A 71,078-nucleotide genomic window follows, 5' to 3' on the forward strand; every position below is an offset into this window, starting at 1 on the left:
TGATGGTGCTGCGTAAGGACCCCCTTTTCTGGCCCTCCCCTCTATGCTGAGAAGCAGGGTGCCCCAGGTCCCCGAGGAGGGGAACAGGAAAGGGAGGAGTGTGGTCTGATGTGGGGACAGTTGCAACGGTAGTGGCTGCCGGGCCGGTTCTCTGCCGGGTGTGTGGGCCCAGGAAGAGTGGCCTGGCCCTGTCGCAGGTGGGCGTGGGCTAGTATTCGCGGCTGTCCCTGTGAAAGGCAACCCGACTGCAACTCAGTTTTGATTTTCCGTACAAGTCAGTGGGCGCCGATCCTTACTACAATCTGATGTCTGACTTCCCGGTGAGTTTCTTCACCTGCTCCTTCCCGTGTCCTCCACAAATGAAGTCCTGGAAGAGCGGGCCTCCTCCCCCTCCCTCTCTGGTCATCAGGGTGAGTCAGCCTCCCTCCCAGACTGGGCCTCCCGGCCTCCCCCTGCTTGCGGATCCTGCTCCCTCCCTGCCACTGCCCCTGGACCGCACCCCACGGGACAGGAGCGAGTCCCCTCCTCAAGCTCTGCTTCTTCCCCAGATGCACCCAGTCTTCCCTGTTGGACGTCCTTGCTGTTTTTGCCATTGCCCTTTGGGGGTGACAGTGGCCCCGGGACATTGCCTGTTCTCTGGAGCTCAGGGCACCTGTTCAGAGTCACCTTCCCTTTCTGGTCCCTCCTCCCCAGGGCACCTGTAGAGCTCGGTGTCTCGGGGGCCCTTCTGAGCACCTGCCTTTGCAGTTTCCCCTCCTTCTCATCCCCAGTGACCTTGGTCCATCCTGCCCCCCGGCTCAAGCCACCCCTGGGAACTCGCCACCGCTGTTCTGTCCTGCTCCTCTCCCTGGCTCCGCCATCCCTCTGTTTGCCCCAGAGGTCCTCCCAGCCGTCCTTTCTGCCCCCTGTGACTTCCCAGACCCCCGCCCCTTCTCTGTGCCGGGCACACGCCCCCCTTTTTCGCTGAGAGGCGCAAACCAGGCGCAGACCACGCCGCGGTAAGTGCCGCCCCACCGCACGCGGCCTCTCGCAGGCCTGAGCGGGTTCCAGTTTGTTCCTGTGGGCAGGTTTCGGGGCACCACAGGCCTGGGGCTGGCTGGGCCCAAATTCTCCGTTTCCCTCCTTCCCGGCAGGGCTGGTTTCCTCTGTGAAATGCCTTTTGCCTGTCTGTCTACTTTGCTGCTTGTCCTTTTTGTGCTGAGTGTGTGGGGGGTCTTTTTGCAACCTGGGTGCTCATCCCGCCCTGGTTGTTGTGTTTCAGATGCCTCCTCCTGCCCCTCGGAGGCTGGTTTCCTCCTGTCTTCGTAGGCCAGCTTTGGACTCAGTATTGGCCTAGAGGCTCCAAACTGTATGTGACCCCAAAGGTCAGGGAGTGTCCCGCCCCCCCCCCCCAGGCCGCCACCCACCCCCAGGCCCGCCACCTGGGGTGAGGATCCCTGAGGGGGAGGTGCCCCGGTGTCCAGGGCTCTGCCCGTGAGAAAGGGCTCCTTCCTGTCTGTGTAAGTCAGTCGGTTACCGCCTGGCTTCAGTTCCATGCCCTGGACTCACGCGGGAGAAGCCCGGGGCAGCCGTGCAGCTGTGGGAAGACAGCAAGCCTTGTTTCTTCTGCCCCAACTCTCCTGGTTTACCTCCCGCCCCTCTGGCCCGTCTCTAATCTGCAGGCCCTGTCCCCGGCTTCCGCTGTGTCCCCTGGCAGCTCCAAGCTCCGGTTGGCCAAGGCCCTCTTCACACGGCCCAGATTGTGTGGTCCAGCCTGAGATCTGTACGTATTTCTGATTTTGTCTTCATGACTCTCCAAGGCCTCGGGGAGAAGCTGCACCACAGGGGACCTGCCGATGTGGGCGGAGACGTTGCCGCTGCTGGTCCCGTGGTGCCTGCACACGGACCCTGGCACACAGAGTGGGAGCCAGAGGCGTGTCTGGGCACTTCTGGCGCTGCCCCGCCCGCACTCATGTTACAGACCATTCTGCCACCTCCCACGGAGGCGGGAGATGCTCTTTCTGTGTCTCCATCACTCCTAAGCTCTCCTGACTTCGTGCTCCTTACCGTCCTCGGTCTCTGAGCAGAGAAGCCCCAACCCGGGTGCCAGGCCCCTCCACAGCCGGACGAGGGGCTTCCTGACACCATGCTGCGGCCAAGCAAACGGGCCCAGCTTACTTGTTTGCTAGATTCAGTTGGGGTGGGGGTCTGGAGCACGAGTTGCCGTCCCCTAACCGTGGTTGCAGGGCTTGCACGAGCAGACTGATGTGCTCTGGGCAGAGGACCCGTTCAGCCACCTCTTGAGTGTATCTGTGTACTCGCCATGGGGACTTTGCAAAGTGCAGAAAGGATGTGAAGAGTCAGGACCAAAGACGCTCATAAGGCATCGCCCGGAGGCAGAAGCGTTCACAGTTGGGGCATATTTCCCCGTTCTTTTTCTCGGCATTTTCCCCTTTACTCACTTGAGTTCATGCAGTGTTAACGTTCTCTCTTACGTTTTTTCACTTGGCATCAACTGTTATCCCAAGTTCTGAAAGGTTCCTCAGAAGACATCTGACTAACCCCACACTTCATTCTGGAGGATGTTGGATTCCAGGCTCTCTTGCTCAAGACCACGTGACACATCCTCGGGAATGGCCCAGCGTCCCTCAGACAAGTGACACCCGCTGCTCAGAACCTCCAGCACGGGTCCTGGGGTGGCTGCAGAGACAGAGTTGATTGAGTCTCCCATACCTGTGTTGAGTTGGGCCCTGTGTCCAACGGCCTCGAACTATCTGGTTGTCCCATTTCCCAGTGTTGGGTCGCCCGGTGCAGAGCCCGAGGTCCCTTTGGGAAGGGCTGGGGGGTCATTCCTGTGTCTCCTGCCACAGTACTGTAATGTCCTTCCCCCGTGGACCCGGCCACCTCCCTAGTCGGTTCCAGGTCTGAAAACTGGCTCAGGGGCAGAGCCTGGGCAAGGGATCACAATTCATTTATTGGGGTGACTGCCCTCAGCCTCCCACTGTCCGTTCTTGCTCTTTTGAGTATCCGTTCTGGGCTGTGCCTTGGTTGGTTGCTCCTCCCTCGAGCCCCCAGGAGGCCGTGTTGTCCTGGCCACCTCCCCTGCTCTGTGGGTCAGGTCTCCTGGTCACTGGTGTCCATCATCATAGCCCCTGGCTTCTGGCCGCTCAGTGTCACCTGGAGACCCCTGCTGCAGTTCCTGCGGGGCAGGGGCCATCCCTTTCCTCCCTGACCCGGGCCAGCACCCCCACCTGTGCTGTGCGGTGGAGGCCTGGCATGCGGGTGACCACCTGTTCCCGGTCTTCCCGGTGTCTCCTGGATGTAGCGCTGCAGGGCCCGCAGCAAACCGGGGCAGCTGGTCACCCCGTCTCCTGGGACGCAGGGCCCCTGTGGGGGAAGACGCGGGTCCTGTTTTGCTCCCTTGGGGGTGAGGTGGGTGCACGAGCTCCGTGGGGGGTGGACTGCTACTTCCGGCGCAGGAGTTTCAGAGACACTGGGGAGTCAGGTCTTCCGGGACCTTCTCCTAGGCTCCCTGTCCCTTGTGTCAGGGGTGCAGGCTTTCCCAGGCAGCTTCTGCTGCTGGCCTGACGGTCCTGCCTTGGTCGAGCGTTCAGCCGTCTTTGAGGTTCGGCCCCTTCTGTCAATCGTGGGTTGGACATATGGCTGCTGCCTGAGACGGGGGCTGCTCTGTAAGCTATGGAGGAGACTCTGGGGCACCCTTGGTTTCCCGCCGTATCCTTGCCCCTCAGCTGCTCGTCCCTCTGCGATCGGCACAGCAGAGACGTCGCTGTCTGTTCCCGGCACATTCCCCACATCTGGGCCTTCTCACCTGCCGGGACATTCCTCTCCACCTGCCAGCCCAGCAAGTGTTCTGACGTGGAAGTTCTAGCAGCTGGGCTGTGACCTTGTGCCCAGGCCTCTCTGCACACCGCCTCCCCCCAGGATGGGGGTCCTCATGACCAGTGGGGCGGGGGTGACAGTCCCTCACCAAGACCCCATCTCCCCACCTGTTCTTTGGACCCCTCCAGAACCAAGCATCTCAGGCTGGGCCCTTCGGGAAGCTGGTCCTCGGAGGGAGTTAGGATGCCAGCGGCTCGCTGGGGACCTGCATCCACTGAGGGGGCAGGGTGGGCAGGGTGTCCCTTCAGCCTGCGGTGTCCACCTGACATTTCCTGTCAGCCCGTGCGGGAGCTGCAGAGCACGGGTGGGCATTAGAGGCCCCCGCAGTGGGCCCAGTGGTCAGGCCCTCGCAGTGCCCGAGGCCTTGCAATGCAGACGGACCAACCGGGAGAACCAACACCCAGAGTCGGTGCCCGAGGCGTGGCTGCGTGCTAAGCGGAGCGCACAGGGCTCTAGCCACCTCTGCCGGGCGCAACGGCGCTCTGCGCTGCGGCCTGCCTGGAGGGAGGTGCTCTGGCCTCTGGGGCATCAGACAACCGCTGGGTTGGGAAGGGCTTTTGCTGACCAGCCATCTGTGAGCGTGGGTGTGAATGCAGCCTGATGGGAGAGGGCAGATCTGGGCACCAAACTTCATAATGCAAAGCACACTGAAGTCCGCAGTCAGGGCTAGGGGGTGTGGGGCCACCTTCCAGGAGACCTGTAAACCACAGTCTGAAACGAGACCGAATAAGGTTTGGTGAACGTGAAGAGTGGGGAACTGCTGACAGAGCAAGGGGCTGCAGAAGGCCTCAGAGATGAGGGCCGTTTGAGTGGGTTTTGAAGTAAAAGGGGTCTCCCTAGCTGGGAGATAGGAGAAGAACCCCCTGGAAGGGCCAGACACATTCAAGGAACTGAGAAGATAATGTGGCTGGGGCAGTGGAGTTTGTGGCGGGCCCATAGCCTGACCCCATCAATTCAGGTCCACTGAGAGTGTCACCATAGGGATTTTAAAGGCTGATGTACTGCGAAGTTTAGCTCATTGCCTATAGAAGGAAGGTTTGTGTGTGTGTGTGTGTGTGTGTGTGTGAGAGAGAGTGTGTGAGATGGTGCGTGCAAAGCTGCCCAGGTGAGGCAGCGCAGACTTCTGTCCTCCACCAGGGAGCCTGCGAGGAAGGACAAGCTTTGTCCTACCCTGACAATCCTGGGATTCATCCCTGGCACCACCAGTGCTGGCGTGTGAGTCTAAATGAATCACTTTCCCTTTCTGAGCCTCAATTTCTTCATCTGAATGTTGGGCACAGTGTGAACATCTCCCCCTAAGGAGTAATCATAGTTTTTAGTCTATCTGATAGGAGAAAGGATGACATGGGATGGTTCATGTAAGAACAATCTGTGAACCAGAAAGCATCCACTACAAATAGTGGCTGAAGGGGCATCTGGTTTCCCAAGAAGGCTTTGCCAGGTAAGAGTATGGGTGTTTAGGCCTGTGCCTTGAAGCCTGTAGAGGAGAGAGAGGCAGACAGGGAAAAACTCCAGCTTTGAAAGGAGGAGGAAGAACAGTGACTCCGTTGGTTCCTAGTCCCAAAAGTCCTACAGGATGTGTCCTGGTTGGGGACTTGGGGGCCTTCGGGAGTTGGACCAAAGATGTATAGTAGCCCCTGGGGACAATAGGAGGCAGTTTGAGCTGCATCAGTCCAACAGGGTTTGAAAATTAGGGGCTGTATCCGTGCCAGGAATCCGTCAATCTGGGAGTCTCTTCCCTGATCTGTGTGGGAGTTAATGTCAGCCTGCTGCCTCAGGTAATACAGGTCCATAACTTGCTCTCCACGATTCCAACATCCAGAAATCTTTGGTAATCAAGAGGGTTTTCACCAGCTTGATAACCCTTTTGGTGGTAGAATCAAAAATGGATGGCACGAAGCTATTTATTTTATCCTGAATGTTCTTTATTTATTCCACTTGTGTTAGTAGTCTTGTGTTTCACTGCAGAGATGTCAGTGTGTTTGCTCAACACTGCCAGGGTGTTACTGACAAATGCTCTGTGCCCTCTGTCATCTTTCTGATTTCCGAAACTCACTTGGCCACAAGGCTTTTGGACAAAGCATTGTGCATATGTGACACTAACACCAGTGAGAGCCAACATTTTTTGAGGACTTACTTAGGCCCAGGGTCCTGGATGTGTGGCCTTCCTCCAGCCTTTAGCCAGCAGGGGTGCCCTTCCTAAGATAGGCAGGAGTGAGGCCCAGCCCCTGGTCAACTTGGATGGCTGGATACCCCACCTTCTGCCGAACTGCACCAGGATGTGGAATCTCATTTGATACCGACCACAGTTTTCTGTGGTCGAAATGGGATGAACCTAGTGCTAAAACTAGGAAGGGCCCTTGGCAAACGTGTGTACTCCAGTTGTTCATAGTTCTGAAAACCCAACCACCGTCTTGTTTCAGGAAATCCCAAGCCCTGTGCAGTCTCCCAGGGTAATCACACAGAGCCTGGGTTCACCCACAGAATTCTGAGATGTTGCGTGATTTAGGAGTCTCTGATTTAGAGATGCAGGCGATGACACAGGAAGCTTGGCAGCATCAGGCTCACCCGGTAGGGTTGCCCCTTTCATAGAGTGCTTTCACAAGTTCCCAGTGGGGAACGCAGCCAGAGGTGATGAACTGGAAGGGCGCCGCGCTGCAGCCTGGGCTGGTTGCTCTACTGTGTGGCTGCCTCTGTCCCTGAGAAGGCTGTCAGGTAAGTTTGGACCAGATGGAAAGATGCCTCCAGGGAGCGGTACTTGGGTCTCACTTGCTCCGTGCTTGGTAGCTGGTAATATCATTAGGATTAACCTGGACCCTAAATCATTTTCCCTGAGCAAAATTGGGGTTTTCTGCCAGCCCACGATCTGGAAGCTCTCTCTTGCCTGCCCACCCCTGCTTCTGTGCCTCAGTGACCCTCTCTGTACCCGGGTTGCTCATGAGGACATATGGGGATCACTCTCACAGCGCAGGGCTGAGCAGCCCTGACCAGTGCCCTGGGCTGTTTGTCTTTGGCAGTGTAGCATCATGGCTAAGAGGCCCAGGTTTAAGTTCCAGCTCTGCTGGTGGTGAGCTCTTGAGCCAGTGATGACCCTTCTCCAGCCTCAATTTACACATCTGTATGCTAGACATAACAGTGCATGGTCCCTGGGGCAGCAGTGAGGATTCCTTCCACACTTGTTCTTGTGGGGCATCAGCCAGGCCTGAGGGACCATCAGCCCCTCCCCTCACACAGGAAGCCCCCCAGTGTGAGAATCTTCCTTGATGCGTCATGATTTCCCTTCCCCGAGGCTCTTTGTAAAGATAGATCTGGGGGAGTAAGCAGAAAACATCCCTAGATGGAAGAGGAACAGGAAAACCCAGGAGGAAGGGGGTGACCAAATGTAACTAACTCATTCAGATGCATGTGATGCAAATGGAGAAAAAGTCATCTGTCACTCAGTGTGATACTTACAAGGTCTGATTAGGCATTTCTGTTCTGTTTTGTTTTAAGCTTATCGCATTTCATCTCTTATTTTAAGGAAATGAATCACCAATGAGGCAGTGCCAGCAAACACCAGCGCTTGGGCAGCCTCTGGTGGAGGCTTTTAGGAATTCCCTACTTTCCGGCTTTGACCGCACTAGGGTTGCCTGCTCCAAGCTCTAGAGGCCTGTCCGCCCACCTAGAGCTGAACTGGATGAATCAGTGAACGGCACGATGGAAAAGTCTGGGCTTGCAAAGAAAAGAAAGGAAGAACAGTGGAAAGAGAAGGGGAGGGGAGGGAAAGGAAAGATTGTTCCCAGGATGATGCAAGATACCGAGTCAAACGGGACTGGGACCAACCTCTTCTGTAATGAATCATCTCACCTTATAAAGTTCTTAGCACAGTGTATGACTTAGGGCAGGAGCTCAGCAAATGTCAAGGCTGCAGTGATGCCCATTCCCTCTTCTGCCCCTTCACGTTCCACAGGGCTTTACTTCTGTGTCAACAGAATCAGATTCTGGTTGGGATCCAATTGATTTTTACTGCCCCTAGGTCCCCAGCTAGAAAGTAAGCTCTTCCTGTCATATCATAAACCTCAGGGCAACCCAGACCCTGCTCCATCCACGTGGCGCCCCCAGGAAGTTAGAGAACCATCCAGCACCTCTTGAGACAGCCACCCTGGGAACAGGGTGCTTGGTGCCCCTCACATTCAGTGGCAACCACATCCCACATCAGGCCCCTTCTCAGATCCAGTTCACATGCTCACTGAGACCAGGACTCTGCCTGCCTTCTCATCCAAGTGATTCTGATCATGCTTCTCATCCCAGTGATCCCTTGAAATCCAACAAAGATGCTAGCCCTGTGGATACAGCAGTGAATAGAAGGGGCAGAGCCTGCCCTCAAGGAATACCATCTGAGGGTCCTGGATCCAGAATGAGAGCCAAGCCTTGGATTCTGCCCTGAATCCTTATCCTTCTGCTATGGCAGGGTGTTGTGGAATATTTACCAATAGACTGATGTGTTCTGCCCTCACTCCCTGATGTTGAAAGTGGGAGTACAATAGAAGTCCAAGGGAAAGGGAACTTACGCTCCCTGGCAGACGGTACCCTGGAAAGTACACAGTCCGAGGACTCCCCTCACATCAGCATGACCCAGTGTAGAGTTGCCTGGGGCAGCCCCCTGTGCTTCCTGTGGCACTAAAGTGGCATGGGAAAGCAGCTGAATTTACCTGTGCCCCCATGAAGAAGTGTGTGAGTGTGTGTGTGTGAGAAAGAAAGAGTCACCCTCCAAAGGATGTCACAGTGGAATGTGGTGTGGGCCATGCAGCTAGAAACTAGGTTAGGATGGCACCTCATTGGAAACCAGCATGAAGGGGTACTTTCTTTGAGGGCCAGAAGGGATGTACATTGCAGTGGATGCTGGCGTGTACAGTTGCCAATGACAAGGACTTGATGCTCTCTTGGTTTCTCCAGATGCCATGAACCTGAATAAGCCTCACAGAATTTGGTGATAGCCTGGTACCAAGGAGAAAATCCTGAATTGCTGAATAACAAGACTTAGTAATTAGTAAGAAAACTCTGAAGTAACTGGGAGACTATGGAATTAAGTTTTCTTTCATTTAGTGGAATTGAGGTTGAAAACATGGCTCATTTGTGGTAGGTAGAATTCTACATGGCCCCCAAGTTTCTTACCCCCATAGTACATATGTCCTTGTATAATCCCCTCCCCTTGTCCTTGTATGGGTATAATGGGCTACTTATGGACAATAGAATGTGGCAAAGGTGAAGGGATTTTGCAGATGTAATTAAGGTCCCTAATCTGTTGACTTTGAGTTAATCAAAAGAAGATTATCCTTGGTGGTTGTGACCTCATCAGGTGAGACTTTCTAAAAAGGGCCAGGCCTCCCCTTAAGTTAGAGAGATTCCCCTTCTGGCCTTGAAGGAGTAGACTACTATGTGAGAGCACCTGTGGGAGGGCCATCTGGCCAAGAACTGTAAGTGGTCTCTAGTCGCCGAGAGTGGCCCTTGGCTGGTCACCAGCAAGAAAATGGGCACCTCAGTCCTATACCCTTGAGGAAATGGGTTCTGCCAACAACCTGAATAGGTTGGAAGACAACCCAGGGCCTCAGATGAGAATACAGCCCTGGCAAGCACATTGATTGCAGCTTTGTGAAACCCTGAGCAGAAGACCCAGTTAAACTGCACCCAGACTTCTGACCCAAGGAAACTATGAGGTGATAAGTGGATGTTGTTTACAGCCACCAAGATTTGCTATGTAGCACTTAATGGTCCGTCTCCCTCATTCATTGAGGACTTGGACACCTGGGTCACAGGCTTCCTTGGCATCCTGAGTCCTGCCATCATCTGGGGTGATTTCAGTATCTACCTGGGCAGGCTATGCCACTCACAAATCCTTGACTTCTCCCTGACCTCTGACAATCTCTCTTCCTCCCCACCTCAGCCCCCCACCTTCAAGGCCAAATCCTAGACCTTTTCATCATCAGGATCTGCTCCACCTCAGACATCTTACACTTCAGGTCCCACTCTCTAACTAAAACCAGTTCTTTCTCAAACTCTTAACCATTGTCACCCAAACTGCTCTCTCACTGGCCATCTCCATTTGCTCTCACTCTTGTCCTGCTGCTGCTAATGCCCAGTAAAATGACAACAACAGAATTGTACCACCGGTCCCCGCAATTTTCTATCTCAGCTTACCTTCTCCACAGCCCATCAATCTCATTACATTTTGAAATGTTTCAAGTTGTATTACTTTGCTAGGGCTGCTGTGACTAAGTACCACAAACTAGGTGGCTTAGAACAACACAAGTTTATTGTCTTATAATTCTGGTAGCAGGAAGTCTGAAATCAAGGTATTAGCAGAGCTATGGCCCCTCTGAAACTAGTAAAAGAAGGATCCTCCTGTGCCTCTCCCAGCTTCTGGTGGTTTACAGGCATTTTTTCCCATTCCTTAGCTTGTAGATGTGTCACTTCAATCCATCTGCATGTGGGCATCTTTCTTCTGTGTGTGCTTGTGTCTGTGGCCAAATTTCTCCTTTTGATAAGGACATCGGTCACATTAGATTAGGTAACACCTTAATGACCTGATTTTAACTTGATTACCTCTGTAAAGACCTCATTTCCAAATAAGGTCACATGCTGACATGCTGGGGATCAGGACTCCAACAGATCTTTTTTTTTTTTTTTTTTTTTTTGGAGAGGGGAGACACAGCTCAACCTGTAAGAATAGTCAAAGAGAACAGAAGGCTTATAATGCAAAGCAAAGATCCTGTGCTCTACCCCTCAGCACCCCATTCTCATTTTAAATGTTTCTAGTTTCAGTTCTTCTGGTAGTTTGCCTCTGTCTTTGTAAATACTATGCTTATATCTGTATCAACTTTTTTATGTTGTTGTCAACATTCTGCTGACTTCCTGCTATGCTAGATGAGACTATAGTTCACTCATCCTTTCCTCTTTTTAAGTGTATATTTTAAACTCTTGATTATAGTGACTGATCAAAAATATATGAAAGTCCAGAATATTGTATAATGAAACTCACGTGCTCATCACTGCATTTCATCAGTTATCAACTCATGACCAATTTCTTTTATCTCTCCCTACCATTTTCCCTTTTCCTCTTAATATATAGATATATCACTTTTCAGCTATTCTATTGGCTACTTTTGTATCTTTAAATAATATCCCCATACCTCTGTTTCTCTTTCTATCAACTAGGAACAAAAAACTATTGATTTTCCACTTTGTAATGATGATATTAATGTGCCTACACTTCTCTCCACTTCTCTTCCTCGCGTCCTCTTCCCAACTTTCTGTCAGTTGTTGTTGCAGGTTGGGTTCCCACAGAAGCAGACTCTAAGATGAGATTAATATGCAGGAGTTTCTTTGGGCGTTCTCTCAGGATCAATGTCTGTGGAAGGGAAGGAAGGGAAGAGAAATGAAGGGAAGGAATCAGCATTTGGTGGGTGGAGAAGGTGGATTGTGGTGCAGTCTCAAAAAAGGCTCCAGCCAACCCTACAGGGAACTCTGAAGCTGGGATGGTCTTTCAGAGATGTCCTAAGTTGGAGCAAGAGACTGCAGCTCTCTACCTCCAAGTTGAATCACTGAATGTGGGCTTACCGAATAGGAGTCTGACCTCGACTGAGGTGACTGTTTTTATTCAAGGCAATTTTTGAGGGGGGCTGACAGCACTCAAGCCAGCTATGAAAATAAGGATTTTGGTGTTAAGGGAGTCCTGAGCAGTACATGACAGCACCATCATAGCTGTATTTGTACTTTTCCATTATCCATTGTTCTTTAACCATAATTAAGTCTCCTGGGCTTTGTTACAGATTGATTCCCGAAGTTGAAGAACAAACAACTGTGTCTGCAGTATGATGACTATGGTAATGTTATTCATGACAGTAGGATGTAGGCTTAAGATTCATTTCCATTTCTGTCCTTACAGTCATTACCCACTGGCTGCGCAGATGAGAATGCTCAAATGTTCAAATGTTCTCCTTTTTTCATACCTTTAACTTTTTGTCACAAATCTTACCCAGGTTCTAGTTTGCTTTATATTAAACCATGACATTTTTTATAGTTTTTGTTTTTCATGGAGTTACTGATTGCATTTTTTGTAGACAGGAAGCTAGAGCTATGCCTTCTTATAGCCATACCCCTAATATCTTTTAGCTTCTTGTTCTATTTATGTCCTGGAATCCATCCCATTCTTATTGAAGGTACTGGCTTCTGTACCAATTTGAACTGGTTGCTTAATATTTGGTGAGACTATTTTTTAAATTTTATTTTATTGAGTTATAGTCAGTTTACAATGTTGTGTCAAATTCCAGTGTAGAGCACAATTTTCAGTTATACATGAACATACATATATTCATTGTCACTTTCTTTTTCCCCGTGAGCTACCACAAGATCTTGTATAGAAACTTTTAGAGACTTTTGTTTTCTTGTTGTGTTTTGGGCACTCTATGCTTTTAACATATACCTGAGTTCTTCTAGTATCTCAGTTGTACTACCTAGTGAATGAAATTCCCTTATTTCCTGGAGATCTTCCTCCCAGAGTCTCTAATCTTTTGTTGCAATCTGAACTGGTTATTCTCTAGGCCTGCTGCACAGTTGCCATGCTGGAGAATTTCCTAAATAAATGTAGAATTGCTAATTAAGTAATATATGTATTAACTTTATATTTAATATAATTAAATTTATTAATATATGTATTAAATATGTATTTAATATAATATATAAATTAAATACTTTACCATAATGAATGTATATATCACTTCCTAATGATGTATGATATATTACATATTATATATATCCTTTATATATATAAGTTATGGTGATGGTAGTGATAGTGGCCTGCACTTCCATACACTTCCTTCAGTTGCTTGAGTACATCCTTAAGTAACCTCCTCAGAAAGGGTCGAGTAGGAGGTAAGGTTTTGAATTTTGGCATTTCTGAAAAAGTCTTTGTTCTGTTTTCATACTCGTTTGATAGTTTGGCTATGTATAAAACTTCACACTGAAATTTTATATACTTTTTTTAATCTCTGCAAGCTTTTAGAAACCTTTCCTATCCTTGGTGTTCTGAACCTTCACAAAACTATCCATAAGCTTGGGTATGTTTTCATTCATTGTGCTAGGTAGTCAGTAAACCTTTTCAGTATAAACTGTTTTTTCTTTAGCTCTAAAGTTACTTTTCTAATATATCTTTAATTTCCTCCCATGTTTTTTCTTTTCTATTTCTATAACTTAGTAAAATGTTGGTCTTCCTAGTTGTCTCATATCTTCTTTCATATTTCCTAGGTTTTGTTTTGCCTATGTTATTGAGGCGTAACTTACACTAAAGTGCACAAATCTCAGGTGTAGAGCTTAATTTTTTTCATATGTACTCACTCATGTAATTACTAATCAGATAAAATACCAGAACATTTCCAGCACCCCTGAAGACTTCCTCATGCCCCCCTGCTCTTCAATACTATTCTGACCTTATCACCACAGATTGGCTTTGCTGTTCTATAACTTCATATAAATGTCACTGCACACTAGGCATTCTTTGATGTCTGGATTTTTGTAACTGATGTTATATTTGGGGGATTGAACTATGTTGTTGCTTGTATCAGTAGTTTGTTCTTTTTACTGCTGCATTGTATTCCATTTTGTGATTATCTCACAGTTTTTCTATCCAAAAGATTAGATACAATGGAGGACATTTGGTTTGCTCCCAGTTTGGGGCTATTACGAATAATACTATGAACATTGTTGTTCATGCCTTTTGGTGTCCAGAAGTCTCACATCCGTCAGGGAGGCATATGCCTTTTGGTAGAGTTGCCAGTTCATGGGGTAGGCACGCATTTAACTTTAGCTTTGGTAAATACTGCCACAAAGTTTTCCAAAATGGCTATATCAATGAACACTCTTACAGGCAATGTGTGAGAGTCTGAATCGCTCCACCTTTTTGTCAGCACTTGGTGGTGTCCTTTCCTGATTTCTGTTCTGCATTTTAAAACTTTCTCTCAACTTGATTTTTCAGTCCTTTTATTGAATATTTAATTTTGCCACCATAGTTTTAATTTCCAGGTGATCTTTCACGTTCTTTTGTAATTTTTCCATGGCCATCTATTCTTGTTTAACATATTCAATAGCTTCTCAAATCTTTCTGATGATATTAATAAAAGATATTTTTATTTGTCCTTTTAAAATTATTCTGTTTTGTCCCCTAGTCGTCTGTTTCATCTAGGACCAGCTTTGCTATTTGTCTTTCTTGATATTTCTCTGTCACCTCGTACGAATGTTTGGCCTTTCTTTGTCGTCTGACTACGCTCAGCAATGAGGCCAACTGGCAGCTCTCTGTGCGGGTGGGAATTGCTGATTTGCAGGCTGTGTTTTAAGATGAAGAGGTGGTGTGCTGATGGTTTTGTTGGGGGTTCTCCAAAATGTCATAATATGGAGAGTTTTTTTTTTTTTTTTGGTGGTGGTGGTTTCAATACCCACTCCAGATTTCCCAGCCCTACCCCTAGACAATTTATTCAATTTCTTTAGAAGAGAACCCTTCATTTTTTCATTCGTGGGTTAAATACTAGCTTTGGGGCCTTCTTGGGAAGATTAATGTCCCTATGGAAACCTTCAGTTAACCTCTCTGGCTTAAGTCCCATGTCTTACTCTGCCCACTGTCATACCTGCTATCTCTGAGTTGGGAGACTGTCTAGGCTAAGTTTGTTCCCTCCTTAGCTGAAGTCCCTTTGTAGGTATTGTAGACTGTGGCTTCATCAGTCTCCACTGTGGCAAATTTGGTAGAATTTTTAAGCCATTGCAGGTCCCCTCCCATTTTTTTTTCACTTAAAAAATTGAGATAAAATTCATATAAAATTAACCATTTTAAAGTAAACAATTCAGTAGCATTTAGTGCATTCACAGTGTTGTACAGCCACCACCTCTATCTAGTTTCAAAACAATTTTACCATCCCCGAGGGAAGCCCTGTACATATTAAGCAGTTACTCCCCAGCCCCTCTCCTCCAACCCCTGGCAACCATCGATTTGTGTTCCATCTCTATAATCTACTCTGAATATTTTACATAAATGGAATCATACAATATGTGACCCTTTGTGTCTCAATTTTTTCAGTTAGTATAATGCTTTCAAAAGCCATCCACAGTGTGGCATGCATCAGCGCTTCATTCCGTGTGTATGGCTGCATGATACCCCACTGTATGTGTATACCGCAGTTCACTTATCCATTCTCCTGCTGATGGACATTTTGGCTTGTTCCACTTTTGCCTATTGTGATGTGCTGCTATGAACAAGCATGTACATATATTTGTTTGAGTACCAGTTTTCAGACCTTCTGGGTATATAACTGAGAGTAGAACTGCTCAGTCATATGGTCATTCTGCATTTAACTTTTTGAGGAACTGAAAACTGTTTTCCACAGTACCTGAATCATTTTACATTTCTAAGGGCAATGTATAAGTAGAGTTCCAATTTCTCAACATCCTCACCAACACTTGTTAGTTTTAGGGTTTTTTTTTTTATATGAATCAGCCTAGTGGGTGTGAACTGCTACTTTGCAGTGGTTTTGATGTACACTTCCCTTATAATGAGTGAATATGAGTATCCCCTCCCATCCTTTCTTGCTGGCAGGTTATATTGTCTTTGTTCCTTCATGATGATTTCAAAGGGCAGAAGAGAAATGGTGGACACAGAGATGTGGCACCTAAGACCCCTCCCAGTGGAGGTTTTGCCCCAGCTGCTGGGAGGGCAGCCTTTCAGGGCTGTCTTCCCCTTCAGGGCTTGCCTCAGCTGCAGACAGCTGCCTTGCCCAAGATCACAAACCTCCAAGGGTAGCCGTGTCCAGTGACTTCTCAGGATGATGTAGAAATACCTGGCCATCTCAGCCTAACTCGGGACAACTCTGAAGGGCTATCCTCACTCTAGACTGCCCTGTAGGGTTAGCCAAGACCTGTAGCACAGCTCGACTCTTCTTTCTGTTCACGTTAGCTCCCTTCCCACCCTTTCCAAGGGTATTTCTCACAAAGGCACTCCCTAGGAAACATCCTGCACACTTAACTCTGTTTTAGAGTCAGCTTTCTGAAGAACCCAACCCATTAGAGACAATATATGCATGTTTCTGGTTAATTAACTTGAGCTGGAAGTGGAACCAATCAGTATTTCTTCCATATTCCAGAAATGTATTTAATATTTGCTTTGTAGAAACTATTTTATATAGAAAGATTGGGACTGTGTGCTTTGGATGCCCCTATGAAATCTCATGTAGGCACTGAGCTACAAAGTGCCAATCGTGAGACACGTGAGGCCAGATGTTGTGATGCTTTCAGCTGAATCTTTTCGTTTTTTGTGTGTGAAATGAGGTTACTCCCTTAAAAACTCCTTGATGAGCTGAAGCCACCATGTGAAGGCAGCTGATATTGAGGAAAGTGTTTCACATTCTGGTCTGTTGGGGTGTTTAATAAATACTTTGAAATATCAGCTTTGAAATTTCAGTCTTGAGAGTCATTAAAGTTAAGGGTGTCTACAGCAATCAGGGCTGCTTTATGACCCTGAAATGGGACCACGTGTCCAATGAAGTCAGTCTTCAGCTTTTGCTTTTGTGTCTTCTCCACCATCATCTCCCTCTACTTCCCTATTTCATCTTTCCAGCCTCTCCAGTTGCCCTACAAGTTCAATCTCAGCTGTGCCTGTGACCTCCTGGCTTTTGTTGGAACGTTGAAGGAACATTGCCTCCCCTTTTCCCTCAGTCTTTTCTTTGATGATGGCCATAGCTAGATTGAGGACAGAGAAGCCATCTTTTCTGTCCAGAATTGCGTAGCCATCATACACCCTGTTGGAGCTGGTGGATTAGTCTTAGTGGGCGTGGTTCCTGTGGAACAATTCAAACCTGCTCCCATGGACTCTAATGGCATTAATACTTTCATAATCATAAGAAGCCACTTCGACATCTGCTTGAGTTTTGTTAGGATCACCCATGGAAGGGATCTGACCTTGGAGTCAAAGGTCTATTCGTTTCATGAATGAGTAATGTTGTTGTATTCATTTTGTATTGCTTCATAACAAGTTACCACAAATTTAGTGGCTTAAAACAACACACATTTATTAGTTCAGAGTTTTGGTGGGTCAGGAGTCCAGGCACAGCTTAGCTGAATCCTCTGCTCAGGGTCTCACAAGGCTGCCATGGAGGTGTTGGCCAGGCTGCATTCTCTAGGGGAGTACAGAGTCCTCTATCAAACTCACGTGGTTGTTGGCCCAATCCATTTCCTTGTGGTTCTAGGACCAAGTTATCTTGGCTTCTTACTGGCTGTTGGCTGGCGGCCACCCTCAGGTCCTAAAGGCCACCCACAGTTCCCTGCCATGTAGCTCTCTCTAGTGGCAGTTACAATATGGCTTTTCCAAGACCAGCAAGAAATCTCTAGTGTGTGTCAGCAAGATGGATTCCTGTGCACATCATAATGTGCTCACAGGTGCGACATCCCACCTCACCTTTGCCATATTCTATTGATTAGAAGCGCAGGCTCCACCGACACCCAATGGGAGGGGCTTATCCATGGGCATGACTCATTGGTGCTCATCCTAGGGTGTATCCACCACAGTTGTCAATGAATGCTACCAGTACACCTTTATTCAAATTTAAAGTCTTCCAGAAAGATGTCAATGAGACTGCATGCTCAAATGCTCATAGGCCTCATGTCTGGTCTCTCCTATCTGTCATCAGAGGCCTAACTGTGGTCCAGAACAGGCTCTCCAGTTGCCCCTTCTCCACATACTCCAACACCTCAGCAACAAGTCAGAGAATGCTTGAATCAGTGTCAGATTGGCTGAATTTTTTCACATCTGATTGCTTCCTCTGGAGAAACTCTCTTTTTGACAAATTGAAAGTCCACCTCTGTGACAGCGATCTGCTTGTGCTGCTGTCCCTCCTCCCCTCAGATCGTGTGTGCCGTCGTGGGGGGCGGGGGTGCGCGGTGGCAGGAAAGGACCAGTCTGTCTCCTTATTCCTCATGTACCCTTCTTGCCTCCCGCCCCTGGGTCTGGATGGGATGGTGCTCAGGGAACGTTTGCCAACTTGAACTGAGTCCACAAAAGAACTGCAGGCATTTTTCAAGGCAGGAACTGTGTGTGAATTTTGCCCCATTTCTTTCTTTGGTCTTTACTGAATTCTGTTTTATCGATGGCTTTTTGATAAGGCCAAGTATGATATCATTTAATCCTTAGTTCATAAGCTCACAGGAGGCACCTGTTGCTGTGAGAATGCATTCCAGATGCCAGGGAAAGAGGAAATAAGGATGAGAGAAATTTTCTAAGTAGACACTGGAGTACAGCTGACGCCAGGCTCAGAGTATCCTGAGACATCGAGGCCATACTTTGGGGAGGGAAAGGGCAGCTACCAATACAAGGAAAGTGTCAGGATGAGGAGGGACAGCTATCTGAAGCCTGGCAGCTTGGGCACTTGGCTGGGGCTGGCCCACCCTGAGGGACTCAGTGTGCTCTGGCCTGGGGAGTGCAGGCAGAGTCTGGCCCTTCCTCCGGGACGCCAGCCAGGCTGCAGCGTGAATAGCCACCAGGGCTGGGGCCCGAAGAAACAGCAAAGCTGGTGCAGCAGCAAGGGCAGCAGGCTGCATGCGATGCCTGTGCTCTGTCTACCAACTGAGGAGGCTCCCCCTCAAGGAAAGCCACCCTGTGCCTCCACATCCTGGCTAGGTGCCAGATCAAGTGATTTAGCCTCTTTGAGTTTTAATTTCTGGATCCGTAAAACAGGAATAATGGTAGCATTTAGCTCATGGTGTTGAGGTAAGGAGAAAATTTGTACATTGCCTGGGGTATAGGAAGCCCCCAGTAACAATACTAATATTTATGCATTCCTGTACTCAAAAAAAGAAAAAGTTTCCGATCTGCCTGGCATTGTGTTAGGTTATTTCAGTGGAGGCTGAGAAGAGTCAGAGACAGAGGATTGTGATGTCCTTCCAGCCTTCAGCCCCAGGCAGACAGTGGATGATTCTTGCCACCGAAAGAGTTATGACCTTCACTCCGCCCATCTCCTACCTGCTCCCCATCTGTTTCCCGGCCAGTGACACCAGCCTCTGGGCCTAACACTGTCAAGCATGCTCTCCACAACGGCTTCTCCCTCACCTCCTTCAAGCTTTTGTTCAAATGTCACTTTACTAGTGAGGCTTTGCCTGGCCACTCCGTAGAAAATAACATGAAACTCCCCACGCGCCCCACACCCCCATATTATTTTTCTCCAGACCGCACATGCCCACTGCCATTCAATGTTTATTTGGTCATTTACTGTCTGCAAGCTCCACCAAGGCAGGGACTTAGAACTCCCAAGCCACCAACAGTGCTTGGTATACATATCTGAGGGTACTTAAAAAGTATTTATTGAACAAGTGCATAGGAAAGGGGTCCTTTTAGATGGAGGAAGACGGGTTCTGAAAGGGTCTCATTGAAGCAGAATGGCATTTGGGCTGGTCTGAAAGGGAAAGGGTGGCTTTTATAGAGAGATGACGGAAGAGAAGGGCTTCCAGGTGAAAGGCACAGCACGAGCAAAGGCAAAGAGGCGGGAAACTGCTGGTTAAGGACAGCGGTTGCAACGCAAATCTTTGGAGACACCGGGAAAAACATCCTCCTACAGACTCACTTAGGGGCTGGAGGGAGGAGCCGCTGGGCGGAGCCGCTGGGCGGAGCCGGCGCTACTCTGGAGCCGCGGCCCCGCCCGCTGTGGCCCGGATCACGCGCAGGCGCACTCGCGCTCGGGCCGGCGCCCGGGCCCGAGGCTAGCGGCAGCCGCTTTGCGCATGTCTTCCTGGAGTCCGACGCTGAGCCCGCGGGGTTGGCGGCGGCTTGGCTCTGCCACCGAGACCTGTCACCGTCGTCCCGGAGCTGCGACGCCGAGGCAGAAATGCTGCCGCCCAGCCGGGGCCTGCTCTGGTTTGGCCTGGTGCTGGGTTCTGTCTGCGCCTCCCTGGAGTCCGCGGCGCCGGGCAACTCCGCCGCAGGTGCGTCCCGCGCCCTCGCCCACTTTGCAGGGCTCCCTCCCTCCTTCCTGCTTACATCCGGCCTTAACTCCCTCGCTACCTGCCTTCTGCTATTCCTTCTTCCTTCTGTCCTTCCTCTCATTCCTCTCCTCTCTCCCACCCACCGTCACTTCTTCCTCCCCTCCACCTTTCTCTCTTTCCCTAAGTTTTTCTTATTTTCCCTTCCCTTCCTCCGTCCCCTCTCTCTCACTCTTTCATCCAGGCTTGAGACCATGGTCGAAAACTAACCCTGCCGCCCAGGACCGGGACTTCTTCTGTGCACCCACTCCCACCCTCCCTGGCTTGGCTGGCTGGGCTGTCTAGGTGCCAGCCCTAGCACCTACCGCGGGTGGGGGCTCGTGTCAGTGCACGGGACCTCACTGAAGCCCCTCCCTCCTGTGCAGATGCTCTGAATGTCCTTCTAATCATCGTGGATGACCTGCGTCCCTCCCTGGGCTGTTACAGGGACAAACTCATAAGGTCCCCAAACATTGACCAACTGGCATCCCACAGCCTCCTCTTCCAGAATGCCTTTGCCCAGGTATGTCTGGGGACCTCTGGGTGTGGCTGTGTGCTTTGTGCACTGAGGGTTAGGGGATGGCACTCATCGTGCAGGGCATTTCTTTATTGTTATTGTTAGAGGGAAGCACAGTCTGGAAGATGGCAAGGAAGCTTGTGCCTTCAAGGGTGCTCCTCCTCCTTGGGTGGGCGGTGTGCCCCGGCCCTACAATGCCCAACTTTCTTCCCCAAATTGGGGATGGCCTGGTGCTGAGGAGGAGGGGATGCTGCCATGGTGGCCCTCCTCCCGGAGACCCCTCATGGGGCCGCCCTCAAGACCCTTGTCTGCTCTGGGCACGCATGAGTCACCATCACGCAGAAGGACACAGTCATCTTTTGAGGGGCTGAGGCCTTCCTCCCTCTCTCCGGGAAGACTTCTTTCCAGCGTCTGGGTGAGGCCCAAGTCCCGCTGGTTGGCTTTGAGATCTGCGTGACTCAGCCGCCAAGCTGTTTGAGGAGGACCTGGGAGGTTGCCTGGTTACCTTTTAGCTCCCAGACTCTGTTTTGCCCTGAGGACATTTCCCTCTGCTTCTGCCCCCTCCCAGCAAGCCGTGTGTGCCCCGAGCCGTGTGTCCTTCCTCACCGGGAGGAGACCAGACACCACCCGCCTGTACGACTTCAGCTCCTACTGGAGGGTGCACGCTGGGAACTTCTCCACCATCCCCCAGTACTTCAAGGAGAATGGCTACGTGACCTTGTCGGTGGGAAAAGTCTTTCACCCTGGTACTGCTTGCTGAACAAAGCCTGGGTTCTCTCCAGTGTTGTGGCCGAGGACTGGGACCCCCTCCTGGGGTTGGGGCTCTCTTGGCAGAGGCCTTCTCGGGCTTGGTGGGGACCTCATTAGTCACTGCTGTCTTTGTACAAAATATGACTTCTTAACTTGGCTTCGTGTTCTCACTGAAAGTGAAAAAGGGTAGAAGGGCTTTTTCTTCCTTTTGGAAAGTCGTCGTGGTGTTCTTTGGTTCCTTTGGTTCCTCAGGTGGAAGGAAGGGCACCGGCCGGGGATGTGGCAATGTTGGGTGCACCTGCCTCTCTGTACCCCAGGGTCCCTGTCAGTAAAGTGAGACCAGAGCAGCCTGCTGACTTGCCCAGTGAAGAGGCTATAATTTGGCAGGGGTTGCCTGCCCACTGCGAATTAGGTCAGAAAGGGCACTCAGGGTCTTTAGGGTACCAGGGGCCACCAGTCCGGACTTTCATCACTGCCTGGTAAACGAGCTCTCTTTAATGCCAATAGTGAGAATACTGAAACACAAACTTTCAAACTTTGTTTTTTACTTGAAGTAACTGATTATTTGAAAAAAAGTTGGAAAGAAAAGGAAAGGATCAACCAACAAATATAAGTTACTCGCACTAGAACCACACTGAGGAGAGCTGAAGTTTGACAGCCCGTGTTCTGGGCATATTATTTGTCTGATTTGAGATTCTCCTGTGTACACAATTTTATACTGTGAATGTCTTAATCATAAACGCTTTCCCATATGATTCTTCACGCAAGCCGTTAGTAGTGGCGGTACAGCAGTGTAACAGAGAGGTGCACCATAGTTTCATCCCACTCGTTGTCAGGTCTTCAGTGTCCCGCTTGCCGCTGGGCTGAGCCTCTCCAGAGGCAGAGCGAACTGCTGATGGGCAGTGGCACCGAGAATTCCGGCCTCTGGCTTCCAGCCCTGGCGCTGCCACTTCTTAGCTGTGCAGTGGACCTTGGGCAAATCATTCATCGCCTTCGAGCCTCCGATTACTTTTCTGGGAAGCTGGAGAGGCAGCTGCCTTGATTACCTTCTCAGGGGAGTGTCCCAGGGGAGCTCTGTACCGTGGAGCACTTATCATGAGGGGCTGTGTTGGGAGTAATTTCCAGAGCTTTCCTTCTGCTCTTTGGTTCCACTGGCAGCAGGCTCAACAGCCTCCTTCTGGTACCCAGCCGGCTAGTCCCGGTTGAGGGTAACATTCGACTGGGCTGAGTTGGGCCCAGTTTTGAAGGTGAATCTGTCAGGAATCGTATTGTGCAGCTGAAAGTCCAGCATCCGGAGACCTTCCTGCAGCTGGTGCTCACATCTGGACACCCATTGCCTGAGCACAGCTGGAGGGAAGAGATGAGTTTGCGGGAAGGAGGAGATACAGCAGGGGGAGGCCAGACAGGGCCTGGGGGTGTCACTTGATCTCCTTCCTCCTGGTAATTAGATTGTGGGATCAGGCTCTGAGGACCCTGTAGAGACTGCATGCTTTGCCTGTAGCCTTCATGGAAACACATTTTTCAACCGGGTCTTTTTTCTCAAGACCTTGTTCTGTCGGGGAGGACCTGTTTGAGGGTGACCGCAGCCACCATGGATTGAGTGCCAGGCACGTGCCAGTGACTGTGCTGGCCACTCCCTCATCCTCTCTTCAACAGCAAGCAAGGTGGGGTTTCATCATTGTCATCATTTCTGGAGGAGGAAGCTGAGGCTCTTGAAGGTCAGGTAGCTTGCCCAGGGTTGCACAGGTGCTGAGAGGCAGCACCAGCGTTTGAACCCAGGTCTGTCTGCGTCATTAGCTCTTCGCGCTGTGCTTGCCGTGTTGCTCGGCCCTCCTCCCACTGCCCCGTCTCCCTCCAGCCCTGCTTCAGCCAGTGCTCTCTGTCAGAGCCCCGAGTAGCCCTGTGCCGGTGATGCTCTCTCCGGCTTCTGCCTGCCTGCCCTCTCTGCCCCTCCTGGCTAGTTCCCATGGGCCATCCTTCCCTTTGGCTCCCTCGCGAGCCTCGCTGACTCCTGGAAGCCCTCGCTGCCAGCCCCACACCCCCCGCCCCACCCTGGTCACCTCTGTGTCTGGGGCTCCCCCGCTTACACAGCCGGCAGGCCTTCCCTGCTGCTGTTATTCTGTCTTCCCAAGTAGACTGTGAACTCCCGAGCAGAGGGGTGGGTTTCTGCATCATGCGTGAGCACCTGGAGTCCTCAGGTGTGGCTTTGAGTCCTGGCTCACTCGTCTAGTATCTGGTTGGCACCCGGCAAGGCACTCACCATTGGCGAGCCTCCCCTTCCCCAGCCAGCCGTGGGTGTGCCAACACCTCTGCCGCGTCCTTCGTGGGGCTGGGACAGGTGCCAGCCAGGGCCTGCAGGGCTGCGTTGCTCTGACCCTGTTGGGTTCCTTCCTCGGAGCCTAGCATGGATCACCAGGGCTTCAGGGCGCGGGCCAGGCGCTCAGTGCGCAGAAGCCCAGAGTTGGCTTTTGTGGGGACTTCATCTGGCCTTGGCTCTTGATTTTATAGATGAGGAAACCGAGGCCAAAAGAGGGGAGATGGCCTTCCCTAATTGTTTACGAAGTGTCCATTTTGGGTGGGAAGGACATCTCCAAGCCTTATTTAATGACTTTCTTTTTTTCCCCCTCAAGGAATATCTTCCAATCATAGTGACGATTCTCCATATAGCTGGTCTCTTCCAGCCTATCACCCCTCCTCTGAAAAGTATGAAAACACCAAGGTAAGAATGTGGAAGTGGGAGTGTTCTGAACAAGAGCCTTTTTTCCCTGTCTAGCAAATGAAGGTTACCTGTTGTGTGCACTGCACGGCCTTTCAAGCTGGTTGTCCGGGGAGGTTCGTGGGCTTTGTTTGCGGTCGTGACGTGACAGAGACAAGTGTTGGGATCTTTCGCGTTAGGTCCAGTGGAGAGGTGGCTTTGCTTTAGAAGCTGGTGGGTACACCTTGTTGTAGAAGCTCATACTCTAGTGTATATGACTCGTTTAATGGCTCCTTCGCGTTCAGTCTGAGGAGGCTCTGTGCTGAGGGGTTACGGGAAACGCCGACACATGGAAGGGAGAGGAGAGCCCTCTGCTCCGGGCGCCTCAGCCTACGTTAGGAGAAAGGCTTACATCCGTCTCTCTCGGGCCTAACGCATGTGTTCAGGTTCTGCGACCTTTGAGAGGCTTTTAAAAATTTTAGAGCATCATGGGAAAAAAGGAATCTATAAGGAAGCTTAATCTTGGTTCAGAGGAGCCCCCAATGTATAAATGGAAGTAAAATCTACATTTAAACAATTCAGAAAACCAGCTGGAGCACTGAGACATGACATGCTTCTCGGAGGTTTTTAGAGACACTGTGTGGAGAAGGGTGCGGACTGGGGGAGGCGGGTAGGGTGGAGAAGAGTGTTCTAAATGCTTGACAGCCGTCTTCTCAGAGCACAGTGAAAGCTGGGGACTCTGGCCTTTGGCTTGTGGCTTGAATATTAACAGAATGAGATTGGAAGACCCCATCTCAATCCTTCCATTCCCCGAAGCCACCTTGCTGCTTTGTAGTGGCCTTGCAAACACCAGATCTCTGTCCCCATCCCCCACATTGTTCTCCAGGCTGTGGGTCTGACTGTCCCCAATCCCTGGGGTACTGCAGGTCACGTGAACCTGCAGAGGGTGAGTGGGGCCCGTGCAGCGGGTGCCGGCCGTCCTGCCCAGGCTGGGGTGGACACGGCAGGCCTGTGAAAGGACACTCCTCTGTGAGGTGGAGCAACAGCCACCGGTGCCCGGGTCTTTGCGAGCTAGAAATCATGGTCCAAACTGAAGTCGGCCTTGTGGCCAGCACGGCCACTTTGGGGAATGAAGCTGTTGGTTCCATCCTGTGTATGGTATAGTTGGGGATCTGGAAATTCCAGGGACTGTCACCTTACCCAGTCAACTGGGACCCTGTCACTTAGAAGCTTTAGTCTCTCTCTCAAATTGAAGACAGATTTATTTCCCTTTTGTTAAAATTTTTTTGAGATATAACTCATACCATAAAAAGTACCCTTTTGAAGTGTCCAATTCATTGATTTTTAGTATGTTCAGAATTGTGCAACTGTCACAAAATTCAATTTAAGACCATTTTCATCCCCTCAAAAAGTCACCTGTATCCATGAACATTCACTCCCAATTTTCTCTCAACCCCCAACCTGTGGCAATAGCTGATCTGTTTTCTTTCTCTGCAGATTTGCCTGTTCTGGACATTTAGTACAGATAGAATTTTGCAAAATATGCTCTCTTGTGTCTGGCTTCTTGCACTGAGCATCACGTGTTTGAGGTTCATCCATGCTGTAGCCTGTGTCTGAACCTCATTACTTTTTGCAGTGAAATAGGATTCCATTCTATGGGTGTTACACTTTTTATTTGCCTTTTCGTCAGCTAGTGGATGTGTGAGTTGTTCCTACTTTTTGGCTGTTGTGAGTGGTGCTGCTCTGAGCATTCAGGTACAGGTTTTTGCATAGACTTAAAATTTCAGTTCTCCTGGGTAGAATCACTGGGCAAAGTGTTTGTATGGACCTAGTTTTGATTTTTCTTGGTATATACCTAGGAGTGGAGTTGCTGGGTCTTTTTAACTGTTTGAGGAACTGCCAGCATGTTTCCCAAAGCAGGTACTCCATTTTACATTTCCACCAGCAATGTATAAGGGTTCCAATTTCTCCACATCCTCAAGAATACTTGTTATTTCCCGTTTTAAAATTACAGCCATTGTCGTGGGTATGAAGTGGTATCTCATCAATTTGCATTTGCATTGTTTTGATTTGTTTTTCCCCAAGGACTAGCGATGTTGAGTATCTTTACATGTGCTTATTGGCCATTTGTAGATCTTCTTTGGAGAAATATCTGAGTCTTTTGCCCATTTTTTTATTGTTGAGTTGGAGACAGATTTTTTTTTTGGATCATGAGTTTACTTGGGTTTCCTTTAAGTAATTATAACCTAGAGTCAGAGGATGAACAGCAAGAAGCTAAGTGCTGGTGGTTTTCTGGTCCCTGCCAGGAAAAGAAGAAACGCTTCTCTGTTTCAGTTCTACTTCCTGTGTGCCTGTGCAGTCCGGGTGACTAATACTCACTGGGCTGGAGATAGGAATGTTCAGTCCTTTGTGTGTGGAACTTTTCATGACTTCTCTCTTTTGCATGTGAAAAGCTGACTTGATATGTTTTGTTTCGGAAGACGTGTAGGGGCCCAGATGGAGAACTCCATGCCAACCTGCTTTGCCCCGTGGATGTGGCAGATGTGCCTGAGGGCACCTTGCCTGACAAACAGAGCACCGAGCAAGCCATACGATTGTTGGAGAAGATGAAGACGTCGGCCAGTCCTTTCTTCCTGGCTGTGGGGTATCATAAGCCACACATCCCCTTCAGATACCCCAAGGTGAAGAACTGGCGGAGGGCTGCTCCAGCACAGCCGCAACAGCTGTGTCGCTTGTTGAAGGAGGGGTTTGTGTAGTGAAGGTGACCACATCCTGCTGTCCCTGGTTACCAGGGATGCCTGATGGCACCAGTGTACTCAGTGGTGTGAAGATGGGTTTCAGAGGTCGAGGCTAAGAAGTAGACTTAGGACATGTAAGAATCTTGTTGGAAACACTTGGCTTTCCACTTCCTCCCCTGGAGGGCTTTTTCCCCTAGGACTCTGAGTTGGATGGTGAGAGCATCATAGAGAAGGGAGCGAGGCCACCAAAGTCTGGGATAAGTGATGGTCCTTAGGACACAATTCCAGGGAATGTGAAGCCTCTTCAGTAACAGCTTTACCCCTGAGTCCTTAAGTGTGGGGCACTGTGTGACTTGTTGGAGCCTCAAATCCTGTGCTTGCCAGTATATCATTTAGAGCACGTTGTCTTTTCTTTTTTAGAATGTTTTTCACTTTTCCGTATCATGGTTTCCCTGGGCCTGAGCAGCACATTCTTTTGCAGCGCGTACCCCTCACTTGTGATGAGAGTAGAGGTCAGAAGCATGCTCTTTGATGCTGTAGGTTGTCTTGCTTTGATTGGCCCAGGGGATCTCACCTTCCTAGCAGGAGCCGTCAGCCCCCTTGATGGAGTGAGACTCACTGCTGTCTCTGGTGCAGAAAGAGTTAACCTAGAAGGAGAGGCCTCTGGGAGCCTGGATCTCGGGAGTGTTCCCACCATTCCCAGAACTGATGAGCGGCTCCCGGGGCCTAGACTGTTCATGGAAAGCCCCGCTTTCCTCCTTGGAGTCTGGGATTTTGTTCTGTGCGGGCAGAGGGTGCCTGGGTGACCAGCCCCAGGAAGGACCCTGGGTGCTGAGGTTTAATGAGCCTCAGCTTCCCTGGCGGCAGCATTTCACATGTGTCATCACACAGCTCATTGCTGGGGGAATTAAGCCTGTCCTGTGTGACCTCCCCGGGAGAGGACTGTGGCTCCCCGAGGCGTCCCCCAGGACTTTGCCCTTTGCTGATGCTGTTTGGTGTTATTTCACTGTCATCATTGCAGGTGTGAGTATGGCTGTGTGCTGAGTCCTGTGAGCGCTCCCAGTGAGTTGCTGAATGTGAGGTCGCTTTGGGGAACTGGCAGCACCTCTCCACACCTTTTTTTGTTGGAGGGGAGCTGGGGACAGGAATAGGAGGCCATCGACCTCTATGAGGGAAGAGAGCTGGTGCTGCTCGGTTTGTAGGAAATAAGCCGAGAAATGTCATTACCGTCGGCATCTCATGAGAGTGACCTAAGGCCTGACTTTCAGGTGCGGGCAGCACCTGGGAGTGGTAGTGAGCCCCTGTGTAAGTGCGTCGCAGGCTTACAGAAAAGGCGGTCTAAACACTGGGATAGAGGCCCAGCCTGGTGCCTGTGCCAAAAGAATGACAGCCTGGTGGCTTTGTGCGCTTCTCCCCCAAGGAGTTTCAGAAGTTGTACCCCTTGGAGAACATCACGCTGGCTCCTGACCCCCAGGTCCCTGCTGGCCTCCCTCCCGTGGCCTACAACCCCTGGATGGACATCAGGCAGCGGGAGGACGTCCAGGCCTTAAACCTCAGCATGCCCTACGGCCCGGTTCCCGCGGACTTTCAGGTATCAAGGACGCACCCGGGGGCGTATTGGGCGCTGACGGCATGCTGTCATTGGTGACGCCACTCTCCTCAGTGGGCACTCCCCCGTGCCTCGCGTCTCGCGGAGAACTTTCTGCGCAAGGCGTCTTGCAGCGTGCCGGGGCTGGGGTGGCCTGGAGGAGTTTAGAAGTGCTGGGTCGACAGAGCCTCCCCTGCAGTGTCTCCACTTCCAAAGAAGGGGGCACCTGAAGGTTTGGGGACTTGCTGGCTGCGGGCGCAGGATGGGGAAGAGGCCTGGGTGACATGCTCTAACTCATGGGGGGTGCCGATTAATCCAAGGGACGGTTTGTCAGTTCTAAGCTGCTTGGCGGCTCCTGTGCCTCACAGAACTCTTGTTTTGCTGGTCCTTGTGGGTCCCCTCTGTGGGAAGGAAAGCCTACATGGGCATCCATTCCTCTCAGGAGCTGGCTTGGTGAGCAGGGCCTGGGCACAGAGGGAGCAGGGGCGCCAACATGGCCGGAGCCTTCCAGCTGCAGTGTCTGGGTCCCTTGGCCACGGTGTGGGGGTGGGGCAGGCACAGAGTTGGAGTTCTCATGCTGACTCCTCAGTTACCCTCTGCCTGGATTGCAGAACACATGCTGACCAACTTTTTCCAGAATATTCCACATGCAGCCCTGCCCTTGTGTTACCACATGAACACTCCAACACGCAGTCTCCAGGAGAAGGAAGGGGACACTGTTTTCAACGCGTGCTTCCTGGGCCACCTGCATCAGACTCCCCACAAGGGCTTGTTAGAAGCACAGTGTCCTGGCCCCACTCAGGCTTCAGGGATTGGGAGCTGGGGGTGGGGCCTGGGAGCCTGGCGTTTCCAGAACAGCACACCTCGTGGTGCTGACTCACATGGAAAGTGGAGAGCCGCTGCTGCAGGCTGCAGTTCAAAACAAGACAAAACAAAACAAGCTGTGCAGGCGGCTCTCACTGTCTAGACCCATTTGGCCCCTGTGTTTGGAGAGCAGGCGTGTCGGTGGTGAGGGCCACTGTCCCTGCATTGCGGGTGGCCGTGGTGACAGCTTGGGAAGCAGTGGCCTGTCAGCCTGTTGGGTTCCTAATTCCCCTCACGGGGGTTCTGGGAGCGAGGTCTCTGGAATGGCAGCTCTGAGGCTGCACCTGGACATCTAGTTAGTGACGGTCACTTACGATGACCCTTTAGATTTTGAACTGTGCTCCAGGAAGGGTGCTCAGCTTTTTGTGTGCACTGTCCATTGGTCCTGTGGGAACCTAGTGGGTTGCCTGCTCCCTCTGTTGTCCAGGTGAGGAAAATAGAGGCAGAGAGGGGGGAAGGTGTGCCCCATATCACACAGTTAGTGTGGGGGGCGTCCCCCATGGAGCTGTGACGCCAGAGCCCCGGGGTTCAGTTTGTTGGTTCTGAACAGTGTGGGTTTGAATTCCCATCCTACCCCACACCAGCTGTGTGGTCGCTGACAAGTCCTCCTGCCACTCTGAGCCTCAATCTCCTCGTCTGTAAAATTGAAACAAGATGGGGGAAGGTTTTCCACGATGACACCTGCTGGGGGTTTTCCGTGGGGACCACAGGAGCGTGTGGGGCGCCTGGGGCGGTGGTGGTTGGGGGGCGTCGGCTTCTCCCTGGCTCTCTCTCCACTCCTCGTGCTGCGTCCGCCAGCGGTGTGGCTGCCCCACTGGACACAGAGTAGACGGTGTGACCTGGAGGACCTCCCTGGTGTGCTCACATGCTTGCTCCTGCCCCACATGCACCCTGGACTCGGCCCTGCTCGTCATCCTCCTGCAGCTTTGGGTGTCTGTGCTCAAGCCCCGTCTCCCTCCACTCTTGAGCCTCTCGGTTCTGTGCCCTCTTCAGTGGGTCTCAGAAGAAGAGCAGCAGGGACTTGCCCCCCCCCCCCCAACCCCCTTTCCTCTCCTTCCTGTCTGCTCCCACCAACTTCCCTCCAGCCTCCACATCGGCTCACATCCGTCCCATCTTCAGGGATACCACCTGTCTCACCTCTTCCTGTTTCTCCTCCCGTCCTGCTCCCTCGCCTGCCCTTCAGGGGAGAGTGAGTGAGGTGTCTGTTCTGGCTGCATCTTGGCTTCACCGTCCCTTCATTCTTCATCTACCTCTGTGCGGCCTTCTGCCTCCCCAGCCCACTAAGAGTTCTCTCACCTGCGTCAGCCCTGACCTGGTTGACAAATAAAATCTACCCTCATGGGTCCGGACCTTCCCCGACTCCCTGCTGCTCTCTCACTGTTGACCGGCACTACCCGTTCTGGAAATGTTCGCCTCCTGGGCTTCCTTGCCAACCCTCCTGGGCCCTCCTCCACTCCAGTCCCCCCGGCAGGGCCCTCTTTCTGTGTCTGCTACCTAGGAGGTGCTGCTCTCCAGGGTCAGCCCAGGGCCCCACTGTACCCTTTCTGCCCCTTGTCCTCAGCTGGGCTCTGCGGAGCCTGCGTGGATGACCCCTGGCTTCACTCCTGATTTTCGAGCATCTGTCCACTGGCTGTGAGAGGCCCCACGGGCCACAGCACCTCTCCTGCTCTTCCGGTTCTCCTTCCTCCTACTCCCCTCTTGGGGGCCCCCTCCCTGCCACTGAACAAGAAAGCTGGAGTCACCCTTGGAGTCCTCAGCTCCCCTCCCTGCCTGCTCCCCCCTGCCCCCGCTCCTGCTCGAGCCTCTCAGTCCCTCTCATGTCCGTGCTGTCCTCCTGCGCCTTCAGCACAGCCTTCTGGACCACTGCCGGGGGTCTGGGCTGACACGTCCCTTCAGCAAGTGACGGCGGAGGCCCTTGTGCCCAGCGCTGACCTAGCGCTGCTTCATCTCGGGCCGCTGCTGGAGGACCCTTACTCGCCTGCAGCCCGCTTGGCAGCTCTTCCCCCTGGACAGCCTCAGTGCCTTCCTTGGCCTCCAGCCCAGGACCTCCACTCTTTGGGTGGACCTCCAGGTCCATATCATCCGGCCCTGACCTGCCTTTTAGCGTCATCTCCCACCCCTTGGCCCTCCCATTGATCCTCCAGCTGCACCAGCCAGCTCATTGGCCCAAAACAGCCCTGCTGTATGGTGACACTACATGGGTCCACGTGTTGCAGCCCCTGCGTAGAGCATCTTACCCCCACTTGTCTGACTGCCAGCTCCTCTTCTCAAAAGCTGACTCCTCTGTGAAGCCTTCCTTGATTTCCCCAGTCTGACTTGAAGGCTCATTCTCCTGTGTTGTCCCTAGGCCCCGCCAGTAATGTGCCTTTTTGTGTCTCTGTGCCTGTCCTCACTGGAGGGGTGGCTCATTGAGGGTGTGGACCACGTTTGCTTCTCCTATCTCCAGGGGCCAGCCAGCCTAGGAAGGAGGGTGGGCCCTTGAATAGGACACAGCTGTCCTGACAGCCGTCTTTGGTCCCCAGGAGGACCAAGGTTCCCCCAGTTACAGACCGAAGACTTTATCTACCAGAAAATAGAAGTAGGCCAGGGTTCTGTATAATACTTCTAGCAGGTTAGATGGGTGTCTGTTGTCTTCGCTGCCTGGGGAGAGCAGGTCTGTCTCACAATTCTTCTCACCCTGGCAGCGGTGAGAAGAAGCTGGTGGGTCCAGCCGGGTGCACAGTGGAGGCAGGGGCCAGTCTGATCGGTCAGCAGCCCCTGTGCTGCTCCCCCGTGGTTGGGGTGGGGGGTTCACCTTTTTCTTCAACATCTGGGAACAAGGCTGGGGGAGAGTCAGCCCGGACGAGGCTGTGGCTCTTTCACGGAGCCTGTCTGGCCTGGGAGTCCGTCCACTGCTCTCCTGCCCGCCGGGATTTTGTTGAAAATGAGCCGCACGTGAGCACCCCAGTCTGCGAGGGTAAATGGCTGACACTGAGGTCCTGGGGTCAGAGGAGAGGCCCACTCATGGCCATTTAGGGGGTTGAATTGTGTCCCTCAGAAAGATCTGTTGAAGTCCTGCCCGCCAGGACCTCAGAATGTGACCTTATTTGGAAAACGGGTCATTGCAGGTGTAACTAGTTAAATGAGGTTGTACCGGTGTAGGGTGAGCCCCTGATCCAGTATGACTTGAGTCCCTGTGAGAAGGGGAAGGAGGGAGAGACAGGAAGAACTCCACGCAAGGATGGAGGCAGGGGGTGGAGTGCTGGGGCAGCGAGCCAAGGGGCACCAGGGGCTACGGATCCCCCCAGAAGCCCGGAGGAGGCAAGGAACGTTCCTCCCCAGAACCCACAGAGAGAGGATGGCCCTGACGACAGCTTGTTGGCCCCCAGAAGGGGGAGACAATAAGTTTCTGTTGTTTTAAGCCGCCGGGCTTGTCATTGTTCGTTAAAGCTGCCCAGGAAGTGAACCCAGCTATGTGACATCTTTGGCGGGACCCTCAGCAGAGTTTGGAAGGCCGAGGGATCAGTGTCTGTGTACCAGCTTGTCTCCTGGGACCCATAAGATGGTGTGAAGGAGACAGAAAGGAGTAGTAAGTGGCACACCCCTCCGCCGTGATCCGTGCCCTAAAGTGAAAACTGGTTTGCTTAGGAAAGAATCTTCCTTTCGGCCACGAGGATTTCGCTGTGGCTGTGCAGGCGAGGGGACACAGATGGGAGGGCAGCGAGGGTTATGTTTTGCCTGAGAAGATCCTCTAGGCGTCCTCGGAGGGCCAGGGCTCGGGAGGGCGCTTGGGCGAGCGCACGGCCCTCGGAAGCGCAGTCGCTGTCATTATTATTGTTTTTGTAATTTGCAGCGGAAAATCCGCCAGAGCTACTTCGCCTCTGTTTCGTATGTGGACACGCAGGTCGGCCAGCTTCTGAGCGCTCTGGATGAGCTTCAGCTGGCCAGCAGCACGGTCGTGGTGCTCACCTCGGATCACGGTGAGCGTTTGAAATGCCCTGCTCCAAGCATCTGACCTTCTCTGTGAAAACTTTCCTAGATTGCCTTATAGGTGTGTGTTCTCTTCTGTGACTCAGCAGTGCCTTGAACCTGGAGTCTTGGATGCTTTTCTACCTTGTTAGTCCTGGGACCTCTCCCCAGGGAGGCACAGCCTCTTTTGGGTCAAAGAAGTATCTTGGATGCTTGGGTGGGGCGGGCGGGCGGGTGGGTGGGTGGGGTGGACCTTGTAGCAATCTTTTGTTTCTTGGTGAACCAAGCGGTAACCATGTTTGTGTGGGGAGCCCTTTTAAGCCATTTGTAACCTAGATGGTTGGAGGATTTTCAGTCTGTCTTAGGAAGATCCAGAACAATTCTGGGAGAGCCCAACAAGGCCCTCAGACCCGGCTCACCCCTTCCGCCCCCCAGCCCCACTGTCTTCTCTGCCAGGAGCCTGGGGGGGGTCACAACTCTGTATATCTTCTAAGGGAGTTTCCCACTTTTTCCAAAAATGGAAACCTTTTTTAAAAAATTCTTTTTAATTTTTGCCAGGGTGTGTTTGTGTGTTTGGGGCCAATGAGCCACAGTGCCCACTTCCTGTACCACAGTTATCCACTCAGAGCAGTTTTGTCCATCTCATCCTCACCCACCCCTGAATTGTGTTGAAGCAAGTCTCAGGTGGTTCAGTTTTCTGAACACTATCTCCAATAAATTTGGCTCCTTTGAGGTTTAACCATACTACCATTACTACCATTGTCATACCTAGAACCAGAAAACGATTCTTTAACATCCTCAAATATGAAGTGGGACAATACTAGACCACAACATGTAGGACCCGCCTTTACCCCACCTGCCCAGAGCTGACTGGTGCTGGCGGTCAGGGGCCCGTCCGCCAGCCTTCGGGGGTGCACACACATTTGTCTGCCGTGAGCACGTCTGTACATAACGTATAGTCAGGGACCACGGCGGGCTTGATTGTGCTTGTGTACTGTTTTGTTCCCTGGTTTGTGTTTTCCACTTAATGTCACAGACAGTTCTCTGTGTCATTTTTCACAGGCCTCCCCTATGCCTTGTAAAGACCCATATCGTTTTGGCAGATACAGATGTGTCATAATTTTTCACTGTTTCCCTGGTGATCTGCCACCCAGTGCTGCCCCTCTCCTCTGGGCGCCGTCTCCTCCTCCAGTGCTGACACGGGCCTCTGCACCCCATGAGGGCGCATGAGGGCGCGGCCCACTTGAAGCTCTCTTTTGCTCGGAGGCAACTGCAGTCAGTGACAAATGGCCCTTCTCAGAGGGCTCCCCTGGGGCTTCCCCCAGCCAAACCACGAAAGACTTGTTGAACCCGTACATGGCAGCCTTTTGTGATTTTGGTTATTTTTTAATACAAAATACTCAATGTACAATCTCTTTTATGTTTTTTTATATCAAAAAGGACACCCAAACGTGAAGTGATTGGAAATTCCCAACTTGGAGTATTCAAGCCATCTTTGCAAGGGATGTTTTCAGCAAGGGTTAGGGGTTGTCTTTAATCAAGGTTAGGGATCTGGACTCAGAAGTTACATTTTTTTGGACTGTGGTATGTCTTAACTGAAAAAGATAACCTTGTCTTTTAAAAATCTGAGCAGTTGTGCCACAGTTTCACAGCTCATTTCTTGGTGGTGCACACCCAAAAGTGAGAACCTGAGCTTGTGGGACTTGAGTCCAAGCTCGGGAGGCACAGGACAGAGAATGATGACACTGTGACTGTCGGGGTCTCCACTAGGTCAAGAAAGAGCCCACCTTAGCGGGGGAGGCGGGTCTGTGTGGGGGCCATTGTCCCTTGGAGCCCAGCCTGGGTGCAGATTGGTAGTTGCTTGCTAAATATTTCTTAGTTTGGGAATTCAGTATTTTTTCCCTCTTAAAGGTTTCCTCATTCAAAGCAAATGTCTAACTTCAGATAAAGCTGCGTTCAGGGGAAATTCACTGCTTCTTTGGTAATTCTAGAGGAATTTCTTTCTTCTAGGTGATGGGTCTTTGCCTCCTCTGGTTTTTACTGCCGGAAATGAAATGGTGTATGACTCAGATGAGCAAGCTGCAAGGCGATTATTCATTTTCTGTCATGCTGTGCTTCTTACGAACCAGGGTGGGCTCTGGGTGAGCACGGAGAATGGGCCAAGTACAGCAATTTTGACGTCACTACTCGCGTGCCCCTGATGTTCTATGTTCCGGGAAGGACGGCTCCACTTCCGGAGGCCGGAGAGAAGCTTTTCCCATACATCGACCCCTTTGATTCCGCCTCAGAACCGATGGAGCCAGGTATAAAAATGCTCGATGACGTGACTTGACAGCAGCGGCACCTGTAGTTGCCATGTAAGCTGCCTTATCAAATCCTCGGCGGCTTACCCAGGCCGCCTCCCTCCCAGCGCTGCCGTTCCTGCAGCCGCGGCCCGAGCACCTCCCAGGCTCTGGGTCGGGAGGAGGGCCAGGGCTCGTGCCCACGAGTATGGCCCCTGTCACAAGGGGCTGCAGAGAAGGCGGGGCCAAGGAGCAGATGGCACCCCCAGGATGAGGCGGGCTGTGCTGGAGGTGACACCAGTGTGCTCTGGAGCTCAGATGAGGTGAGCAGCAGACTCCACCGGGGCAGGGCAGCCCCCTGACAGATGAACAGAACCCCATGACCTGCGTGCTTCCGGCAGGGACTCAGCCCTTCATGAGGGAGACGTTTGCCATTTTGGCAGCTTGTCAATCTGGTGAAGCACTGGATCTGTAAAATCTGTCAGGTGGTTCTGCTTCTGCCCTCCCCAGCAGTGAAGGGCAGGTTTCCTTTGACTTCCACGTCCCAGTTCCTCCAAGCTGTTCTCTCCAGGTAGTGTCAGGCCCCTGTCTGTCCTGGTCCTCTGTCATTTGTCTGATTGCTTCCTCATGACTAGATTCAGGGCAGACATTTTGGACATGCGCATTAGAGGTGAGGCTGGGTGCTCCAGTCCTGTCGCGTTGGCGGCCTGTCCCATTGTTAGTGACGCCGAGCTTCACTGCCTGGTGGCAGTGGATGCGTCAGCCAGGCCTCGCCATTGTGAAGGTGTCTTTTTCAAAGAACTTTCTTTACCTTTATTCTTTTTATTTTACTTATAAAACAAATGTATCAGAAATAAAATTGAGCAGTATGACGCAAGCTCTTAAAGGTCCAGAAGGGCTAGAATGATGGCCCAAAGTCAAGATAAATTTTAACAGGAGTGAGTATAAAGCACATGATTTAGACTGTGAAGGTGAGTCAACCACAATGAGGTACCATTTCACACCCATTAGAATGGCTGGTATCAACAGCACTGGCGAGGATGTGGAGAAATTGGAGCCCTCAGACATTGCTAGTGGGAATGTAAAATGGTACAGCCGCTATGGAAAACAGTTTGGTGGTTTCTCAAAAACTTTAATATAGAATGATCCTGTGACCCGGCAGTTCCAGTCCTAGGTGTATATCACACAGAACTGAAAACAGGCGTCGAAAGAAAAACTTGTAGAAGAATGTTCATAACATTATTAACAGCTAGAAGGTGGCAGGAACTCAGGTGTCCATTGACAGATGAATGGGTAAGCCAATGTGGCACATACGTACAATGGAACATTATTCAGCCTTAGAAGGGAGGGAAACTCTGACACCTGCTACAACATGGGTGGACTTTGCAGACATTATCCTCAGTGAAAGAAGCCAGACACAGAGGGGCAAATACTGTGCAATTCCACTTCTGTGAGGTGCTTAGAGTAGTCAGATGCACACAGACAGAAAGTAGAAAGATAGGTGCTGGGGACTGGGGGAAGGAGAGTTGGGGAGTTGTGCAGGATGCAGAGAGTACTAGAGATGGCTAGTGGTGATGGCTGCACAACAGTGTGAATGTACTTACTGCCACTGACCTGGACACTTAAAAAATGCTGAAGATGGTACCTTTGATGTTGTTTGTGTTTTACAACAATAAAAGAGAGATGGGTCAAATGCAGACGTCTGGAGAGGAGCGATCTGCAGGGTGATACTGAGACTGGGATAGTTCCTCAACAGACTTGTACCCAGTGGTTTGGGCCTCCAGTGATGATCCTTGCCCAAACCAGTTATATACTGGTGGTTCCAAAATTCAAGTCGTTTTTAAGAGTGCCAACAGGCTGAGGACACCTTCGTTCTGCATCCTGGGTGAAGTGCCGAGTTGGCGTTGTTCCTCAAACTCTCATGCTTAAAATAAATTGCGGTGAAAGAACAAAAGACAGATCAGAGCCTGGGCAGGCTCTGTGCACCTGCTGCCGGCTGAGGCAGGTGCCTGTGACGGAGCCCCTCTGCTGACTTGCTTCCTCTTTCAGGCCGGCAAGCCGTGGACCTCGTGGAGCTTCTCTCGCTCTTCCCCACACTCGCAGGACTTGCCGGACTGCGCGTCCCTCCCCGCTGCCCCATCCCCTCATTTCATGTTCAGCTGTGCCGAGAAGGCCGGAACCTTCTGAAGCATTTTCAGTTCCGTGCCGTGGAAGGGGATCCGCCCGTCCACGCTAATCCCCGTGAGTTGGTTGCCTATAGCCAGTACCCCCGGCCTGCAGACTCTCCTCAGTGGAATTCTGACAAGCCCAGTTTAAAAGACATAAAAATCATGGGCTATTCCATACGCACGATAGACTATAGGTATACTGTGTGGGTTGGCTTCAATCCCCAGGAGTTTCTGGCTAACTTTTCAGACATCCATGCAGGGGAACTGTATTTTGTAGACTCTGACCCTTTGCAGGACCACAACGTGTATAATGACTCCCAGGGTGGAGCCCTTCCCTGGTCATTGATGCCTTGAGTTTTGCCAACGACGGAGGGCGTATTTAATGCTCTCCCTTCCGGGTGGTGAGAGAGGGAAGTAGAGCTGGGTGTTTTGTGGGTATTCATGATAACGGAAGCAACCTGGGGGTGGGCAGTCACAGCAGGCATCAGCAATTTGGTGGAGGAGGGTGTAGCTCAGTGGTAGAGCATGTGCTTAGCATACATGAGGTCCTGGGTTCAGTCCCAAGTACCTCCATTAAATAAGTAAATAAGTAAACCTGATTACCTCCCCCCAAAGCAAAATAAAACAAAAACAAAAGATGAAAAAAAAACAGTTTGGCCTGAGAATATGTGACAGACAAACTTACAGCTGGTAACTGCGCTGGGGCTGGGCTGAACCTTTTCTTCCCTTTTTTTTTTTGAACAGTCATAGCTTATTTATTGAATGAGTACATACAGAGTAAGCAAACTAAAATAATCATACCTTTAGCTATCAAGACCGTAATAACTGAACATTAACACTGTACTCAAGAAATACTGGAATTTAGTACATTTCAGAAAGTAACCACATATCAAATTAGGTTTGACACTAAGTTTTTGGTTCTTTTGTTTAACTTAATCATGTGTCTTATTTAGCCCAGTATATTCAAAATATATCAACATATAATCTAGGTTTCTTTTTAAAATGTGAAGTTAAATAATACTGCCAGATGCCAAAGCCTTAAAGTCTATCTTCAATTTTTCTTTCTTTTTTTTAAAAAAATTCTTTTTAATGGAGGTACTGGGGATTGGACCCAGGACCCCACATGTGCTAAACATATGCTCTACCACTGAGCTATACCCCCACCCCCCAATTTTTCTTTCTAAGATCGCAAATTTTCAAATCCAGATCTAAAGATAAAATATGCATAAAGTGATTTATGTGCAATTTCTTTATCAAGTAATAAATAATGCTCAGTAAACTAGAGGCATGAGATGTATGAGAAATTCAGTTAAAAATTTTCATAGACTTTCTGGCCCAAATAATTTGTTTGCAGATGACTCTTGAACACAAAGGCCATCTATTAAAAGGCATCTTTATTCACAGTGGAAAACAGTTAAAGGTGTAACTGTATCCATGAACTGAGCCATTCAAAACTGTTAGTTTCCTCCTTCTTTAGGGATGGTTGCTTGCAGACATCCATTTATCCTGGAGGCAGGAAATAGTCAACTTTTAATTGCTGATTAAAGACGTTATTAATTTTATTAAGTTCTAAGTTATTTTGAGAATTGTGGAAACTTTTCATTAGTATAATATTGTGATTTTTAATGCCCCAGAATGCGGTTCTGTATTCCCTAAATATGAATGTAACCAGAAATGCAGGTGGTAGGGATAAGCTTAGTCCCCATCATCTTACAGAGAATGGAATATTCCCAAGTCATATTTTCAACATGTTGAAGTTGATCAATTCTTAACAGCCATCAGAAGTCAAGCACTTTTTTAACAAACATCTAACATATTCCTGTATCGAAGTGAGTAGCTTTTAGTAATTCTTTCTTTATAAGTACTGCTTCAGTGTTTAAAGGTAAATGTTTGTGAAAAAACAAACTACAGCAGGTTAAATTGTTACTATACTGTATTAAATTGTAACCAGAAAGGCAAGATATATTAAAAGATTACTTCAAATCAGTAAAATTTCAAATACAGATTTTTTTTTTCACTAATTAGCCTACAGTGGAGGCATATAACACCACAGTCTTCTAAGTGATTAAATGACTTCATTCTGGCAACAACAGTTTTCACTGGAGTGAAGGGCCCTGTTCCTCTCTCCTGATCCTGCAGCTCATCTCTCTTCTGGAAGCCTCAGCTTTCGTAGATGGTTTCCCCCAGCCGTTTCTTTCTCCTTCTTCATCCCCTTTATTATGCTCATCACTTCCACTAAGAATTTTACAATCCAGTCTGAATTCCTCATGACATATTTCACTTTGTGTAGCTTTATCTCGTCTACAGTTAAAGACTATACGTTTCACACAGACTTTTATTTCACATCCATTTGTTGTTCCTAGTTGGCTATAATATATACACTGCATCCTCTTTTTTTTGCTTTATTTCTGGAAGCACAGTTTTAGTATCAAAAGCCTGCAAACTCTGTTCTTGCTGAAGCCATAAGCTGAACTGTGCCGTGATGTGCACGGTGGCTGTGCTGTTGCCCTTTTGGCAGTGACTTCCGTGCGTGACTGAAACCACATCCCGGTCTGGGTCTACTTTGGGGCATTTTGCATGTAGATCTGTCTCTGCCAGAAGTGCTTCTGTCTCATCTTCTCTATGCAAGGGTGCAGCCTCAGAAAGCTTCCACTCTCCTTAGGGTTTAGCTTGGCTTGGCCTCCCTTTGTAAATCTCCTTTTAGAAGCACAGGCTCCATTCATGTTTGATGGCATGCTCTTCTAAATCATCTTACAGGTTCTGGTTGCTTTTTGTGTTTTTGACACTGAACCCAATTTAGAACCACCATTGCACATCTCCAGCAGACATCAGGATGAGTGGGTGCTTTCTGGTTTTCAGACATCGAAGCTGACCACATTCCTTATCTTGACTCAACTTAGAGAAGCCACATCTTTGTTGCTTCCCGTAACTTTTCTCCAATCCTGCTGAGCTGGACATGTTTTATTAATGGCTCTGCAGCCACTATTTGTAGAAATCCCTATTTCTCTTGAGCCAGGGCTGCTTTTACGCAGTTTAGTTGAAACCCGAAGCAGCGAGCCTAGAAATTTTGAATGGCCCTTAATTCCGTGGCTCACAAACACGACGATGCATCAGAACCACCTGAAAGGCTGGTGCAGACCCAGCATGCTGGGCCCTGCCTGCACAGGTTCTGATTCAGTGTGTCTGGGGTGGGGCCTGAAAATTTGCACTTCTTAGAAATCACACAGCTCTTCGAAAGGCTGCACTTGAGAAGCCCTGCCCCTAGGTGTGTGCTGTCCAGTAGCCACTAGGCACATGAGACTGTTTAAATTTAAATTAACTAAAATGAAATAAACATTTCAAAAGTGGCATCTCAGTGGCACTGGCCATACTTCAAGTGCCCAACAGCCAGTGCGGTTAGTGGCTACCGTATCGGACAGCACACATCTAGATCCTTTCTGTTGTGGAAGAAAGTGGATTGAATGGAGCTGTCCTAGATTACCTCCGAATTTGAGCTGCATCCACTTGGCTGTTGGCGAGTTCCTCCTATGGGCTGATTGTCTACTCTGTGTTTGCCCACAGAGACTTGTCCGGGGGCGAGCAACGTACGTTTGGGTTAAGCCTAGTGTAGGGAGTTCACTCTGACCATCAGCCTCTTCCTCTCCACTCTCATCGCCATCACCCCAGCCCTTCAGACCTCCTTCCCAAGTAGTTTACCTCCGCCTCCTCTTTCCTCCCTTGCCTCCAAAGAATCCATGTGTCTTCCTGAAATCCCTCTTTGGTCCTGCTCTTCGAGAACACCGTCAGTGCCTACTACTGGGTCTACACAGACCTCTGCTGAGCAGTCAGTCTTCCCTGACTCCACAAAGCCCCTTTCCTCGGCTGACCAGTTTGCCTGCTGGTCCCTGACTCTCCCTTGCCAGGCCCTGCCTCCCTGTCTACCCTTAGGTTGTCCCCTCCTCCCTCACCATCCATCTACCTATTCACGATCGTTCTTCACAGCCCGCTCCCACGCCCCTACTTCCAACAGGCTGAGGGGTTTTGACTTTCTAGACCATAGTGTGGGATGAAATGAATGTTGTGAAAGAATTTTGTTGTCACTTTAGTTAAAAAATAAAGGTCTTTTTTCTGATTATAAAATTAATGTGTTAATTTTAGAAAAATTGGAAAACAAATGTAGTAAAAGATAAGAAAATGCATCTGTATTTTATGCAAATAGTCACTTAATATCTTGTCTTTTGGGGGTGTCAATTTTTTACATTCTTGTGATCATACCGTATGCTTTATCATGCAATTTTATATTCCTACTTTTTCACTATTATATATGGTTATCACAGATTTTTGCAAAGATACTTTATACTGGTGGTAATGTATTTTGTTGTGTAGTTTTGTCATAATTTACTTAACCTTTCAATTACTGGAAATTTATTTCCAGTTCATTTCCAAATTTTCAGTATTGTAAATAATGCTGGGATGAGCACCTTTGTGAATAAAGTTTTTTTCTGTATTTCACATTACTCTGTCAGCATAGTCTCTCAGTGCCAAATTGTCAAAAACATCACCGTTTCACTCCTCTCCTCACTCTCCTGCGACCTTAGGTAGTAAAACTAAAAATAAAGCAAACAAGCACACAATAATACAAACCCATAAAAGCCAACAAATAAGAAACCCAAGCCCCACGGTAATAGGTGAAGGTAGAATCCTGTTTTAGCTCTGCAGTCTTTGCTTAGCAGTGACCTTGATCATTGTTCTCTTTTTATGATTGTTGGGCATTTGTGTTTCCAGTTGGGTGAATTTGCCTTTAAATTTTGTTTATGGGTTTCACTTTTTTAAGTAATCAAACAAATTGCTCTTTCCCTATGTGATTTTTTTTTCCTGTTAAATGTGGAGGTCTTTCCCAGCCTGGAGATTTAATAAATACTCATTTTCTTTTGCTTTTTTGTGGTTTGTTTTGAATTCTTAATGTACCCTGTCTCTCCACCTCATCATCAGAGTAGTATATGCTCATCGAGTACAATTTGGAAGACACGGGAGACGGTAAGGATGAAGGGATGCTCAGCACACTCCCCAGCCTTTTTGCGCGATGAGAGATGACCCTGGGCTGGGCGTCGGGGTGTGTGCCGAGAGGTGAGCAGGGTGACTCCGGAGGAGCCTCACCCCAGCGCCAGAGGGCTGGATTTCTCTGGATGATGGCAAGGGGCTGGCCCTTCCCCCTCAGTTTTCCTTGCTCAAGTCCAACCTGCAGGTTACATCTCCGAGGAGTCTCGCAGCTTCTGGCCTGGGCTCTGGCATTGAGCTAGAACCCAGCTGCCCCCTTTGGCCTGTGTCTGTTGTCTCTTTGGGCCTCAGGTATAGCCCACTGTGACTGAACCTGCTGTCAGCCGAGCCCCCCCCCCCCCCCCAGCCTGATGCCCTCAGTGTTCCCTTGGCTCTCCTGGGCAGTCTTTCCCTTCTGTGCATGCGTCCTTGAAGCTGAGCGAGCTGGCACTGAATGGCGCCCTCGGCTCACCCTTAGTGTCGCTGTGATGGGTAAGAGCCCCCGCTGCTGTCGGGACTTGCCTTCGCGTGCCTCTGAGGCTCCTGCTGGCGTTCCTTCCGTTCACCCAGCTGCTGGGGCAGCCTCTGCCCTCCCCTCAAGTGTCAGCTAAACTACAGACAGTCTTATTGGGTGGGGAGCCCACCTTTTCTTTCACGCACAGTTTCCTGCCCAATCACTGGCAGCCAATGGTGCTGGTCACCGAAGGATGCCTGTGTTTGACTCTGGATTCTGGACGATAGTTCTAGGCCTCTGATGGGGGCCAGTCCAGGATGGGGAAAACACGTGGCTTGGGTTGGCTTTGGGTGAGGTGTCCGGGAGACCACTGGCAGTGCCCACACAGACCACGTGGCCCAGCCCAGGCGGGAGGAACCAAGCTCCGCTGCCCTCCGGGAACAAAGACACGAGGTCACGTGTACTTGGCCCCTGCCAGAAAGTAAGGGGCAAAGGCCACGGGTGACTGCTTCGGCTTTTTCCTGTCTGTGAGAGTCAGGGACCATGATTTATGCGGGTAAGATGGTTTGCAGCAGGACTGAAACTGACATTAATAAAACCCTACCCTCATTTATCGTCATTTCGAGCATGTTTTGGAAGGAACCTTTTGCAGGTGATTTATATGCAAACCGCATTATTTACTTAACAGGTTTTTATCAATTAATCTCCTTCACGCTATTGAAAAGGTAGCCTTGTATATGTGTTAAGTGCAGCATGAGTTATTGTATGAATAAATCATACACGTTTGTCGTTATCACAGTGCGTACAGTTCTTGCTGCTGTTCCAGGACTGCTCGATGCCGCCTGGAAATAAACGAGGGCTTTCAGCAGGTCCCAGTACCGCAGTTCAGGTGTGCGGCCGGCTGAGGGCGGCGCAGGTGTGCCTGGGGTGGGTGCAGGCGCTGGGGTGAGTTGTGCTGGAGTTTAGAAGCACCTTTCTGGGCGGTGATACTTCTCTCAGCTTGCCCTGCAGTTAGAAACTCCCCAGAAAGGAGGAAGTGGGGTGGCCAGTCTGTTTAGGGAAACTAGATATGCAATAGCAACCACTGAGAGGAGGGCTGACTTGTCTTCTTGAAGGAAATGGCTGGGTTCTTGGAGTCCCAGCTGGAAAAGGCATCACTTAGCACCTCGACTTAAAAGTGCCTTGATGAGCCTTGGCTTGTCTTTTTCCACCTTACCTTATGGATGGCTTTGAGTGAAGATTTGGAAGGTACTTGGGGAAGAAACTGAGGATACTGGAAGACACAGCGTCCATTTTCAAATGGCTCAACCCACTGGATGGATTGAGCCACTCTAAGCGGGTGAAGTATGCGCCATATATTTACTGGCTGGCTTATTCTACTGTGGCTAGGTAGTACCTGCGTGCAGTACAAAGTTGAAAAGGCACAGACATGATGCAATGAAGAGTCATTTTCTCTTCCATCCCATCCCCAGCCACCTTGCTGGCCTCTGAGATTTCTTGTGAAATGGTGATATCTAAGAAGGATAAATGTAAGCTTAACAGGGGAGCCCCAGATCCAGTGTCGTAACTCGAGGCAGAGACCCAAGAGAGTGTGTCACACATGCAAACTTTCAGCATTTTGGCCAGCAGCTCAGTTTGGGGACATGGTGTGATGTAGCTGGCAGGCTACATAAATGGGTATCCAGGAGGAGGGAGGTGGTCAGCTTCATGGACAGCCAGCACCTGGAGACTTGTGTTTCACTGAGGATCTGGAGCTGTCACAGAAATGTGGACAAACAGAAGACCCAAGCATCCTGGGAGGAGCAGTTGGAGGAGGAGTGTTCAAATTGGGAGAGAAAAGACTTGGGAGCAGGCAGAGGTGGGGAATGGGGAGCAGAGCATGGCGCCATCTTTAAATCTCTGCAGAAGTATAGAAAATAGAGATTGGACACTCTCTCTAATGACCTGAAGGGGAGAAGGGGCATCGATGCCGCAGGGAGACAGATGGTCGCTCAGTGGAAGGCTGACTGTCTTAACAGTGACTCTGGGTTTGAAGAGCCTGCCTAGGTGTAGTGAGCTCTCTGTCACCTGAGGTATGCAAGCAACACCTAGGCCAATGGTTCTCAACGAGGGTGATTTTGCCCTCAGGGAGTTTTGGCAATGTCTGGAGTCTCTTCTGGTTGGCACAACTGGTGGGAGGAGGTGCCGGCATTGAGCGGGGAGAAGCCAGGGGTGATAGGAAGTGCAGGATGGCCCACACAACAAAACCCAGCTGGCCCCAAGTGGCAGTGGTGCTAGGTCCAGAGACCCTGGCAGGCCATCATTTGCCAGAGCAGGACTAACTACTAAAACCCCTTCTGTGTCCCTGAGATTTGGGGACTGCACAGTCAGTTATTAAAATAACATGCTGATTATAAGAGGAGTGGCCCTTTGCATATAGCCTTGGAAAAAAAGTCTTTCAAGAGGGCCAGGAGCTTCAAATACAGATGAAGCTTTTCAAACAACACAAAAAGTTTCCAGAGTAGCAGCTGACTGGATTTCTCCTTTCTTCCTGTGCAGAGAGGTTTCCCCATCTCCGTTTCCTCTCTGGTAGAAGACGAGTTATATATACTAGGTAATTTCTTTTAAAAAATAGTATTGGATTCCTCCCTTATTGCAAAAGTATTGACATAGTCATCACAGAAAAGCTTAAAACATGGACAAAGCCAAGACAATCGGACCCGCTCTAACTTGGCCTTCCCCAGGCACAGTGTAGGAAATGATCGGACCCGGTTCTTCAGCCTGTTTCTCTGCATCCTATCTTCTGACCGGCTTTTCAGGCTGCATGGTTGCTAAAGGCTTCCCCGACTCCACCTGGTTTCTCTGACACGCAAATCCAGAGCACTTCCACGCGAGCACGTGGTGCTGTGTCCTGGCGGACAAATCCACAAACCTTGAAGTGTCCTTCCTCTCCCGTGACAGCTAATCAATGTGAATATTTCTACAAAGATTAACACCAAGACCACTGCTCTTCCCAGCTTTGACCTTCATGACTCTGCTGGCCATGGGGCCTGGCGAGCCCCGCACGTGCAAGGGGCGCAGACATCCACCAACAGACTGTGGATTTTACCTCTCAGTGTATCCTGAACCCACCCGGGTTCTCTCTCTGCCTATCCCACCCGCGCTACTGTCTCCTGTCATTTGGATGCACAACCACTCGCATGTTGTACATCCAAGTCACACTCACGCTGCACTGCAGTCCCACTCACCTGGTTCTAAGGAAGATCTTTGCAAAAGGCTAGTCAGATCAGGTCACTGTACCTCTCTCACCTCCAAATATTTCACTGGCTTTCCAGTGAATGAGCAAGAGCAGAAAACACTTGAACCTGGCTTTTGTGTTGACCCTTCATAGTTTGGCTCCTATACCTCCTTGTCCTGACTCCCCCCCTCCCCGTCTTCAGGGCCAGCTTGACACTCTGGTCCCAAGAGCATCCTTTCTTGCTGCCTTTGACTGGGTCAGGTTGCCTCATCCCCACACCACTCCTCGGCAGCCCTCAGCTCAGTTGTACTTTCACGCTCATTTCCGGAATGAGTTCACTTGTCTTTATTTTTCTGGGAAGCTTCGTGGGGCATACGCTGTCTGTTTTGGCGCCCTTATCTCTCAGTCCCTAGCACGGGGCAACACACATAATGAATGTTGGTGGAGTAAGCAAGGGCCTGTGTAAGTGTTAATGGAACTCTAAAGGATTAAATTGTAGAAATGAAATTTCCAGGTCAGAGGCACATGTAGCAGACATTTGTCACGATTTGGGCCGGCAGCAGCATAGCTGTAATCCTCTGCTGGGGAAACTGCCCGTGCTGTTATTTTGCAGGGGAGGCAGAACGCACTTGCCATTGTAGAGGCACGAAATGTCAGGTGCCCACATTCCCTGTGGCTCCCTTGTGGCCGGGGAGCGGGCATGTGACATTCAGTAAGCCAAGCAGATGCCGTTCCCCCTGATGTGCAGGGGGAAGCGGGGGTGGCATCGCGACCCAACACACAGGCTCTGCACTCACAATGGGAAGCGGTGGCCACCAGTGTCCCGCAGTGGCAATGGCAGTGTAATTACCAGACTGTTCTCATGGTGTGATTTTGGCTATGGTCACGGCAGCTGCTGGTCACCTACGTTGCTACCTGAGCCTGAGACTGCAGCCTTCCCTGGGACTCAGTGAATTACTCAGGAGCCATAAAAAGCAAAACAAAACAAAAACCCTTTTCTGCTTAATTTGACTAGAGTCAGTCAAGCAACTGGGGCTCCCGACTAATGTAGCAGGTGCATGTGACAATCTGGAAGCTGGTGCCAAACTGGGTTTATAGCTCTCCTCTTGGTACACCGTCTGTCACTTTGCAATGACCTTGTTCCCGGGAAGGAGGCATTCCCTATTCATTTCTCTATGCTAAGTCTCTAACCCAGTGCCTGGCACATTTGACGCACTTACGTGTTTGTGAAATGAATGAACAAAAAGAATTTTTTAAAAAAGAATTTGAGAAAGACCTAAGACGTGAGGGCAGAGACTGAGTTGGGAGGACGGCCAGGCAGCCCCTTACTCCACCAGGGGGCGCTGAGGCCCAGAGGCGAGAAGCCCCGTCCGCCAAGGACTCGCAGGGACCCGAGGAAGCAGGCCTCAGACCCAAGTCCACACGTCTTTCCTCTGGGCGCCTCCGATCCTGTTCTCCGTGGCCCCGCCGCAGGGGCTGCTGCATGGGCAACGCTCCTCTCCTGGGGTCTCCCCACCGGGGAGAGTAGATTTCAGCTGAAATGATGTGCAAATGAGCAAACTAAAAGCCGTGGAGCTGCCGGAATATCAACTTGTGAAAGAGGAAAAGCTGGTGACCACCCGTTTGGAAAATTGCCTTTGTATGTACCTGGAAGGCACGCACGTGTGCATGTGTGTGTGTGTATGTGTGTGCGCGCGCGTGTGTAGGGAATCAAGTGCCAGCCCCTCTCTGGCAGGATTTTTCATTTCCCTTTATTCTTTGTACTGCTTTCAAATCAAAGGAAAGCTGTGGCAGAGAACCTTTTGCCCCGAGCTGCATATATGAAAATGAACAAGGTTCTGGGAGTCGTGTGTTTTCAATAATGGATCTGCAGTGCCACCCTTTCTCGGAAATGAAGCGAGACTGTTGCTAGGTTGGAGGTAAGAGGCAAGGAGTGGGGATGGGAGTCCTAATTCCAGTGGTTTTACCTTTCCCCACCTCCCCAACTACCCATTTAAGCATCACCAACTGGTAGAATATGAATCAATTCCGGGCCCAACCTTTGTTCAGTCTATTTAAAGGATTTTTTTTTTAAAAAACATCTCCGTCACCACGGCTTGATAGTTAAAGAAAAATCTCCACAAAGCCGTTTTGAAGAGCACATCTGTAAAATTGGGTCAGCAGGTACGTTACACGTTGGCACGCAAGATGAAATAGAACCCTGGTCTGGTCGGAGCTTCACAGCAACAGGGAAGAGCTGTGTTTCCACGTGGCGCGCTTGGATTTGTGCCTTTCGGCTCCGATCCTCCCACACAACCCGGGTTCCAGGGCGGCGGGCGCCGGGCCTCCCGCAGCAGCCGGGGTCGGGCTCTGGCCGGCGGTGGAGACAGCGTGCGGTTCCTCGGGAGACCACTGGAGGCCGCTGTGGCACCAAGAACGCGCGGAGGGCGCCCAGCTGGCGGAGCGGGCGTCTCCTAGGAGTAATGACTGTCACACTCACATACCGACTGTTCTCGAATTCTAGTCCAGGATTTAAAAGACACTGTTATGAATTAGCGAGAATAAAAGACTCGGCAGATGAAGCGCGGGTCTCGGATTCCCTGGGGTTGTTTTCTAGCTGCTTTCTAACTCCTTTCCCCCGCTTTGGGACTGGGTCTTGTTTGTGTCCTGCGAGACGCGGGCTTTATACGTGGCGAAAACGTCCTCCAGAAATGACCCAAGAGGAGGAAACGCCGCGGCTGCAGCCTCTGGTGCTCATCCCCAAGTACTTTTGCAAAATAGCATGTTTTACTGTTTTCTCCATCAACTAGTTTTGGCGGCAGGTGCCAGCCACCAAGTGGGCTGCAGAAATAGGACTGCCTGATAAAATCCAGGAGATCTAGTTAAATATACATTTCAGATGAACAATGAATAAATTGCTTACTCTATGTACGTCCCAAATCTCGCATGGGTCACACTGAACTAAAACATGATTTGTTGTTTATTGGAAATTCCAATTTAACTGGGCGGCCGGGATTATGAGTTGCAAATTCTGGCCACCGTCCACAGACAGGGAGACACGGGTCGGGTAGCAGTGAGGGGCCCCAAGGGGGCCCAGAGATGGGGAGTGGTTAGGGCTGAAGCCAGGCACCCAGCGGTCAGGTGTCTCTGAGGAAGGGATTTGCGCAGTTAGAAGCCGCAACTGGAAGTAATGTTCTACTTTCTTCTTTTTGTTTACTGCCCTCGCTCTAACACCTACACAGGCACACCAGTTTCGGGGGACTGTATTCCGAGCTCCACTGAGTTCAACCATTGGTCATGATGCCCTGATGCAGGCCCTGCCCCTGATGTGGGCGCCCAGGACTGGCAGTGGTAGGACCAGCTGTAGATTTAACTCTGGGCAGCCCGAGAAGGAGGTGACACCAGCAGAGGGGCATTTGCCTGGTCTTATAGGTGGCACTCAGGCATTTTGAACGTGGGGCTCCTGAAGTCACTGAGGTCCCAACACATGAATGTTCACCTCTCCAGACTCTTCCCAAGGCTCTCCCATCTGGCTGGAGGTCTCCAGGACTCAGCGGGGATGTGCAGGCAGCCACGGAATTTCTATCTTCTGGTTTTGGCAAATAAACCAGATTTCCAAAGGAGCCCACCATCTCTGGTCCCCTCTTTCCGGTTGGCTGGGACCTTCAAGTGGCCAAGGAGAAATCCCGAGAGGATCCGGAAAAGCCCACCCAGACCCAGACTGATTCCATTCTGCTGCCCAAGGGCTGGATGACCTCGTGCAGGCCACGCCCCTTCTCACGCCTGGGCAGCAGGTGTGCCATACGTGTCTCCATGAGCTTGAGGGGCAGGTGGGAGGCTCTTGAAAGCGATGAATCTGCACACCCCAGGCCACCACTGCTGGAGTCAAAACATTTAAGAGGGAAGTGGGTCTCCGGTTAGGGGATGCTTCTGAAAAAAAGAAGCTAGTTGATAGAATAACTACTTTGTACGTATTAAGGTTGATGGCAATTATTTGGAACATTTCTTCATTGTTTGCCTGGTCTGGGAGCACCCGGAGTTTAGGGATTGTGTTCCCAGCTCTACCCTCGCAGTACTGAGATTCAAGCCCTGACCCTGGGTGACCTAGGACAGATTTCCTTCCTGGGCCTGGGTCTCCCAATCGAGGGCCAATCCTTCCCAGCTACTCAGGAGTCCTGATAAAGGCCAGCTCTTCTCCGCCTGGGACCTGTGTTCACTGTGATCAGCGACATAAATCTCATGGATTTATTTTCCTTCTTTCTTGATAAACCAGACTTGGATGCGCTTAAACTCAAACCAAACTCACATACACATTTCCTGAATTCCTGGGGCCAGTGGGGTCCCAGGCTGGTGTGGTACTGGGCCAGCCTGCAGCTTGAGGGTCACTTCAGCCTCGGGAAGCAGGCCTGGTTGGGGGACTTTCTGGTGGAGGAGGTGGGGCCATGGGGTTACCCTGCGGTCATCACCTCCAGAGGCCAGACCCTGACTTGGACAGCCTCGTTTCCCTCTTCCCCCACCCACCCAGTGTTTGGACCTGCCGCTGGAGATCTCTCTATTATTGGCTTTGTTTTTTGCGTAACACCCACTATCATCTGAACTTGAGTTCTGTTCCCATCAACGGGTCCTTGTACACTTCCTTCTCTAGAATATCGGATCCAGGGAACAGGGACCTTGTGATATCTTACTTACCACTGCCTCCTCAGCCCTCAGCACTCAGAATAGGGCTTCACGAGTGCTTGAAAAGTGTTGGTTGCCTCACTCTTTGATCCCTGTCCCAGAGCTGGCAAGAGAAACCGTGGCAGGTGGGAATGGGCCCTGATTTTGGAGTGTGAATTCTGACTCCACCCCTGACTAGCTGTGTGGCCTTAGGGAAGCGCATTCACCTCTCTGAGCCCTTAGTCTCCTCGTGTGTAAAATGGGATGATACATCTGCCTGTGTCACTGGGTTGTTTTCAGGATTAGCTCAGAGCCGGGAACTACAGACTGTCCAAACCCAAAGCCTCCGAGCGCTTCTGCTACCGCGTTACCCTGCATGTGGGCAGCCCTGGATCTCGAGTGTGTCACCTTGGGGGTCAGTGGTGATGCTGACACTAGCACCCTGGCCTCCTAATCTCTGGTCCAGATGGCTTTTGGGTCACTGTTCGTGGCCTCATCAGCATGACCTTGACAAACTACGTACCCACAGAGGAGAAAAGCTCGACCGTTTCCTGTTAGGAATTGGGAACCTCGGTTTTGCTAGTTTCCAGCATCCTCACCTCCCCAGCTCGTTCGTGCTGATCAAAGCAGGTCGAGGGCAGGGGTGAGAGCTCAAAGGCTGGGCCTCGTTTGCTAAAGCATTTCCTCTGTGGAAGGTTCCAGCTGTCTGAGTCATCGTGTCCCACTCAACCTGAAGACCAGAGCCCTTTCATTTTCTTCCTTTTCTTTTGATGTGCTGCAGCTGTGAGTGCGGCGGACCCGCAGCCTGGATGGGGGAGGGGCCGGCTGTTTCCACGCCTCCATCTTCCAGGAGCTGCCCAGACCAAGGCGGGCAGCTTTGCCTCCGGAGCTAGTCGGAAGATTCCCGGCTGGGCCAGGGCTCCCTGCACCAGCTCCCTTTGCTGCTATTAACCCGCTCAGGTTTGCCAGCTCTGCTGAGTTTATCTTGTGAATCCACTTTCTCAAATCCATGGCCTTAGATTCCAATAACAGAGAAATTGCAGAATCTGTGAGCACTTTGGCAAATATTCCTAGGCTCATGTGTGAGGACTCGGGAATAACAGGGCCAGCTCTGTGACACTTCTTTGTTCTTAGCCAGCTCCCCTAAGGGCCACTGGAAGGAGAGACTTTGAAATAACTCACTGAGCCTAAATGGGGTCATTCATTCACGAGCTCCTTTTCTCAGTCCATCAACGTAGAGTAGCACCTGCTCTTGACCAGGCCATGCTAGACTCAGCTGTGGATGGACCATCTGGTCTGGGCCCTAGGAGTGACAATTTTCAGTTCAGTGCCTTGGGCATGGGTAGGGATGCTGTCGGAATTCGGCAGGTAACGGTGTGGTGGAGGCTGGCCCGGTGGGCTGGGGCTGGAAGGTACAACTGACTCCAGCTTCAAGGAGCTGATGAGGCACCAGAGGTGGGGAGAACTAGTCGGACACTGCCAGCCGCTTCCAAAGTCAGAAAGCATGGCGATGCAGTTTCAGAAAGTTTCAAACGGGTTCAGAAAGGATGCACACGGGTCTCTCCCTGCACACCAGGTCCTACTGACTGCAAAAGGCTGTCTGCAGTGTGGCTTGAGGAAGTTTTGGATGATGCAACTGGGCCCAGCCCAGAGGGAAAGATTGACTCACCATGTCTGCATGGGTACAGGAAGCAGGGGTGCTAGGCAAGTGTTGGCCAAATCTTCATAGATGGAAATGGTGCCAGTGAGGAGATAGGGCTTCAGGTCTGAGCTCTACATTGAAGAAGTTTTGTGGATTTAGCAAGTCACCTGGACCTTCAAGTGGCCAAGGAGAAATCCCAGGAGGATCCATAACAGTAAAATTAGAAAATAGAAATGAAAGTGTTGGAATTCTAGTCTTTAGAAATGAGGTATAATTAATTATTTAATGTAAAAGCTAGAACTTTTAATTAACCTAAATGCCCTATTCCTTGACTCTTCCATTTAACCAAGATTTTACTGACAGATGTCATGTCAGGCTAATTCCTATTCATCTTTCTGGTCTCAGAGAGAATGCCATATTTTCCAGGAGGCCTTCTCTGTCCCCTCTGCCCCTCTGGCAAGGTCAGATCCCATGTTATACACTCTCAAAGCACCCTGTTCTTTTCCTTCAAAACATTTCCCAGCTCCTTGAAGGAAGGAACCATACCTTTCTTTTTTACTATTGATACCCCAACACCTAGCAGAGTACCTGAAACAGAGGAGGTGCTCAGTAAATATTTGGCTCAAAAAATGAAGGGGATATAGCAGAAAACCTTTCTTGGAATCCATTAAAAATTGGCACATATTGTAAAATAAATTCATACAATGACTGAAACCAAGATCAAAAAGTATCTTCAAGAATCTGCTTTAATGAAGAGACAATAGTGACTTCTTGTCACTATAGCAATTGTTGATTAGTAAATGGATGCTCTTAAAGTACTTGAGGAAAATTACTTCCTTGAGTAGATTATCTGATCCCTGAAATTATATTTCTGATATAGTGTGTATCAGTCGGTATGAGTTGCGTTATGCTGTGGTAACAAACAATCCCACCCATCTTAGTGGTGTAATACAACAAAGTTCAATTTCTCATTCACATGGCATCTCCAGTGTTTTGCTCCTCATAGTCACTCAGGAATGCAGGCCTGTGAAGGCTCCTTTGTCAACATTTGCTTTCACCATCACCATGGCTGGGGTAAGGAATGTCAAGCATTATGCACGGACTCTTCAAGCTTCCACCAAAAAGTGACATGGTTATATGTCTGATAAGGGGTTAATATCTAAAATATAAGCAACTCACTCAACCCATAGCAGAGAAACAAACATCTTGATTAAAAACAGGGGAAAGACCTGAAAAGACATTTTACTAAAGACATACAAATGGCCAAAAGACACATGAAAAAATGCTCAACATCACTGATCGTCAGGGAAATGCAAATCACAATCACAATGAGATATCACTTCACACTTGTTAGAATGGCTATCGTCAAAAACTCAAAAGATAAATGTTGGCAAGGATGTGGAAAAAGGGGAATTTTTTATAATGTTGGTGAGCATGTAAATTGGTACAGCCATTATGGAAAGCAGCGTGAGGTTCCTCAAAAAACCAAAAATAGAACTACCATATGATTCGGCCATCCCACTTCTGAGTCTACATCTGAAGGAAGTGAAATCACCATCTCAAAGAGATACCTGCACCTCCCTGTTCATGGCAGCGTTATCCACAATAGCCAAGATATGGAAGCAACTTAAATGTTTGTTGACAAATGAATGGATAAAGAAGATGTGCTTTATATATAATAAAATATTATTCAGCCATAAAAGAAGGAAATCCTGCCATTTGTAATGACATGAATGACCTCTGTGCCATTATGCTAAGTGAAATAAGCCAGATACAGAAAGGCAAATATTGCATGATCATACTTATATATAGAATTAAAAAAAAAACTGAACTAATAATAATAGAGAGTAGAATGGTGGTTACCAGAAGCTAGGGTGTGGGGAAATAGGAGAGATTAATAAAAATAATAAAATAGAATGGTATTTTCCAGGAGCTGAGAAGAGGGGGTAATGGGAGGTTAGTGTTTAATGAGGACAGAGTTTCAGCTGTGCAAGATGAAGAGTTCTGGAGATATCTGATGGTGATGATTGCTTGATATGAATGTACTTAATATCACGCAACTGTACACTTAAAAATAGTTAAGAGAGTTACACCAGAAACTGACACATTGCAACTGACTATTATACCTCAATATAAAACTAGTTAAGAGAGTAAGTTTTATGTCATGTTTTGCCACGATAACAAATTGGAAAAATAAATAAAAAGATTTCCCAGGGAAAGATGTTTAATTTAAAATTGAAGAAAAGAAAATATTATGCTCCTTTTATTATGAAAATGGAACCAAGGTTGGTAAAAATAAGATGAGTTGCACAAAGATCCATATTTGAAAACTTGGTTCCGTTTAGAGCAGTAGATGCTGCATTGGGTTACCTTGCATGTAATATTAAAATGTTGGAAAACAGAAACAAAACCAAATTAAATCCTCTTGTTTTCATAAGTTAATGCCCAAAGACGTTAAGTTCCAAAATTGAAATCTCCTCTCCTTGAAAGTGAAATCCAAAGCTGAGAATTCTTAACTCCAAAGAAATTAAAGAATTTCAAAAATTATTCTAATTTCTTGTTTCGCACAGTCTCAGCCACAGGTATCCCCAGAGACTGGGTAGAGTAGGGCTTTCTTCAACAGCTGCTGCTGGGGCTGCCTTCCCCTGGAATGGATATTGTTCCTTGGAAGTTGAATTAGCCTCCCTTGGGCTCTGCTTTTGAGAGTCCCATGACTATGGCCATGCGGGTCTCCTCCTTTCCTCCAGCTCACACTAAGCGCATGTCTTTAACCTGCCCCACCGTGATAGGGAGTTGGTCTTCATCCCAAATGCAATGGATCCATTGAAATGTTTTAAGAAGGAGGCTGACATGATGAGCAGATGTGAATTCTATGTAAATCCTGTTGACTGCGGAGTGGAGCGTAATTGGAAGGGGGGTTGAGATCAGTGGAAAGAAGACCAGTTGTGAGAGTTGAAGAGGCCAGACTAGAGCTGATGACAAGGTGGTGGCACTGGTGACAGAGGGAAGTGGAGGAGTGGCTTTAAAGATGTTAGGAAGTAAAATCAGCAGTATTGATTTGATGTGGAGGCGGAGAGAAAGTTCTTTTTTTTTTCATGCGATGCCTATGTAGTGCTCTTCCTTTCTTTTCTTTTTTCTTTCTTTGTTTCTTTGTCTCTTCCTTTCTTTGTTTGTTTCTTTCTTTCATTGAAAAACATTTACTGAACACTGGCTACATCGATTCTATGTTTGAAGAACTGTGCTCTGTACAGAGGAGGATAACAAGAGGTAACTTCTCAGGAAACTCAGTCCCATTGGAGAAGCTGGATACAGTTTCAAACAGCTATGTGCTAATAACAACATCTACTGTGTGTTAATTCCTTGATGCTGTGCCTGGCGCTTTACGTATTCAGTAGTCCTTTGGCCTTGGGGTATGTATTTATTATATGTGGTTTCAGTGATTGTTCCCCAACATGTAGCCATTAGTAACTCTGACGGAGGTGCTGGGAGGTTGGCACATGGGAAGGCGTCTAGCCCAGCACCTGGCACCTGCAGATCCACGTGGTTCTGCCCTCTCTACCCATCACTGCCCACAGAAAGGCTCTAATTAAGGATTCAACAGGTTAAAGTCCTCTTTGAACCCCAATTCTAGGATTGTAAGTATTCTGGGAATCCTAGGTGTCCATCGTCACCTCCAACTTGCTACTCGTCCCAGGTGGGACACCAGGGTCCTGAGGAAACTCTTGTGCAGGGCGTGACTATGATTTACTGGGCAGGAAGAGAGGACCTCTTCCCCTTCTTCATCCCAAGAACATCCAGCAGATATTTCACCCCTTGAAAAAAAGAATGAGGCTTCTTTCCCACAAGCTCCTTGTGGATCTGAGACCATTGTTCTGGGCCCGTTGGCAATGACGGGTTCCTCCTTTAGGGTCTGGACCCCAGTTGGCCCAGCCGCCGAGAGTTCCGGTCAGCCCGTCTTTCCCCTAGCCTCTTCTCAGCACTACTTTCTCCCCTCATCTCTCAGTGCCCTGAAGCCTGGATATTTAGAAATGAAGTCTGAGTAATGAGGTTGAGTAACAACCAGCCTGAGGTGGAATCAACCCAGTGACCTCAAGGGGAAAGAATTTTTTTTCTAAATGACTTTTTTTCTTTTAGGTTTTCAAAGGAATGGGTACTGAACTTTTCATTTCACACATCACAAATTTACATCTTCAAACGCTGGAAACATCAACACCTCGGGGAAACAGAGTGTAAAGTCTGTGGACGTCTGCTCACCTGGAGCAGCAGTCATCTTGGAGAAAACTGTAGTCTCCTGAACCAGCCCGTCATGAGGCCTCGGTGCCTCCGACCTGACGGAGGGCCATCTTTGACCTGCTTGTAACGGAAAAGCCCAGGCAGCGTGTTCCCTGAACTAGGCTGCTAGAAAAACCAGAACTTCAGTTTCCCCAGAAAGTCAACAATGAAGCCATTGTGTCTCACCGGAGCGAGACAGGCTTGGAGGAGCTCAGTTTCTCGCTGTGGTGTAACACCTTCGATGGGGCCTTCCTCCGCGGCCCAGGCCCGCTGAGCTGGGAGGCAGCCTTCCACAGGTATTTCCTGACGGCCCCCTCCCACAGGTCCCTCTCAACGTGTGCATTCACTGCCAAGTCGTTTATCTGCCTGCCACCTTGGGCTGATGAAAATGTTACTTTGACTTATGGCTTGAGCACTTCCTCAGAAAGTTGGGGACCCCAAGTGAGTTCCACTCCTAACTTTCTTCATGGAGAGGTTTTCATTGTTTATAGTCTGTGACTTTTGGATGGCAGCCAATGCTAAAGCCAAGAGGAAGCCTTTCTCTGTGGGTTTTCGCCTGCGTCCACCACCATGATAAATATGTGGTGTGATTATCAGTATATTTGACTTTATATAAATGCTTTCTTGGTCTGAGAGGACATCTGTGTAGTTTGCAAGTTCATCCATTGTCCTCTGCTGTTAATGGGCAGTCATGTATTCATGTAATTATTATGAGATTGAGGCAGCCTCTTTCCAAACTCTCATACATCACATGATAAAGAAAACCCAGACATGTTTGGATTAAGAAAAAATAGCCTTCCACCAGACCTCTCTTATAATTCCTGGAAGATGAGTCAATTATACTGAGACTTAGCAGTACAGAAAAAGCAAGCTTACCTGAGGACTGGTAGCAAATCATAGAACTATTATTTCACTAGGAGGACAGTTTTTGTCTTGGATTATAACTGAGAGAAGTGGTAAAATCTGTTCTGACAATCTTCAGGCGTAATAGAAACGGTCATGCCTGGTTTGGTTAAGGCATTGCGTTGTTGCAATTTAGGGGGATGCCATGAGGCTGTCCAGAGACCTAGGTGCCATCTAGGGCTGATGGTTAGTGGTGTGCAGGGTTTATCAAGAGCAGCTTCTTGGTTGAGTCACCACATTCTAGAGAGGTGATTTTTTTTAGAACTTACTATTACTAGTTTATCAGAAAGCATACAACTCAGGAATAGCCGAATGAAAGAGATGCGTGGGCAAGTTATTGTGGGGGTGGGAGGTGGCATGGAGCTTCTCTGCCCTCTCTGAGCACACCACGCTCCTGGCACCTACATGTGTTCACCAATCAGGAAGCTAGAGAAGTAGTTCTTAATCTTTTTGGACTCATGGGCCACTTTGGGAATCTGAAAGAACCTATGGTTTGCTTCGCATCCCCACGTGCTCATAAGCACATGTGCACACATTTATACATAGAATTTAACAGAATTGCTGGAACTCCTAAAGACTTATCCTACAAGAATATGAAGCGCAGGTTAAGAACTCCAACTCTGCAGTCTGCTTCTCAGCCTCAAACTGTGTCACATTGCCAGAAGTGAGGATAGACTCATACTAACTGAAATACTAGCCAGTAACATATAAAGCAAGAAGTCAGTGACTCTGTAACAGGACTACCCTCTTGCCAGAAGCCAGAATGTTTTTGGGCCTCCTTCTCAGTATCCAGAGACCTGGGAAGCAGAATCATAAAGCCAGATATTGCTTGGAGAGGTGGGTGGTGTGGGGTGGTCTTTTTCACTCCAGCACTGAGGGACCTCGGTGATCTGTTCCTGTCCCAGAGCAAAGATCATTTCCTTAGTGACCCCAGATCCAGGATTTCTCTCCCTTGGATGGTGCTAGATATACATGACAACTTGTCTTTCTTTGAACTTGATTCTCCAGGTTGGTCAGTCCTCCTGATGGGCTCATTCTTTCTTTAGATTGTACCTGTTCCCCGGAGCTTTGGAGCCATGTCTGTGTCCTCCAATCCTAGGTCACCCGTAGTCTTAGCTTATAGCTCACAGGTATGGAGTGTTCACGAGAACAGGGGATGGACCCGGTCCCTGGGGTTTGCTACCTTTAGCTGTCCTAGGAGCTTACAAGAGAGCCGGAAGGAGCTCCTGGAAATTCGATGTGGTTTGTGGAAGTCATGTTTCCTTCATGTTTCCACCGGCCCTGCGATAGAGTTGTGCTTGAGACAGGAGAGGACAGCAGCCATGCGTAGTCAGGGAGGCTGCGAGCCACCGTCTTCCCCAAATGCCTGATTCAGAGAGTATCTATGCACATTTTAATGAAGTGTGTTTATACTGAAGACCATATTTCGAGCCACTTTGCCAAAACTCCATCTGCACGTTGTGCCCCCTTGGCTTCCATCTTTGAAGATCCAAGGTGGCCTGCGGAATGAAATCGTTACATGCCAACTTTGAGGGGCGGTTCCATGGCCTCTTGAAACACTGATGTTTGGGTATTCTCTGACATCCAAAAACATCTTTTTTTAAATTATTATTTTTATTATTTTTGGGGGGAGAGGTAGTTAGGTTTATTTGTTTATTTTTTTAATGGAGGTACTGGGGATTGAATCCAGGACCTCGTGCATGCTAAGCATGTGCTCTACCACCGAGCTATACCCTCCCCACCAAAAAACATCTTTATTGACTTAGGTTACATACCTAAGATGGTAAAAGAAAACCTTCCAAAGTAAACAGGAAGACTCGGTTGGCCTTTCCGGAACCCTAGTGGGGCAAGGTTGTTCTGGCCAGCCAAGGCCCCTGGGGGGAATTGGTGTAGTAGCCACGCCTGAGAAGGGAACCCCCAGACTCGGCTTTTAGTTACCGGTAGACGAGCTGGACATCTGGAAAGATGAACAGTATCTTCCAACAGTTATCACCTCCCTGTCAAAAGTTTGACAGTTGAGCTGAGGCCTAATATCTCAAACAATAAGGGCAAAATGTTGCAAACTAACGACTGGTCCTGGAGAGAAAGGGCTGTCCGTGGCACCGAGCGCTCGGCCTCGGGGCACTGCCTTGCATTTTCATTCTTTTGACCAGCCTTACACCTCATAAATCTGTCAGTCATTTCAAATAAAATTTCTATTTGTGTTGGGCAAGCCATTGCCAGCATTTTATAAGAACTCTCTGGCAAACTGGTGAGACAATGAAGACTGTATTCCATGTTGAAATAAGGAGAGAAAGGGAGTTTTTATCTTCACTGATCATTTCTTTGCTACCTCTAATTCTGCACACCTATTAAAAAGCTAGTGCCACATTTCCTTCAGTTTGGAGAATTTAAGTTGAATCTTCTCATTTGGGTTGCCATCTGGTGTGCTACTAACAGTCTCAGAGAGTAAGAGGCCATCTGTTAATACTTTTTCCAGGAAGCTTTTTATAGAGCAGTGAAGTGGCAACTCTCAAAAACACATTGTAATGACTTACAAGATCTTGGGTTTCTGGACAAGTTGAGGCCGATAATTTATTTCTACCAACAGTATTTTCTTCCATTCAGGAGAGACAGAGGAATCAATCAGTATGGCACATTTGCATACAAAAATTGCTTATCTCTGAAACGTGGGGAGCCATCAGATGAACAAGTTCTTGGTCTTAGGGTATTTCAAAAGGAAGATGGTAAATATCTACTGAGAAGTAATAAGGAGGATGATGATGTTGATAGTCACTTACTGAGCACTCACCGTCTTCTGCCCACTGTGCCAAGTGCTTTATACCCATTGTCTTATTCTCTGCTTACAATATAACCCTGAGAAAGAGCTGCCGTTACTGTGCAATTTACAGATGGAAAAGACTTGGTGCTCATTGAGGTTAATGACTAGCCCGTGGCACAGAAGAACTAGTCATAGCCAGGACTAGAACACGGTTTTCTTGTTTTATTTTTCAGACTCCAAAGCCTGTGCTATTAATTATGAGCTATTCTTTCTCACTGTCCTATGAAAGTTAAATATCATTTTTGTAACCAGCTGGATACCAGCAACTCAACTTTCTATTACTAGAAATAAAGGTTTAAATAAATTTGATCCAGCACATCTGATGGTTTGGATTAATAAGAGTATGGGTCAGCATGGGTCAGGCTTTGATGTAGTTATAATTAACCCCCAAACCCCAGTGGCTTAGCAGAAAAACATATTTATTGCCCAAGCTGCTTGCCTGACAGCTCATAGGAACTCTGCTCATTATGATTACTCACACTGTTGGAGCCTCCATCCCTGTACAGGCTTTGATGATCACAGTGGCACTGGTTCCTTCTCACTTCCTTGCACACTTCATCGGCTGAAGCAAGGAATTGCTCAACCCAAATTGGAAGATACAAGCTAAATTCTCCAAAGGTGTTGAGGAATTTCAAATCCTACTACATGTGTGCCCAGAAGGAGGATTTCTGACCCTCTGTTCACTGAGCATTTCTCAATTTGAGATTACAGTAAATGGTCCTAAAGGATACCTTTGCATTGGCTGGACTACAGTGTATTTCCATTTTTTTTTCCTAATGTCATTCATTGTTCTTTACAGAACACACCTTGTCTGAACCAACCTCCTTTCTCTTTTGCATCTCCATCCTATGAGCATCAGAGGATATCTCTATACATAAATCATCCCAGTATCTTTTTCATCCAATTGGAATTTACTTCAAAGATGAGTTCAAATCATATAATTTAATTTTTTGTTAATATCCCAGTATTTCAATTTCAACTACGTTTAGAAAGTTTTGCTCTTAGAAGTTTTCCTGTATATTCAAAATAGACTTTCTTTTTGCATTTGAGATAAGCCAATCGTGGAGATATCAATGTTGTGACAAAGTTTAAAAGATGACTTGAATAGCAGTTCGGACAAGGCTATTTCTCAGGTGTCCCTTCATGTTCATCGGGCCACAGGGGTGGGACGTACACAGGGATAATTTTTAGGCAAGTCAGTGCATCCTTGTTAGACAGTATGACTTTTGGAGGATTATCAAAGTAAACAATAATACTTACACATCTATTTTATTTTATTTTTGTTATGTTTTTCTTTTACATTTACTGTTTATGTCTTTAAAAAAACACTTTATTGGGGTCTGACTGACATACAAAAATCTGTATATATTTAATATAAACAACTTGATGAGCTTGGAGACAAGTATACACCCATGAAACCATCACCACAATCTATGTTATAAACATCCATTACCTCCAAAAGTTTTCTACCACCATCTTTATTATTTTTTTATGATAAGAACACTTAACAAAATATCTTTTTATCAGATTTTAAAGTGTACAATACAGTACTACTAGCCTCTGGAATTGTGAGAAATAAATGTTTATTGTATAAGCCATCCAGTTTATGGTACTTTTTCATAGCATCCCGAACTGACTAAGATAACCATTTTCTTTATCTATTCATCTGATAATGGACATTTAGGTTGCTTCCATGTCTTGGCTATTGTAAATAATGCTGCTATGAACATGGGAGTACAGATATCTCTTTGAGATCCTGATTTCAATTCCTTTGAATATATACCTAGAAGCGGGATAGCTGGATCATATGGTAGCTCTATTTAATTTATTGAGGAATCTCCAAACTGATTTTCTATAGTTGCCGCACCAAATTACATTCCCTCCAACAGTATGCAAAAGTTCCCTTTTTTCTGTATCCTTGAAAACACTTGCTATCTTTTTTTTTTTGATAATAGCCATCCTAACGGGTGTATGGTAGTGTTATGGTTTTGATGTCTTCTTTGGGAAAATGTCTATTTAAGTCCTTTGCTGAGTTTTTAATTAAATTATTTGTGGGTTTTTTTTCTGTTGAATTTTAAGAGTCCCTTATATATTTTGGATATTAACTCTTTATCAGATACATGGTTTGCAAAAATTTTCTCCCATTCTGTAGGTTGTCTTTTCATTTTATTGATTGTTTCCTTGTGCTATGCAAAGGTTTTTAGTTTGATTTAATCCTATTTGTTTATTTTTGCTTTTGTCTCATGGGCTTTTGGTGTCATGTCCAAGAAATCATTGTGGAGACCCTTAAATTGCGAGCTCAGGATTTGTACATACTAACTACTATATATAAAATGATAAACAGTAAATTTATACTGTATAGCATAGGGAACTATATTCAATACCTTGTAATGACCTACAAGGAAAAAGAAAATGAAAAGGAACATGTATATATGTATAAATGAATCACTATGCTGTATACCAGAAATTAACACATTTTTTTAATTCTTATTTTTTTTATTGACATGTAGTTGATTTACAATGTTAGTTTCAGGTGTACAGCAAAGCAATTCAATTATATATATACATATATATTTACGGATTCTTTTCTATTATAGCTCATTACAAGAAATTGAATGTAGTTCCCTGTGCTATACAGTAGGTCCTTATTGTTTATCTATTTTATATAAAGTAATGTGTATCGGTTAATCCCAAACTCCTAATCTATCTCTTCCCCCACCCTTTCCCCCCTGGTAACCACAGTTTGTTTTCTATGTCCGTTAACACAACATTTTAAATCAACTATACTTCAGTTAAAAAAAGAAGCTCTTTCCTTATGTTTTCTTCTAAGAATTTTACAGTTTAAGGTTTTACATTTAAGTCTTTAATCCTTTTTCAGTTTACTTCTGCATATGGTACAAGACAAGGATCTAATTTCATTCTTTGGCATGTAGATATCCAGATTTCCCAACATCATTTATTAAAGACACTCTCCTTTCCCCATTGTGTATTCTTGGCACCCTGAGGAAGATCAGCTGACTGTGTGTGGGTTATTTCTAGGCTCTTTATTCTGTTCCATTGGTTTATATATCTGTTTCTATGCCAGTATCATACTGTTTTGATTACTGTAGCTTGTAATATATAATGAAATCAAGAAGTGTGATGCCTCCAGCTTTGTTCTTCTTGCTCAGCATTGTTTTGGCTCTGTGGAGTCTTTTGTAGTTCCACATGAATTTTAGGATTGTTTTTTCTATCTCTGTAAAAAAATGCCATTGGGATTTTGATAGGGATTGCGTTGAATCTGTATATTGATTTGGGTTGTATGGACATATGGATATTTTAACAATATTGATTCTGCTAACCCATGAACATGAGATATCTTTCCATTTATTTGTGTCTGCTTTAATTTCTGTCATCAGTATTTTAGAGTTTTCAGTGTACAAGCCTTTCAGCTTCTTGGTTAAGTATACGTCTAAGTATTTTATTCTTTTCTGATTAAAAAAGTAATACATGTTCATTGCTGAAATTTAGGAAAATAAATCAAAAGTTATAGCAAGGAAAATCATTAAATAATTACCTATTAAAATAATAATCACTTTTAACATTTGGAAAACAACTTTTAGTTCTTTTTGTATGCTCTTTACCCCGCGTCCACCCTCCTAACAAATCAGTCCCCTTTATGTGCTGTGGTAGTAACCTGTAACTTTTCTTCAAGGCACTTACTGAAATCCACACTTACATATTTACTTGTGTATTTATACGTTGACTACATCTGCTGCACCAGAGTGTAAATGCCACAGGTCAGGCTGTGGTCTTGTTCATGATCGTATCCCTGGAACCTACTAGAGGGCTTGTTGCATAATCAGTACCTGAAAAGTACTTATTGATAATGAATTTTTATCCATATTTTAAATAATATTAAATAATATAATTAAATTTTATTGAAATATCACAGTATTTCAATTTCAATTATGTTTTAAAAGTTTTTACTCTTAGTGGGTTCTCTATATATTAAAAAAATAGACTTTCTTGTTATATTTGAAGTAAGCCAAATGGTGGAGGTATTTATGTATTTAGAATATATATATTTAAATTGATATTATACTTTAATACTATTTTATAGCATATTTTTATTACTTAACCCTATGTTGTATTTTACTTAACAATATGTTGTATTTCATAAGTATTTTTCTTATAATTTGACATTTTGTCAGATAATTTTTGATGTATACTACTTTATCTTATAGATAAATGGACCAGGATTTATTTAACCATTTATTTATTTACTTAACCATTTCCTTAGTGTTCCTATACTGTTCTCAATATTTTACTCCTGTGAATCCTGTTGTCTATTTTTCCACTTTACAAAAATTGAAGTACAGTTTATTTACAGTCTTGTGTTAGTTTCAGGGTACAGCACAGTGATTCAGTATTTCACAGAGTATATTCTATTACAGGTCATTAGTTGCTTATCTGTTTTATATTCAGTTGTGTGTATCTCTCCCATACCCCTAACTTGTCCCTCCCCTCTTCCCTCTCCCCTCTGGTAACCATAAGTTTGTTTTCTATGTCTGTGAGTTCATTTCTGTTTTGTATGTACATTTATTTGTTTTATATTTTGGATTCCACATATACGTGACATCATAGAGTATTTGTCTTTCTCTGTCTGGCTTATTTGACTAAACATAATATTTTCTAGGTCCATTCATGTTGTTGCAAATGACAGTACTTCATTCCTTTTTATGGCTGAGTAACATTCCATTACATATATATATATATATGTATATTTATGTGAAGTGTATATATATATATATATATGTGTATATATGTATATATACACATACTACATTTTCTTAATCCAGCTGTCTGTTGATGGGCACTTGGGTTGCTTTCATGTTTGGGCTATTGTAAATAGCGCTGCTATGAACATTGGGGTGCATGCACTTTTTTAAACTAGTGTTTTCGTTTTTTGTGGATATATACCCAAGTGTGGAATTGCTGGCTCATATAGTAGTTCTATTTTTAGCTTTTTAAGAAGCCTCCATACTGTTTTCCACAGTGACTGCACAATTTATATTCCCACCAACAGTGTACCAGGGTTCCCTTTTCTCCACATTCTTGCCAATGTTTGCTATTTGTAGACTTTTTGAAAATAGTCATTCTGACCAGTTTGAGGTGATAACTCATGGTGGGTTTAATAGGCATTTCTCTAATAATAGTGGTGTTGAGCATTTTTTCATGTGCCTATTGGCCATTTGTATGTCTTCGTTGGAGAATTGCTTGTTTAGGTCTTCTGTCCACTTTTGGATTGAATTGTTTGTTTTTTTGGTATTGAGTTGTATGAGCTGTTAGTATACTTTGAGTATTTACCCCTTGCCGACATATCATTTGCAAATATTTTCTCCCATTCTGTAGGTTGTCTTTTTGTTTTGTTGATGGTTTCCTTTGCTATGCAAAAGCTTTTAAGATTTTTTTTCTATTTAGCCATCCTCATATTCCTGTTTTTTTGAACTGAAGCATAGTTGCTGTACAATATTATATAAGTTACAGGTGTACAATATAGTGATTCACAATTTTTAAAGGTTGTACTTCATTTATAGTTATTATAAAATATTGGCTATATTCCCTGTGTTGTACAATATATCCTTGTAGCTTATTATACACCTGATGGTTTGTACCTCTTATTCCCCTCCCCCTCTATTGCCCTCCCCCTTTCCCTCGCCCCATGGTAACCACTAGTTTCTTCTCTATATCAGTAAATCAGCTTCCTTTTTGTTATATTAATTAGTTTGTTGGTTTTTTTAGAGTCCACATATATGTAATATCATGCAGTATTTGTCTTTCTCTGTCTGACTTATTTCACTTAGCATAATGCTTTCTAAATCATCCATGTTGCTGCAAATGGCAAAATTTTATTCTTTTTTATGGCTGAGTAGTATTCCATTGTATATGTGTGTATATATATATACACATGTATATATACATTCTCTCTCTCTCTCTCTCTCTCTCTCTCTCTCTCTCTCTCTCTCTCTCTCTATATATATATATATATATATATATATATATATATATATACACCAGTTCTTCTTTTTCCATTCATTTGTTGATGGACACTTAGATTGTTTCCATATCTTGGCAATTGTAAATAATGCTGCTATGAACATTAGGATGCATGTATCTTTTCAAATTAGTGGGTTTTTTTTCAGATATATACTCAGTGGAATTGTTGGGTCATAGTGTAGTCCTAATTTTAGTTTTTTGAGAAACCTCCATACTGTTTTCCACAGTGGCTACACCAAATTACATTCCCACCAACAGTGTACAAGGGTTCCCCTTTCTCCACATCCTTGCCAACATTTGTTATTTGTGTTAAAAGCTTTTAAGTTTAATTAGGTCCTGTTTGTTTATTTTTGCTTTTATTTCTTTTGCTTGGGAGACAAATCCAAGAAAAGATTGCTACAATTTATGTCAAAGAGTGTTCTGCCTATGTTCTCTTCTAGTTTTATGGTTTCAGATCCTGTATTTAGGTCTTTAATCCACTTTGAGTTTATTTTTGTATATGGTGTGGGGAAATCTTCTAATCTCATTGTTTTATAGGCAGCTGTCCAGTTTTCCCAGCATCACTTATTGAAGAGGCTTTCTCCATTTTATATTCTTCCCTCTTTTGTCATAGCGCAAGTAGCCGTAGGTGCATGGGTTTATTTCTGGGCTCTCTAATCTGTTCCATTGATCTGTGTGTCTGTTTTTGTGCCAGATACCATGCTGCTTTGATTACTGTAGCTTTGTAGTAAAATCTGAAGTCTGGGAGGGTTATGCTTCCAGCTTTGTTTTTTCTCAGGATTGCTTTGGCAATTCAGGGTCTTTTGTAATTCCATATAAATTTTAGAATTATTCATTCTAGTTCCATGATAAATGTCATCAGTATTTTTATATAAAGAGATTGTATTCAATCTGTAGATTTCTTTGAGTAGTATGGCCATTTTAATAATATTGATTCTTCCAATCCAAGAGTGCAGGATATCTTTTCATTTCTTTGAATCATCTTCAATTTCTTTTATCAGTGTTTTATAGTTTTCAGTGTAAAAGTCTTTTGCCTCCTTGGTTAAGTTTATGCCTAGATATTTTGCTTTATTTTTTGATGCGATTTTAAGTGGGGTTGTTTGTTACTTTCTCTTTCTGATATTTCATTATTAGTGTATAGAAACACAACAGATTTCTGTATATTACCATTGTGTCCTGCAACCTTTGCTGAATATATTTATTAGTTCTAGTAGTTTTTGGGTGGAGACTTTAGGGTTCTCGATTTTTTTTTCTGTTGGAGTCTCTTTTCTGCTTATTTGTAGGGGCTCTTTACATCTTAAGGGTAGTGACCCTTGTTTGTCACATGTATTACATTTTTTCCAAATTTGTTATTTCCCTTTTATTCTTATTTATGGTCTCTTTGAAGTAAATAAATTTAATGCTTTTATGAAGTCAAAACTAGCAGTCTTTTCCTTTATAGCTTCTACCTACTTATGCCTAAAGAATTATTCCTTCCTCTGAGATTAAATATTCACATTTAACTATTTATTTCATACGGTATTTATAATGGTGTAGAGAAGGAAAAAATAATTTTTCCTCTGCCCTTCCAGGTTCTTGGCTGAGACCCTCCTGTAATAAAAAACAGATTAACAGGAGAAAAACAAACGATTTTAATTACATGTGCACATATGTATGTACAGAAGCCCCACAAAGATATGAGCCTCAAAAAGGCAGCCAGGCAACTGAGGCTTATATACCACCCTACATTAAGGAAAGGGACAGGGGTCTGGGGCTTCAAAGGGGTAGAAGGCTACTCACAGGAAGGTGAGAAGGGGAAATATATGGTAAACAGAATTTGCCCTGTCATGTAGGTAAGTCTTTCAGATGAAAAAATTGATCTCTAGTAACAGCTCTTCCTGGTTCAGGCCCCTTTCTAATGTGAATGTCTCTTACAAAAGGGTAACTTCCACTGTTTTCAGAGTTTCTCCTGTGTCTGCAGTGTCTCAAAATAATCAGCTCAAAATAATCCTTAACAAAGAGTCATATTTGAGGATGGCATATTCTGCTACTCTTCAATGGAATGTAGTGCAAGATACTGATTCAGTTTATTTTTTCCCCTACATTTAACCGACTCTAACAGAGCCATCCAAATGCCTTACTAGCTTCGATTTCAAATCCTTCTTGCTAAAATCTTAGTTTATTCTGAGTATTCTAAGTTTAAAATTGTATTTTCCAACTTCTTATTGTTAGCATACAGAATACTCTAAATCCTGTACATTTATTTTGTAACTACCGAACTGAATTCTCTTAGTAGTTCTTATAGATGATTCTTTTGCATTTCTCAGTAGAAGTAGTGTGATAACAGTTACAAATATGATAATTTTTGTCCTCTACCTCTCTATATTACCTTTATTTTTCTTGATTTGCTATGCATATATCTATGAATAATAATACAAAATTGGGATCATATAGAACATAAAATTTACATATACGATATATTTCTGTTTAATATAGTGTTAGCATTTCCTCACTGGTACCTTATTACTTTAAGAAAATCCTACATTTAGTATTTGTGTAAAATTCCATTGTATGAAATACACTATAATTTGAAAAACTTTGGGGGGTTTCTTTAAATTTATTTAACTTTTGATTTTGAAATAATTTCAGAGTTACAAAAATTTACAAACTAGTACAAAGGATTCTCATATACGCTTCATCCAGTCTCCTCCAGTGTTAACATCCTATGTAATCATAGTACAAGTATCAAAACCAGAAAATTATCACTGATACAGTGTGATTAACCAACCTACAGACCTTATTCAGATTTTATCAATTGTTCCATTAATTTCTTTTCTTTTTTGGTCCCAGATCCAACCCAGGATCACACATGGCATGTAGTTGTCATGTCTCCCTTGTCTTCTATGATCTGGGGCAGTTATTTAGTCCTTACTTTTACTGATTCTGAAGTTTTGAAGAGAACTGCCCACTTACTTTGTCGAATGCTGTTCAATTGGGGTTTGTCTGAGATTAAATCCATATTTTGCATTTTGGGCAAGAATACCACAGAAGTGATGCCGTGCCTTTCTTAGGCCATCATATCAGAAGGTGCATGATACTCACATGTCCCAATGCTGATCATGTGAACTTTGATGATTGTTTGCCAGGTTTTGTTCACTGTAAGGTTACTATTTTTCCCTTAGTAATTATAAATATCTTGTGGTAAAATTTTGTGGGACTATGTACTTTCGCCCACTAGTTTTGACATCAACTACTGAGTTTTCCTTTAAACTATAATGTTTGCCAAATGGTGATTTTCTATGTCCTTTATTCTGCCTATATTTATGAGTTGAAAGAGCTTTTCTTTCTACCTCATTTATTCATTCAATCAAATATTTCTATATTAGAATGAACCCACAGATATTTATTTTACACTTTGGGTTACACTCGAATACTACTTTATTCTGTTGCTCAAATTGTTCCAAATTTGAGCACTGAGTGCTCTTTCAGGTTGGCTCCTAAATTCCTTTGGCACGTCCTCAGCCTTTGCATCTGTGAGCATCTTTCCGATTTTCTGCTACTACAAGGTGCTCCAGGCTCATCTTGTACATTTACTGCTCCAGTCCATTCCTCCAATGAGAATGGTATTAAGAAATTAAGATCTGGGCACTAGGTGTGGTCATTGCTACTCGGGTCATTGCTTCTAGGTCTTCTCAGTAGACAGAGCAAGGAAGTACATGTGTACACACACACACACACACACACACACACACACACACACACACACATATTCAGATGCATATTGTATGTCCTGCTAAGGAAATACCTTTCCAATCACATTTCATTAAGAATGATTATTAGGAACTCACGTGGATTTTAACTAATGGCCTCTTGACACCTATTACGATGGTAATATTATGGCTTTGATTTTGATGTGATGAATACTAATCATAGATTTTTCTAATAAACATCTAAAATAAAACCTGCCTAGTCCTAATAAACCAGTCTTACAAATGTATTATTTTTCAAGAATTGTTTTGCTGGTATTTTACTTAGAATTTATACTTCTGCTTTCACAAATTAGGTAGATTTTTTAGTTCTCATTTTTGGTGCTTTGTCAAGTTTGGATATAGAAGTGAAGGCGGTGGTATTAGTTTCCTGTGGCTGCTGTAACAAGTTATCACCGCCTGGGTGGCTGGAAACAACAGATATTCTCTCATAGTTCAGGAGGCCGGGAGTCTGAAATGAAGGTGTAGATGTGGTTGGTTCCTTCTAGAGCCTTGGAGAGGGTGGAACATGTGTTGCACGCCTCTCCCTCCTAGCTTTTAGTGTTGTTGGCAATCCTTGGCATTTCTTGACTAATAGATGCATCACTCCAATCTCTGCTTCTATCTTTATCTGGCTTTCCGTCTATGTGTTTCTCTGGGTCCTTTGGTTTTCTCATAAGGACACCAGCCATTGGATTTAGGACTCACCCTAAATCTAGAATGATTTCATCTTGAGATCTGTAACTAATTCTAACTGCAAAAACTCTATTTCCAAATAAGATCACAGTCTGAGGTTCCAGGTGTACATGAATGGGGCCAGGCTGGGGGACACTATTCAACCCACTACAGTGGCTCAGTAAAATTAAAGTGAGTAGAACTTTTATTTATTTATTTTTATTTTT

The 71,078-nt window shown here is 47.2% G+C and overlaps 1 protein-coding gene and 1 long non-coding RNA gene across 2 annotated transcripts in view; both read left to right on the top strand.

The window, feature by feature from the left end:
• Positions 1-2,968, top strand: part of LOC116661995 — a 3,058-nt gene extending 90 nt beyond the window's left edge. Inside the window, exons 1-5 of the long non-coding RNA XR_004317961.1 lie at positions 1-12; positions 276-410; positions 1,262-1,364; positions 1,662-1,762; positions 2,508-2,968. The exon at positions 1-12 is cut by the window's left edge and continues 90 nt beyond it. This is a non-coding gene — a long non-coding RNA (uncharacterized LOC116661995). The remainder of the gene's footprint in view (positions 13-275; positions 411-1,261; positions 1,365-1,661; positions 1,763-2,507) is intronic.
• A 16,566-nt stretch (positions 2,969-19,534) lies between these two features.
• Positions 19,535-42,366, top strand: IDS (iduronate 2-sulfatase). The gene is made up of 9 exons (XM_032475905.1): positions 19,535-19,866; positions 20,289-20,425; positions 20,988-21,165; positions 23,800-23,888; positions 26,345-26,545; positions 28,023-28,193; positions 32,887-33,013; positions 35,132-35,305; positions 37,334-42,366. The coding sequence occupies exons 1-9, from the start codon at positions 19,770-19,772 to the stop codon at positions 37,804-37,806; spliced, it is 1,647 nt and encodes a 548-aa protein (XP_032331796.1). The 5' UTR covers positions 19,535-19,769; the 3' UTR covers positions 37,807-42,366.
• The last annotated feature ends 28,712 nt before the right edge of the window (positions 42,367-71,078 follow it).

The sequence above is a fragment of the Camelus ferus genome, chromosome X, assembly GCF_009834535.1.
Source record: "Camelus ferus isolate YT-003-E chromosome X, BCGSAC_Cfer_1.0, whole genome shotgun sequence".
NCBI lineage: Eukaryota > Metazoa > Chordata > Mammalia > Artiodactyla > Camelidae > Camelus > Camelus ferus.

What these genes read in the sequence shown, in the direction of transcription:
- IDS (XM_032475905.1), top strand. Translation starts at nt 19,770, where the DNA reads ATGCTGCCGCCCAGCCGGGGCCTGCTCTGGTTTGGCCTGGTGCTGGGT. An exon ending in TCCAGAATGCCTTTGCCCAG is followed by an intron (nt 20,426 to 20,987) that starts GTATGTCTGGGG and finishes GCCCCCTCCCAG; the next exon opens with CAAGCCGTGTGTGCCCCGAG. An exon ending in CTCAGAACCGATGGAGCCAG is followed by an intron (nt 35,306 to 37,333) that starts GTATAAAAATGC and finishes TTCCTCTTTCAG; the next exon opens with GCCGGCAAGCCGTGGACCTC.